Genomic DNA, 60,948 nt, shown 5'->3' on the forward strand with positions numbered 1-60,948 from the left:
GAATGTTTTATACCTAGTGTTTTGTAAGGACCTGTGTACCGGTGTTATATAGTGCCTTTTCGCATAACCATGGCATTTAGTGCCCCGGAAAAATGGCTATATAGCAGTTCTCCCCCCCCCCCGGAAAAATGGCTATACAGCAGTATTTCTCCCAAGGAAAGCTGATTATATAGTGGGCTTTCCCCCTTTTTATAGCCAGATTACCCCCACGGAAAACCTACTATATAGTGGATTTTCCCCCATTTTTACTTTCCGGCCATGTTTATCGCGGACCATTCGTGACAATAATTTGCAATAACTGATATGATATGAATTTCTCACAAAAAAAGGATAACCATGGCACTTACTTTTTTTCAACTCCAAATATGAACTAAGGGATGCGCCTTCATAACATTCATGTGTCATCATCGTTTATTTCACCTGTTCTCACCCCTTTTTGGAACAACTTTTACACGGATTTCGGAATACCTCGAATCTTTTTCATCTAATCGATGCTTATCTACAGTTTTGACTTCGACGTTATGAACACGTAGGAACACATTTGAGTGAAAATACGCCGGTTTGAAAATTTGATTTTCCAATGTATTACCATCAATGTACAAGCTTCTCCCAGGGAACTAACTGACCAATCTTGACTTAATTTTGTAGAGGAAGGGAATAAAAAGTGGAAATGTATTACTCCCTTCGTCCAAAAGGCTATCAAATTTAAATTAATACCGTTAGAATTGACGATCTTAAAAACAATTATATATTTCTTCTTCTAAATATCAAACGGGAGACAGGGTGCAATGATATAATGAGAAAATGAAATGTTTTAGTTTTACTTTGATTGATGGGGTTCTAAATCATGGGTAAGGGGTATTTTAATTATGTATTAAAAGCATGTGTAAAGTTAGTGTTTACCATTTCGTTTTAAAGTTACGCATATCCATATTTTTAAGCACATTTCTACGAAACGCGAGATATTATGATGTAAACATTTTATGAGTAATTGTGTATTTTTAAATGATGTTTTTACTTTTAAATGATCGTAAAAATATGTGCATGTGGTTATCTAGAGTTTTTGAGATATGGGGCCCTAAAAAATACATATTCTTTATAACTGGATTTCAAACATCGTGCTCGAAAACAACAAAGGCTCGTACCCTGCATGGGGGCTTAAATTTTTCGTGTCATCTACTAGTGGTATACCACTACCACTGTGAAAATATGGTTAATTGGTCATCTCTAGAATTTGAGATTCGGGTCCCCACTTATAGAACACTATTCAATCATAATAATGGGGTTTTAAACATAGGGCCCTGAAACATCAAGGGCCCCTACCCTGAGGGCTGAAATTTTCAGAGTCATCCTCAAGTGGTAAACCACTGCCACTATAAAAATATGGTGATATGGTCATCACTAGTTTATGAGACATTGGACCCTAAAGAATATGCACTATAATTATCATAATAGGATTAAAAAAATCGGGATATAAAAAATCGGGCTCTGAAACATCGGAAACAAAATTTCTCTAAAACAGAGGTTTAGCTTGGATGAAATTTTTACAAACAGACAAACAGTCTGATAGATTTATTAAGAAATTCTTAAAACATTCTCGTTTAATACAATTTCAGAACACAGAATTATGCATATAAGTGTATAACTTGTAAAACTTTTTTTCAATATATTACCTAAATTAAGTTCCATTACACACATGTTCAACTTTCAGCATTGTCTATAAAAATAACAAATCGGCAAAACGAAACTTAACCTGTACAGATGAATGCAGATATGTACATGTGTGCAACCTGGGAGTGTAGAAACATTGATTTTAATCCTTACTGGATTTCCATAAATATTTTTTATAAAATTTGAACCAAAAACGTGAGGGAGAAACCCTACTATGGGGAAAAAGGTACTATATAGTAGGTTTCCCCCCCGGGGGGAAAGGCTACTATATAGTAGGTTTTCCGGGGGGGGGGGAAACTACTATGGGGGAAAAACTGCTATTAAACACCGGGAGTGAAAAAGTCGCCGATTTATATGAAAGCTTTCATCCCATAAAACCAGGTATCGTTGTCGTGAATAATGCGAACCAAAGAAATTAAATAAAACAGAGCTCATTGACACTGGATGAAAAATCAAGTTTCAGCAAAACTGAAACTATATGGAAACCTTGCTGAAACTTGAAGTTGAAGTTTCATGTATAGTTTCCGCAATGCGGAAACCATTATATCGATTCAGCAAGTATCCGTTAGGTTTCAGTCAGCAGAAACTTTAGTCTAAGATTCCTGATGGTTTCCGCAATGCGGAAACTAAATTTGAATCGTGTGAGTAGTTGTGTAAATTATTATGGAAATATCAATCAGTTTCAGAACATTTCCGCTAGGTTTCAGTATGCTGAAACTTTAAGTTAAGATTCCTGATGGTTTCCGCAATGCGGAAACTAAAATTGAATCATGTGAAAAGTTGTGTAAATTATTATGGAAATATCAATCAGTTTCAGAACATTTCCGCTAGGTTTCAGTATGCTGAAACTGTTAGTTAAGATTCCAAATGGTTTACGCATTGCTGAAACTATTACTAAAATTGATTTGAGTTTAATAGTGATATCATTTATTTTCAACAGGTTTAAGTTTAATTCTAGCCTAATGATAATGAATCCGTACATACTAAAATGTATAGTAAGGTTTCAGCGTGACTGAAACTATATGTAAACATGTAACTATCTTCAAATGTGGCAAATAAGGCGATTAAGAACCTTACTAAGTAATTAATTGAATTTGAAAAGAAAAACTGATGTCTGATCTTGTTTAATGCATATGATGAAATCATTAATCTTAGGTACTCGGGCACGTGTATACATGTGTATACATTCTTTGTCCAGGTGACCTCCTCTGTGATTTTCCTGTATATTCTGTGTGGATTGCAGGGTTTTTTCTGTCAGGAGTGAACAAAAGACTGTTACATAACATATACACAGTACGAAGCGCGAGTTTATAACTGGAGCCCGGCGGGAATTTTTTTTCAATTTGTGTGTACCTGAGTTAGTAAAACTGATAAGTAAATTATAATTATTTAGTAAAATAAATTAATATACCTATTTTGTAACACTCCTTCTTAAATCATTTAGTTATCATTTGAATGAACCTGAGGTACAGTAACTAATTAAGCAAACAAATTAAGGTAAAGTCGTTGTAAATTTTTACAAATCGTACCAAATATTCGTACAACCTGAAGTTTAGAGCTAATTCATTTCTTTTTTAATACCACGCCAACACATGTACACAGGAATTTTTTTGTAAAAAAGTCTACAGTTGATAATAACAAGTAAAACCCACTTGGAGTTTGAGTCTAATATAATAATTGTTTAATTATTTACATGCATTTCAGACTTTACTACATGTATGACTGTATCATGATTCACTGAGGTCGGAAGCAAATTGAAAGGGGGGGGGGGCTGGACTAATCCTCAGAAATATTGAGAAAAAACCCTAATTCCCAAAATCATGAAAATCCTAATCCGTGGGGCGGGGGGGGGGGGGGGGGGGGGGCTTGTATGCCTATTACTCCAACTTCTCAATCTTTCAAGGTAAATTTAGGAACAATTACATTTCCGGCGAGAAAAAGTGTGGGGGGGGGGGCTATATGCCTATTGGTTAAGTCTAACTTTGCACTAACCCCCCCCCCCCCCCCTAGCCCCCCCCCCCCCCCGTATCGACGCCTATGTGATTCGTGCATTTCTATACTTTGTATTTACTTTCTGTACTGTAAACACAGATATTGATACATGTTTATGAAACATGCACATGTTTCTGTTATAAGATATAATAAGCATTATTTATAATTTTACTGAAGTTATACGTTATATTACAAAATCAGTTTAAAATCCAGCACTAGCCATGTGGTGCACGTGATCAGTTTAATCCCATTTTTAAAATTTGATTATACATTCGTATACATTTGATGTAGAAAGTATACCAAATAATTAAAATTATATTTTGTTTATATATCAGTCCGACGTGTACGTCTTACTTCCCGGCTTGTTTAACGCGTTTGTATCTTAATTTCATAAGTATTCTTAACGTACTGTTCATCGCATGACCAATCAGTGCACATGTGTAACTTTAAAATAATTGCCATCAATTCATCGTAGTTGTAAATTCACCGTATGGGTGAACGCTGTTAACCGGACCCCGTTAATTGATCGGCATCTAATTATATTTGTGATTTCTGTGTGTTCATGCAGAACCTGCTCTGTGATAAACATAATATTTTTCACACCTCTATATTTTGAATAAGAATATGACCGTGCTTAGAATCGCGGTGAAAATTGGACAAGTCAAGACTAACTTGTCAGTCAACTATATATGGCTCTATCATATTTAGTTTGGCAAAATCATCAGTACATGTAAATAATTTAATATAGTTAACGACAAAATCTGATACATATGTCTCATTAAAACTTGTTTAATTTCATTAGACATTTGTAAACAAACGGTCGGCCATTTTTTTTTGGTTAATCACGTGTTACAAATACAAACACATGCCAATACTTTGTCGTATTTAACCAGGAAATACTGACTCCGACAGTTCTTATTTAAAATAAATATACATGTATAAAGTATACTATTCGGTAAAAAATGATAATTTTGATTAAACATGTTAAACATTATTCATTTTAAACTATCCCAAGATGCACTTTTCCAAGATTTAGCGGGTTCTGATTGGTCAGTATTGGCGCACTTTATGATTCCGAGCGGAGGTTAAAATGGACAAGAAGGTGCTGTTGTAAAATGGAGAATTGAGAAGCATTAATAGCCTCTACAACAAGGAGATAATGCAGGAACGAAGAACTCATGTCAAGGTAACTTAATTCACAACATAGATACTCCCAATAACATTTTCAAGGCTCTAATTTATCTCTCATTTGTAAACGAGATCTCGCGCCATCAAATCAAGATGGCGTCATTTTTTCAAACTTGGTTCGGCGTTTTAATTTTATTACCGTATCTCTTTTAAATATACGTTTTGACCAAGTTAACCATTAACCAACGTTATATGCATGATGATCAAGATTATCCAGGGTATACACATATATAATTATATAAACGTCCCTAATATATGAATGCTTGGTTGGTAAACAAGACGAACAATGAATCTTTCGCACATTTTACGATTTACAAACTCTAAATGTAACGAAAAAAACTTATTAATTAAATCCGGAAAATGAAATCTTTCACGTTTATCTTTTCCAGTATTGACAGCATACAAAGTCAATGTTTCCGGTGATTAGTTGCATCCTCTGTTCGGTGATTCGGGTGAATGTTCAGCTGGACGATGTGAACGCAAGGTATTGCTTTGAAATTGATTATTTTCACCATTAACTTATACATGTGTTGGATGTTTATAATTTACTGTAGTAATTTTTGGGAAATCCAAGTCTAACTTATTGAAAAGGTGGTTGATTGGGGTGGGGGGATGAAACACACTTATTGTTGATAAGTTTTTCCATTGTTCAACAAACAATAATTGAATCAAAATGAAAATAACATAGCTTCAAACATAAAATGAAACATTTTAAACCAGATACTACTGTAGTCATTATATGACATAGTTTAAACAGCAACTGGCAACTGCATAGTAGCTTCTTTATTCAGAATTTTATTCAGAATGCTTTTATTACATGTTAGGCTGAATGACTTATGTTTATTGTTTACAAATCTAAATGAAACTTAATTATTCATGTTTAAGATAAATAGAACAGACATAAAGTACAGCCCAAGAAGAAGAATTTTAATGCTACCACTGTCCAGAACTACTAAGTCTGCTGTAGCCATGATGTGATCATATGAGTGCTTCACCGGTCTGGACAATGCTCGAAAGTCCCCCAAAAAGGCCTATTTCCATAAACTACGACTCGGGTTATATCAACAACAGCCAAGGACACTCCTTATTGATTCGAATGGACACATCTCTACGACCCGACTAAACCTCTGCAGAACAAGACTTTTTAACTGTAAAGTATTCTCATTTCAAAAAACCTATAAACTATAAAAGTACTTTTCTTATATGATCAAATACCAGTATATTACAATGTCTGTCTGTAAGCTAGAATCTTAGAAAATCACATGGTTTTGACTTATTAAATGATTGATTAGACCTTGCAGATATTAACTTTCATTTTCTTAAATAATTTGTTATATTTGCAAATATTGCATAAAATATTAGACTCCATGTAACATATATCCTCACACCTCCAAGTTGATAAGTGTTAACTACTTTTTTTTTCCATTTTCTTTGTTTAAACATTTCTTGATAACTTAGATTTTATTTGCAGCAATATATGAAAAATTAAGAAACCAATCTTAAATGTAAAAACACTGCATTAGGAGATGAATGCATGGGTCATAGAAATGATAAAATACACCAAACAATATTCAATTATGTCGTATATGAAAATATATAAAGACAACATATACCCCATGTATTACAATTTTTATATAACAAAATTACTTGGATGGAAAGTTGTTTCCATGTGGGTTTTATTTTAAACTGTGTTATGTAACTAATATATAATTGGAATTAGCTTTTATATCATATTAAGTAAAATGCTGGTATTGATGAGAATTGTAAGGTGAATGATCTGTGTGATACTTTGTATTTTATACATTCATGCTACAAAAAGCAAGTACATGTACATGTAGTAATACTTGTCATATATAAACAATGTATATTTTACTTCATGTCTTGGATTTAAAAATATTAATGTAGGTAAAGTAGTGAAATGTAGGAAGGTAAACCATGTGTAAAGAAGAATATTCATCAGGAATGAAGTGTGTTGCAATCAGCATAATTAATTAAATGTGTACATCATATTTTTGCACATGATTTGACAGACTGCTCCATTGTTAGCTTTTTATTGGCCAACAAGCTTTTCATATCTCCCTCTGGGTCATCTATTAAATACTGACAGGCTTATGATATTAAAATCTGATCAGTTGGTACATCATGGGTGGAAATGAAAAGTTCACTTTGGACTTAATGGATTATCAAAAAAATGATATCAAATCCTGTTCTATTGTAAAACATTAGATTATATTACTAACAAAGAAAAGGTTTATCCCAACTTGTAAGTGGGTCACTTTGACCTCATTTTGGAATTTATTGACATATTCAAATCAAATCTGGGTCAAACCTCTATAGTCAACTACCGTACTATCTTGTAGTGTATTTTTTTTTTAAAGATGGATACTTTAGACTTTTCAAAAATATGTTATGGTGTACATATTCATTGTAGTTCAAAACAAATTGAGACTAGTGTATCATGTTCATGTAACAGTGAAGTTTTCTTTGTTTATTCATGTACGTGCAGTTATTTTGTAAATTGCATTCATATTTTTTAAAAAGTAAGATCTTTGTTGCATTTTTAAAGGGAGATTTGATAGGCATTTAATCGAGATGAAAAAAAATACAAATGTAAAGATTTCTATGGGAGTTTTTTTTCTTGTGCAATTTTATCATTTTTTAAATAAAAGTCCCTAATAAGATAATTGCCATATGGATGTTTCTCCATTATTGTATCTTGGCTGTATTTTATTTATTATTGGAAACAATTTCAGATTTTTGAACAAAATAAATTTGGAACTGTTTGAAATTGTTTTGTTTTTACATAAAGTAGAAACCTTGCTCAGCTTTTGTGAAAGCAAAAATATAAAAAGTTTCAGTAAATTTCAGTTGCGGAAACCCTTTGTAAACAATATGTTTCCCAATTGTATATGGAGGTTGAAACTATGCAGAAACTTCAAGTTTCAGTAAGTTTCCGTCGCGGAAACCATTTGTAAACAATATGTATCCCAAACGTATATGGAGATTGAAACTATGCAGAAACATCAAGTTTCAGTAAGTTTCCGTTGCGGAAACCATTTGGATTCATGGACAGCCTAAGTTTCAGCACTGCGGAAACTAAATGAAACTTGAAGTTTCTGTGCTGAAACCTGTCGGAAACTTAACGTAAACTTAAGTTTCCGCAGAGTTTCCAAAGGGTTTCCGCAGCGCTGAAACCAGATATTTCATCCAGTGTGAACCTTTAAAAGCAATAACCATAAACAGGAACGTATATACTAACGGGATAGGCAACTCCTACATTCGCCATGTTTACTTCCCATGCTATCACGCGAGCCTTGACAAGTTTGTAGAACTATGTTCTATCCCAGTAAAAAATATTGGTTTTTAAAGCGATCTGGTTAGAACATCGTTGGGGAGGCACTGTACTCGAGAACTGTTAAAAGCACCGAATGTTTTACCAAAGATCACACATGTGTTTTCTTTTAAAGTTTATATTTACAAGCATGCGATTGGATCAGCTACTCGCAGCTGCAGCCAATCATAAAACGGAGCTTGTCACCGAGTTTTCGTAATGAAATCCGCCAAGGGTTTATGGGGAGCAAAGTGGACCGAAAACCCTTGGCTAGCGAAGATGGTTCATAGTTAACTTTTTAAAAATTATTTTACAAAAACACGAAAAAACATTAAAAAATTCTTTTAAAATACCTATAGTATCCCTATCATCATTTTAATATTTGATAAGTATATGTTTTGTGGTCTTCTATTGAAAATTGGAATAAACTGTGGGTGTATAGAGCCACCTTAATTAAGAGGCAATATCTTTCTGACGCGTAGTGATACGGTCAGTGTGGTGTCACATTCCGCCATTAAAACCTTTACCACTTCCGGCGGTGTATGTACACCCCGTCTCGCTTCAAGCCAGATCGACGCGGGTCCACTTAAAAGAAATAGAACCCAGATTAAACCCCGAATATAAGATTCATTGATTGCTAAACAATAACAGTTATTATGGTAATGTCCGAGGGACATAGAAATTTAATAAAATTAAGCATACCAGCTTACATTGCATCTCCTTGACTGTCAAAGCATATTATTGTTCTGCATGTAAATTCATCTTGATGAATTGAGTGAAAAAATCGTAAAACAAAATACCCAAAATAAGGTTGATTTTTCAGAATTATTATGTATATAAGAGGTGTTAACATCTAGTCATTTTGATTTGTGGACATAAATAAGATGTCACGAACTTTCAGTGTTTTCATTAACTCCAGGCAGTTTATATGCATGCGGTTTCTTAATTGTTCTTATTTATAATAATGTGCCACTGAAACGGAAATTTTAAAAAATATATAATTAAATAGTAATTTGAAGCGATAGTGCATGGTCTGTGTTATCGCCTGGCTACGTGGAGCAGTTCAGGGGTGTTTCTTTGCTTATCATCCTGGGTTTTTTTTTAAAGGTAAGTCTAACTCACTCCCTCCCAGGAATGAGAGATATGAAATCTTTGCGAAATAGTCTAGAGTCGATACGCGTCTGAATTTTATTATACTCAGAAGAAAATGTCACCACAGGGATGAGCCAGAGCCCGACGTTAAAATCGTCATTCCAGTTGGGTCGTATATGATGCATTTTTTTCAAAAGACCAGCCAATTGTGTTGATTCAAACGTTAAATCGCCCCCTCCAATCAATATCGAATGCACTGATGGAGAATGACCATTGTGTAATCGCTAGTCACTTAACTATATAAACTTTTTCTGGGCGTTTATTTTGTTTGTGGGTAATATTGGTCCCCGTGTTCGCCGTTGCCTTTTCTATTGGAGAATATTCGCCGAATCGATAGGGTAATATAAAACAAACAAACTTTTCTCCACTTATATCTCATAAGCAAAAAGCGCTTATGGTTGGATGTTGACAATTCCCGACTAATGCATGTATTAATGGAGTTTAGTCTATAGTAAACTTGTGTATTCTCAGGAGGTTAACTGGATATACAAGTAGGAAAAGGTAAGTGCGCGAACTTTACAGAACAATTTCCTTCTAATTAAGCAAAAAACTTTAACCTAAGTAACTTACTGTCCTCCCTGGAATCCGATACGGTTTTAAAGCTTAAGTAACGCCTGGAAGAATGAAGTTAACAAGATCTAATTATTTTTGACCAGCTGCATAAAATGACACGTTGTGCTCAACAGCGAGTATTCTATCGGACGGGTCCCCTCTGGACGCGTCACCGCAAACTGTACCACCAGTATAAACAGTTGTGGGATCGCACGGCACAGCTTCCCGGGTTAACGAGCAGCTCTAACAATTACTCAGGAATTTACCGAATTGAGCTCCTTCAGAGTTTTAGATGATTTTTTTTTTCAAGATTTGCGGTGAATCTTATTGTAACAAAATCATAGTTTGCCAACAACAACCGTTGTTTTAAACATAAAGGAAGTTTCTCTTGAAGAGGCGTCTATAGTGTCTTGTCTTGCTCTGGTCACAGTATGTGTGCCCCTATTTAGAGAATCAAATGGTACTACTACCAAGAAAACTGTTCGCTTATTCAAAGTCATGTTCTAATTATCAATCATCATGCCTCACTAGGAAGCTCTATTTAAGTAAAAATTGCTGAACTAATGTAAACTTATTTTCTTTATAGAGACTGAGGCACCATGAGTCTTAGAACGTAACTTCCTTCTTTGAGAACCACCGTCATGGTAAGGGGTGAGATCAACTTCACGCTGAACCTCTCCTACGGGGACGCAATCTTCCTCCAGGACAACGGGGGAAACAACACCGCGCTGCAGAACGCGTTCTACATGCAGTACGTGGTCAACGGCATAATCCTCCCGATTCTGTCCGTGTTCGGAGTCTTTGGGAACATTCTGACAATGGTCGTACTCTGGCGACGGGAGATGCATTCGACTACCATTTTGTTCCTGCGGGCTCTTGTGTTAACGGATACCGGAATCATTGTAGTAGTCGCGCTAACTTTGACCCCGTTTACTTTGTCTTTCTTTCACCCAGGGCTGTGGTATTTTAAAGATGTGATATACCCCAATGTATTTACCCCAGTGACGTATATTGTGATGGTCATCCAGCAGTGCAATGTGTGGATAACTGTGTCGGTCAGTGTGGAGCGATATATCTCTATCTGTCATCCATTCAAAGCAGCCAAAATATGCACAAAGCGAAGGACATGGATTATTCTGTTCGCGATATGGGGAATTTCAATCATTTACAACATTCCAAGAATTTTTGCGAACAGGTCTCAATCCCCGTGTTCCCCTACAGACGACAGAGAATGCTACATGCTTGTGGATACTACATTTGGCAAAACGACATTTTACAACAAAGTGTACATGGTATGGATGTACGCTGCTTTAATTTACATTATTCCACTGATTCTTCTAGCGATCCTAAACTGTTTGATTATCATAAAATTAATGCGCAAGCGTGCAAGGAGAATCGGCACAAATATTCAAGATGACAATGAGGCAAATCTTAGTCTCATTTTGGTTTTAATCGTGATAGTCTTCATTTGTTGCCAGACTCCGGGACTATTCTCACAGTTTGACTTTCTCTTCGATCCCATTGTATTTATTCAGTGGATAGCGTTTGGGAACACTTTGTTTGTGACAAACTCGTCCGTGAACCTCCTGATCTACATGGCCGTCGGGCGGCGGTTCCGCAAGGTGTTACTCAAAATGTTTAAGAAAATTTTCGGACAATCTGTATTCTCGCGCTCAAGGAACTCTGGATCAAGCTCCGACCACGAGCTTTTGGAGACATTAAGATCTACTGTACATTACAAAGACTCGGAAGTGACGCAAGTGAACGACATACACAAACTCGAGAAAATCAGACTTACTTCTTAATACGGTGTGATCTTTTATCCGCACAAGTGTCTCGTGATTGTGACTTACATGTCTATCTTATTATTATTGTGATTCATTAATCAGTTGTTTTATTACGTTAAATTGTTAAAGGATGTTTATATGTATAAAGTTTCATTGACAAACGGTTCTTTAAGTTGATATAGTTAAGTCTTGTCCTTCAAGGTATGATAATGAAATGAGAAATTCCTTAATTGCATTAGAATTTCAAATTCACTGTTGCATTATTTATATATTAAGTATTTTAGTCTGGGCCGTGTGATGGCATTAGTAGGAATTCTGAATACAATTCATACTTCGAAATGTATAAGTTGTTGGCGTAAATTAATTTATTAGATATGCTCAATTCACAGTTCTCTGGGTGCACCTTCACGCGGCATGAATTATGCAATGGTTTCCCCCGGATATTTCATCACACATCAGAAACAAATATATGGAATACCCTCAAGATAAAAAAAAAATCAAGTACATTTGTATTACTCATTCGAACACCTCGTTTTATCACGAAGGACCCGCAGCCAAATCCGACTACTGTTCAATATTATCGCAAGGTAGTCTTTATGTGATCGCAGGTCTCCAAACAAAAAACGAAAGATCTGTCGCAAGACCGACACCGGTGATAGCTCTGGTGCTCATCTTGTTACAACAATAAGGTGATGTATACCAAAAGAAAGTCATGGATGCATGTTTAATTAGGTAATTAGTAGTTTTCTTAGATATAGAATCAATTTTTCCCCATTTTTAGATAGATGTTTTTTATAGAATTTTTACACTTCGAAACAATGCGATACCCTGAATAATTTAAGGAACTGGATGTAAGTTGACTTTGTGGTTTGATGCGATCATTTTCAAACTTACTTCATTCACTCATTAAACTATGAAAGCAACAGTAACATTTTGACACTCTCATATATATTTAATATCATTCACTCTTCTTCATCAAAAGGTAGAAATATACGATAAAGAGGCGACGATCATCGATCCTCATTAAGAAAATCATCGATTTGTTGTTCTGTATAGCTTGCGGAGAGGTATTCCAAAAAACGGTGTTAGTAAAGGTGAAGTACACCGCTTGCCAGGTGTTCAAAGTTTATGGGGAAAGTCCTTGTATCGTTTTATCTGATATATTTAAATTTGAGGCATAACCCATTTTTACCATTTTAACATATACAAATATATGTATATGTAAATAACATTCTTCAATACTAGGTAAACTTTCTACGCTCTTAGTCTAACATGTACGGTGTATTTTAGGAACAAGGAATGTTTTTAGCACAATTCAGATACAGATGCCCTTAATCAAAGATTCCAAATTATTGGAAACGAGTCAGTATAAAATATAGACATACGATGATCAAACGCAAAACTATTTTATACCAAATATTATCAATGCTAGAAATCTTGAACTTGTCACTACTGCGTAAAATAGAATTCTGATATCAATTTCAATTTATAAGTGTCTTATATCTGAATCAGTGAGGATATAATTTGGGTCCCTAACCCTTTAAATTTTTATTCTGAAGAAAGGATATGAGACATTTCTTTTTTAACTTAATTGCGGGTGCTGATCAATTTTTGCCCAAAGAAAGATTTTTTTCTCCTGAGATACTATTATTTGGATAACAATAAATCAGATGATTTTGTAAATCTGCAATATTTTTGCGTTGTTTTCTTTTGCGAGTTTGGGAAAATATATATTATTCTAAAAATAAATTTAGACGTTCTGGGACGCCTAATTTTTAGGAACTAACATCAAGCCTAAAAATTGAAAATGCCGAAAATGTTAATATTACCGTATTTGTTTGCAGGTTTCAAACACTGTGAACACCTCGGCTCGCACTCTAGTCAGCAGGGCGGGGGAGATGGGTCTTTTATCTATGGACTGTGTCACAGCCAGCCCAGGCTTGTTAATACGTCACGGGGTTACTACCGGAGCACTGACCAAAGGTCTCCTCTCGACAGAACACAACTTCATGTCGAAACTAATTAAAACAGACGTTAAAGAACTCCCCCAAGTCCACGTGTTAAAATTAATCACCGTTCTTCAGCTGCCATCAATAATACATTGAGGCGGACTATTGTTTCTTACTGAATCTTAATTAATTTTTTCACTTTCTAGTGTGTATGGACACGATAGGGTCCTATTGATTACCATTGGAATGGAAATCCACCCTCCTCTCCTTCTTCATCCACGGACTTGTCACCAGTCAAAAGACCAGTTATTTGTTACACCGTACCGTCACGTTCAGAAACCGACCAAAAGCAACCACTCGATTGGATAGATGCAGTAGCAGCACTCTATCACGTTTGATGAGATTTACCCACACAAAAAAATCCATTTTCTGATATCAAAGTATAAACTAATGAACTCCCGATTTGAAAGTTTTTTTCAGAGCTTTTCATTCAATTATTCTAAAGTTTTTTTAAGGTTCCATTATGCAATTTTCCAGATGAGATAAAAATGTTTCCATTATCAAATATTTTTAGGTGGGCTAAGATTGTTTTTCAAACGGAATTGTAAATCTCTTTAACCGAATTGCACAAAAGAATCACTTCCAATGATATCCGATTACAAGATTTGTTTTGAAATTACACAATTTTGCTAAAATTCATGGATGTTATCAATTCCCTAAAGAAAACACATACATGTTTTCAATCTAAAATTTCAAATCTTCATTTCAGAAAATGAAGAATATAGATTTCAAACACATTTAAGAAAGTTGAGAAAAGGGTGGCTTGAAATTGTTATCATATCCCGGTAAGAAATGTTTTTAATTTTTTAACTGTCTTGATTTACTCGTAGAAGATCTTAAATATCTGATATAAAAGGATTCAAAACACACACGCCCATAAACTTGTTTTACCCACTGGTCAGACGTGCTCGGAGCAGAATAGTGCCCACGTGGCGTGATAGTTGTAAAGCCCGGATGTTGATTGGACTTTGTGACACTAGTCGTTAGATCGGACATTTAAGATTCAACCTCGAATTGGTTTTTCACAAAGAAAATAGTCATGTATTTAGTAAAGTTAAAAACCATGATTAACTACATGTTCTTGCAGTCAAGGGTTTGGTGATTTGTGTATCTTTTTCGAAAATAAGCAAAACATAAAACAGTCAATCAGTGAAACAAGCAAATAAAAATGTACTTAGGAGTTTTTGATTTGTCGGTTCATCGTGTAATATTCGCACTCTTCTGTATCTTTTATCAACGTGGAAAAAAACCACACCAATCTTTCTGCAATCTATTTTAGAGGGCCTTTCTCGGAGACTTTCATCATGTTCTCCCGGCATGCCTGTACTCTAAAGCTTAGCATGATTACTGTTTGATATCTACATCTAACCAGGTATCAGTCGGAGGTGTCAATATACACCAAAAACTGGATAAAACTTTTGTGAGTCTGCAAGAACGTCACCATCTAGTCAGAGAAAACAATACGGGAAAAGCCCTGAGTAGTAACGAAAGTCTCATCAGTCCGTGGGGACCAAGGCTTACCTAGGCACTACAAGCTGCCTTATCCATTTATATATCAACATAATAAAATATGTTCAAATCAAATCAAAAACAATACCTAGCTAAATGTAATACATTAACAGTAAGAGTTTTGCGATTTTCCAGAAGTATTTACATGTTGTACTTAAGCAGTTCACATAAAACATTAGATATTTGAAATGAGAGACAGAGAGAAAGTGAGAGAGAGGGTCTCAACATTCGATAAGATTTCTTACAGCACGTGTTACGGTGTCTTACACCATCGCGGTAAAATCGTGGCCCCGCGATCACCGTGATGATAATACCGCGACGGTGTATCGCGGAAAGGATTAAAACACATCACGGTGTCGCGGGAAAATACGGGATCCGGGTTGGCTGTAGTGTACCAAGGCATGAAATGCAGAGTTACCCATGCTGGCCAGATGTCTGACAGTTTCGAAGTCAAAACAGGAGTTCGTCAAGGATGTTTGCTGTCGCCATTTCTCTTCCTCCTTGTTATTGATTAGATTCTGAGAAGACTACCACATAGGACAGGGGGAATGGAATACAGAAGACACTCCTGACACAACTTGACTAGATTGCTAATGACCTGGCTCTCCTTTCACACAACCACAATCAGATGCAGGACAAGACAACTAGCCTGACAACTACATCAGCAGGAATTGGACTAAAGATCAACCTAAAGAAAACAGAATCGATGAAGATAAACACCACTGCCCAAATACCAGTTACAGTTGGTGGTAAGTCCATCAAAGAAGGTGAGTCCTTCATCTACCTTGGGAGTGTGGTGGACAGACTGGGTGGCACAGACTCTGACATCAAGTCAAGAATCGGCAAGGCAAGAACTGCATTCCCCATGCTTAAAAACGTATGGGCCTTTAAAAACATCTGCATTACCACCAAGCTGCGGATTCTTAACCCCAACATCCTACTAGATGGAGTGGAGACCTGTAGAACAACAAAACAAACCTGCAGAAGATACAGACCTTCGATTAACACCTGTCTCAGGGGTATCTTCAACATCAAATTGCCCGAGAGGATCTCAAATGAATACCTGTGGGGGAAAACAGGACAAGAACCAATGGAGATTCAAATAAGACGTCGGAAGTGGGGCTGGATAGGACACACCTTGAAGAAACCACCATCTAGCATTGCACGCCAAGCCCTTACTTGGAACCCACAGGACAAGAGGAAAAGGGGACGTCCAAGAAACTTCGGGAGGCGGGATGCAGAGGCAGACCTACAGTCACTAGATATGATCTGGAAAAGTGCCACCAGAGCAGCCCAGAACTGTGTTCGTTTGAGGACTGTTGCTGGTGGCCTATGTTTCTCACGGAAGGACAGGCCTTAGTAACTAAGTAAGTAGTATAAATCACTTAACGTACATGTACTTTGACATGGCTCTGGTTTCTCTACAGAGTTGGGTTTAATAGTCTTCTGATTGTGTTTGTAGTTGGGGAACAGTATACCTACAAGCATGTGCATCTTTTTCGCCACTCTAGGTGAGAAAACCTTATCGAGTCAATTCGTATTACGACATAATGTGCGTTTTCCTGGGTCGCACTAGTTTACACTAATTTTTTACATTTTTCAGTGTCTTTGTCTGTGATAACACTGCGTATCGTATTTGTATTGTAATAAATTCCAATAAACTTAAATGACATCTTGTTGGGGAGCAACCGGGGTGTGCATAATTAAAAGAAATGAAAATTACATAAATATTTCTAATTCTAATATTTGATCGTACAATTGCTGAAAAGTATATAAATATAATTAATAAGGAATCATTCTTTAAATATTATGAACTAATTAATTCGGTTAGCCTGGTCAAATCTATCATAAAGCTGTTCAGGCTTTATTGGATTTGACCACGCCTCGACCAAAATTATCATCTGATAATACTCAAAGAATGATTCCTTATTCATTAATTAACATACTAGTCGGTTCATATTTATTACTATAGTATATGTAGATCTGCACGAAAAAAATTCGCATTTGAACGTGTACGCCTACTGGTACCTGTGAAGCTACAAGTCTGCTTACACGTACACGTACCAATATTCGGGGTATGTTAAGTAATCTGTACGTGTAAGCGAACATTTAAAGTAATTAGAATTAACATTTTCAACATATTCAGTTTATTCTCACCGAGTTTGAAATAATACTTTGCATTTGATCAAACCAAAAGCACAGTCGTCTCATAATTTATCGTCTGCTTTACATAAAACAACGTTTGATATACACAAAGTCGATATCTTTATTTTAAAAATGATACAAGTTTTCACCTCCCTCTTGTACAACTTGTAGAATTACGCGGGATGCAGAAATGATGACGTAATACTCATAAAATTAAATCATATCATATCATAAAATATATCATATAAGGTCGGAACCCCTCCCCCAGCTACTGTGCTATTACACTCCAGAATGTGCCAACAATAGGGAGGGGAGAAGTCTGGATGGCCCACCTAGACAGTTTGGGGTGGAGGTATTACTTACTTTTTTGAGTAGTTAAAGGGTCAGTGTACATAGAGAATAACGATTTTTATATACTATGACTTTATAACTTATTGTAAGGTTTCGTTAAAGTAAACGATTTGGAGAGCTCTAGAATTTTGATTTAACGATCGTCTATCAGCTATGTATATGTAGTTGTTTTCACATACTTATTTGTTGCTAAACTCAGTATTACATGTATATGGTGATTGCTATATTACTAATGTTGTCTGATCATGAACGGCAAGGCTGAATATTATTGATTACTTCATTTTTATTCTACAAATGTTCATCAATTTTCGATGTGAGGTGTTGAAATACATAATTTATAAACATGGACACAAAAACAAGTATATTCTATTGTTAATGAAAAAGTTCATACATAACATAATGTTTAACAACAAGCATTAAACGCCGTTCTCATAAAATATCAGCACCATCCGCTAGCTTCACTCTCATAATAGAAAAAAAAATTGCACACCATTTAACAAGTGTACAGACGAGTTCACGTAGACATGCATGTAGACACATGTAAAACACAAACAATTTAAAGTCTAACTTTCTCATGGAATTTTTTCCATTTCCTGGCAAAAACAAAGTGTTTATATTGATCTAGTTAACCACCAAATCCACTCTTTCTTGATATCATGTTTTTTTTTCAAGAATGAAGGACTTCCAACAGATTCAAGAATCAAACACCAAAGAAAAATTTAGTCAAGTAAAATACATGATTGAAGAACCTTGGAAACATCGATATGGTACCAGTTCCATCTATCTTTTTCCATTCAAGTTCTTTCAAAAGCTTCTACATTGGATAATACTGAATTGCTTTTCCATGTGTAGTCAAGTCGTACTATGGGTGACAAGCATGTCCGAAAAAGAAAATGCGCGTCAGTGTGTCAAAGTTTCTCGTCACATTTTTCGGAAATTGATTTGTTATTGTTTATGCTGGGAAAATGCTCCTCAGTGAATTCTGTGTCGACAACCCGGATGTCGTTATCATTGTCAAAGTTTGGGTCCTTTTTAAAAATAGCTAATAACTCTGAATCGAGTTCGTTTTTTGTACTACTGATGACGTCACTATGAGGCGACACGTTTCCATTGGACGTCGAAGGTTTTTTCACGGAATTGCGCGTGCGTGATATAAATGTTCGTGTTGTTCTAACACTTCCGGTCAAGTTTGTTGTATGACGATGCCAAACCTTTTTAAATTCTGCTTGTACCTGAAAAGTCAGCGTACATGAATATTCATTCTGCAAAAAAAAAGCTATAGTTTTTATTTAAACTTAATATATTTTCACCATTTACACTGTATTATCAATCTAAAACTTACCTCAGCGTTCAGGAAACAAAACAACATGGCGAGGATGAACCCCTATTGACAAAAATAAACTCTAAATTAAATGATCATTGATTAGAAAAACGCATAAGTTTCATATACATTTTTTAGAAAACGTCACACTTCTTCCCCATACCCCCTCAAAAAATTACCTGAAACGAGTTAAAGAACAATTCGGAGAAAAACAGAATAAAAAAAGCCATGGAGGTCTCGTCTATATAGTCGAATGTTGTCATCACGTAGTTCAGAGAGAAGATGATGTTATATACGCCAAACAGCGGGATCAGGATGAGGATAGATTTAGCCAAACGTCTGCAAAACCAAGAAAAAGAGAACGGTAGTATACAGGTTTCTGATTTAACTGTATAGCTTTCGAGTAACAAAGATATAAAATAAAACATGTTTTCAAGAATCACCACTCAGATTTATTGTGGGTTAAAAAGATCTTTTTGGTCACGTTGTATATATATATATTAACAGCGAAACTTATGTGGCAAAGAATGACAAAGAATTTGGTTCTGAACATTTCATTAATTTTTGAGAAATGAATGAATAGCAATCTTATAGATTCTTACGTACATATACTGTGTATCTATATTCTTAGGAAAACCAGTAAAGATATTACCAAAAAAAAACAACCTTTCAACAATAAGTCATACATATTTTGAATCACTTTTGACACTAACTGTAAGGAACAGGGCCGTGGGAGACACACACACACACACACACACACACACACACACACACACACCCACAGATATATATATATATATATATATATATATATATATATATATATATATATATATATATATATATATATATATATATATATATATATATATATATATATAAACGAATAAGTCCTTGGTATAGGTAACGATATAGAAAAATGTTTTCAGTAGACGATAACACAATAATCCATTTCTTTCAAATTTAATCCAGAGCGCTTTCGCCTGATCGGCTCTTCAGTGGATTTCAAATTATAACAGAAATATATATATATATATATATATATATCAAAGCAGAACTATCACCTTGACATGACCATCATCACAACATATTTCCATCTGCTCTACCTATTTTAATGTTAAATTTGAACAATCTAGCACCGTTTTTTCCTATCTTCAGGTCCAACATGATTTCGTAATATCTGTTTTCTTCTCTCTTTGTGAACAGTTGCATATGGTGCATTACAACACAAAATATGGAGACGCAAAAAACGCATCGAAATACATGGACGGGACGGTGGCCTTGTCCATTCTGTTTGAGGTATCACAATTAATGGCCTTGTAATTAATGTGTAGTCTGATTCATTTACCTGAACGAAGGTTTAAATGATCATTGATTAGAAAAACGCATAAGTTTCATATGCATTTTTTAGAAAACGTCACACTTCTTTTTCTTTCAGAATCTATAAAATTTTGGTTATCGTATATATCGTAGGACATAACTTGCCTACGTCACAATACGACGCACGTGCGTAACGTATTAATCTGCTTGACGTTACGTTTAAATTTTGTACAAATTAACATCTTCTAACTAATTAGTGGGCCCTATTTTCTGATTTGAGTACTAAAAAATTGAATCATAAGGATTAAATTAAAGTTCTACATATGTTATACGAGTATAACATAACTTGGAACAGTTTACGCTTTTTTATAAACCGCTTCGCGGTTTATAAAGCCTAAACTACCACAAGTTATGTTATATCATGTAACATACGTAGAAATTAAATTCATTCTTTAAATAACATGACATTTTTCTTCTTAAAAGGAAGAGCTCTGTGTAAATAGCAAGTTATTTAAATTATAAATTTTTAAATCAAAAAATTCAAGGCTGATAAAATACTACATGTACTATATTCATTTAATAAGAGTTTATAGTTAAAGTCACTTAATTAAATCAATGAAAAAACTGATGGTAAAATATGCTGACTCTCCAGTCTCCTTATGGTCGTTTTGGCTAATGTTAATCTGAATTACATGTACATGTATCAATCTAGTAAAAAACTGAAATTTAAAATTTTAGATTATGTGTCTTTTAAAATATAGAATTTTACCCTATTAAATAAGGTAATAAATGAAAAGTTCAGTGTGAATTTTTTTTTTCTATAATTGCTAATGACTACAATACATGTATGTGTAGTGCTTATAATGTTATCAATCGCACATATTAGTTTCTGAACGTACGAGAACAATATCTACACAATATCTAGAGAAAGCGACACTTAAATCTTAACTACCTCGTTACCTGATCATGTGACCGACAATATGACCAAAATTATGAAAAAAGAAATTAAAAATAAGCACATCATAAACATGCTTAAGAAAAGTACCATAAAAGAAATCAAAATGAGACGCCTGTAAAATAAAAATATTGAAAAATATCCAAGGGATGTTTTTAATTTCTGATAATGGAAATCAAAGCGATTTATATTTACACAATATGATATCCAATTTAACCCTTTTTAAGCAACGAATGCTACAATGATTATGAAAATGATGATATAAATATTTACATCATTTCAGCATTACCTCCCATCGGGTAAGTAAATTAATAAGAAAAAGCAATTACCTTCATTAAAAGATTCAACTAACTAAACATGTTTTAAAGCCAAACCCGCATATAAATAAATACATTCCTTCAAATAGTAGAGTATTTTTTGAGCCGATTATTAATCAAGGATTGAAATTATTAAATGAATTCAAATCCGTGATATGGACAAAACTTTCAAATATAAAAAAAAATGTTTTAAATAAACTCTTTCTAAGCTCTTCCATTTACACGTACATAACATAGCTACTGGTATATGACATTATTTTTTACAGTATAATTTCCATTTCTATTCACTATTATGAATAACTTTCAGATAAATATAAACCAAATTGATTTAGAAAAAAACTTTCTTTGTTGTTTCATGCGAGAAAAAACAATTGTGGCCATGCACATTAAAGAGCAAAAAAACACCACATATTATAGGTTCATTTTATTAATTATGTAATGAATCCAATTGCAATATAACATCAATTACATGCAGTTGAACAATACAAGTAAAATTGGAAAAGACCGGACACACACTAATATACCGATAGTAATAAGTAAAACTGAATAAAATGTGGAAAGTCTTATATACTTACCTATACCGGAAGATGTTTGTTTGATGCCCAGCTGATGCATGAAGTTTAGTATATAAAACTCGAACAATGTTGGTGAAAATGATAACCTGAATCTACAAAACAATAAAGGACCTTTATTTTTTATGACTAGATAGAATGTTTAAATGAATATTTCAGTTCAAAACAATTTCAAAACAAGGTTTTAATATATATATTTCTGGGCATCAATTTTCGTGGATTAAATGAAAGTCACTGTTTCAAAAATACGTAAATTCGTGGTAAACTATTCTATCAAAACATTATGTTATTGAAAATTACTTGAATAAAGTTAAATTTCGTTGAACAACTAAATAAAAAAGTTCATGAAAATTGGTATTCAATAAATATATATTGCAGTATGTGGAAAAACCCTCGCTTCTCAAGAACAGAGTCTATCTTGTACATGAAATGAGATTTACCAAACAAATTTTACATAAATTTTGTGTAATTACGTACATTTAAACTTCACTGTGTCGACGAATTTGAGTGGTGTAACAAGTGTTTGAGATTGACTGCGTAATGTTATGTTCTACTATAATAAGTTCATCTCTACAGACTAACAGTATATACTAGTAATTTACCAATATATTACTGATTATAAACACATGAACAAAATTCTTACCACTTCTGTGATTTTGAATAGACTTTAAAGAATAAAATCCTACCAGTACTGTGATTATAAATGAACTTTTGGAACTTATTTTAACTCTTATTAATACTGTGAGTTTTATCTAATCATATACATGTACAATAAAATCTTATTAATACTGTGATCGTAGAGGAACAATATACTGTAAACTCTCACCGGTAGTATCATTTCAAATGGACCATGGACACTAAAAATGTAAGTAGGATATAGACACTATTATCTTACAAGTACTGTGATTTTTTAACGGACCATAAACACTAAAATCTTACCAGTACTGTGATTTTAAATGAATCATTTATACTAAAATCTTACCAGTGCTGTAATTGTAAATGGACCATAGACACTAGAATCTTACCAATACTGTGATTGTAAATGGACCATAAATGATGAACATGACAAGCTTGTTTTTGCTGATATTCCAACAACTGTAAAGCAAAAAAACCTATCTGTTGAAATGATACATTATATTGTCATATTTGTTTGAAGTATACGTTATAGATAATCATCTAGTGTACTGCTGAACATTCTTTTGTTAGGTATGGAACCGCTGGTCGTCAATAAGAATTTTTTCCTCAACAAAATATGAAAACAGATTGTAATTCATGCATCCAATTCAATCCACTAAATAAAGTCCCAGCGAACGAAAAGAGACCTTCTATGATTTTGCCCCATATTATTATAAGGGTTAAACGATTCAAGTATTACAACGTTCATATAAACTAATATAATCCAATTTTATTAATAGTACTAGTACTTCTAAAGAATAACATCATGATGAAAGACAAAAACAAAAAGTTAGGTCAGGATAGAATGACAAAAAGAAGGGGGAAAATTTAGATTGTTTGACGTCATGTTTTATAACTATAGATTTTTACTCACAGTTCGTTTGTAATGATTTTTTGACGTCCTGTTTCAAAACTAAAGATTTTTACTCACAGTTCGTTATACTTTAAAATCCGAACAAGCACCCATGGCAAGATGGAAGTCAGTGGAAATACTGGAAAAAAATTTAAAATTTAAAGATATATCTGTAATATTATACGGATATATTTTCCATTTGTAATGCCACCCTTATAATAATTCTCCTTGATAATACAAAACATTTCTTTCATTTTATTTGCACACAAAATAATGAAAATTTTGTTGCATTTTTTATTCTCTGATGTGGATTCAGAATAATTATCAGACAATATACGTATAGTAATTTTTTAATAGTTTTGGATTATTGTTTGCCCGTATTATCAACAAGCCCCGTATTATCAACAAGCTCCAGTGAGTTCCCCCTGGTACCCCCTTCTAGTGAGTTAGATATATTTACGGTCTTGGAATTATTAGATGTTATTTTGCATTGTACGACTAGTATCTCCAATTTTATTGCCAAGTCGATATTTCTTTATACGTTCAATGTGAGATAAATAAAAAACTATATAGATATAAACATAACCGTGATAACCATACTCACACCATCCCAGAAGCATGAACCATTTGATCCGGTTCTTCTCCATGAAAACGGAAACGGAAATGAGTATCTGTAGATAGAGGGCCTCCACAAAGATCCACATGTAGCTGGCGGCCAGGATGTAGTTATATAGGGTGAAGAACAGATGACACTCCCAGTGCTAAAAAAACAATGTAACACAAATTTTAAATTATTGTAGCAATCATTTCAGTCCTATAACAGGGTCTGTTTCAATGTAACAATGTAATAATGTAACATCAAGATAACACCTGTAATATTAAAATTAAAAGTTAAAAATGAAAAGACCATCATGAGAAATCTAAGGGTATTTCAGGACTGAAATGTGCTTACAATGACGTCATCTCTAAATCTAATGAAGCCGTTTTCATTTATCACGTCACCGGGGAAACCCACGAACTTCACTAGAAGTTTGTCTCTGATGAAAGTCATGGTGGCTCGCAAGATGAACGACACAAACAGGTTGATGTGGATGAAGTTGCGCGCACAGTGGAGTTTTCTATAACAAATTCTCAAAGATGTAGTAATATACTAATTGGTATTAAGACAAAAGGCCTATGGTCCACATCACATTCCTGAACATCATTCTATTTCAAATTGTTTTATTATGAAACTCTTTAATTGTTAAACTCTCATATAGATTTGACCATACCTTAAACAATTCATAAAAATAAGCCTACTTGTTGAACATCATATATAAATATCTAAGATGCATCAACTGAGTAATCTTATTATCCTTAGCATCAACATAATAAAGATAAAAGAACTCTGAAATGAACTATAAATAGTTATAAAAAAGTAAAATAAGGTTACTGTGACTTTCATATGAGGATATGAATATATAAAAATGCTTAAATAGTAATAAAACTAAGCGTTGCATTGTATTTCTTGAAAAGAATATCGTTATTTCTTTCCATGAACTTTATAATTTTTTTTAAAAAATAATGAAAATGAGAAACAAGAACGGCTTCAATTCTTGAATTTATGAATCAACTGTCACCCACATTAAACAATTGCTTTACGGTTAAATTTCAGCAAGAAATTGCTAAAAAAAAAAAAAACCGGTGAAGTTCAAGAGAAATTGGAAAATCTTAATTTCGAAATGAGAGCTTGTAGTTAAACTGATCCCGAACAAAATTAAAAAAGTAATTATATATCACTTTTTTGCACAACGTCCGGGTTGTTTAGCTTTAAAATGGTTTTGTTTATTTATTGATCTTATATATTGCATTTCAATTACTCAGGATAAACTGTATTGTTTTTTTTAAATTTCAATTTCCAAAATAAATCTGATCAGGATCACTTGTTTTCAATCAGAATCGGTTTAAATTTGATAAAGTGCAATTTTTCTTAAAATTTTGTATTTTTAGTTTATTTTAATTTCTTTGTAATATCTCATTGATTGTTTAGTGATTTATATGACTGTTTGATATTCTGTGGGTTTTATCCATATAACAATTTAAATTTTCAGAATTGTTTTAATTTAAAGACATAACCGGACATCTTTTGGCATGTATTTATTCATAGTTATAATTCACATCAAATTATTTTTAAGCTCTAAAATACCCTATTTGCATGAGTCAAATATTTTTTTTCCATTTCACTGAAAAATATAAAAGTATTATATAAGATAAATGAAAGTCGATACTGGTCTCTGTTTTGTGAAATTGCATTAAAGAAAAGATTCTTTATCGATCCATCAAATAAATTATTAGTGTGTCAAGGAACCTTAACCATTTGCCATTGATGTTGCATTCTAATCTGTTTTATAAACTATACTAAACATGAAAAGTCATCATAGTCTATACATGAATTCTACATTGTAAAAATATCGTTTATCTTTCCATAATCTTTGCGATCTTTGGTTCCTTTGTCTTTCCTAGTAAAGTGTTCATGAACCAAAACTTTGTTAGAACTAAGATCCACACTTTTGAAATTGGTTTCATTTAGTGAATTTCGATCCCGATTAAGTGTAAACATTTTAATTCATAATATTAATGGATACACTTATCACCAAACTATTTAAATATGATAAACGTATCACCAAATTTTCTTGGTTTGTTGAATTCGGAGACCTCTTTAAATTTTACAATTTAGAATCTACACTATCTGAAGAAGCCTGTATAGTACACTGTAATCTCACAGATTGAAGCATTGAGTTCTTGAGAAGATTTTTAAACATATCCCTATATATATACCATCGGTTCAGGTGAGCACGAAATGATACAACCATCACGGAATGAAAAAGAAAAAAAAGAACACATTCTTTATAGTGTTGATAAAATTAATTGGTAAAAAGTTGATAATTTTCCTTTATACATATTTTTTAAAAAAGAGTATTTACCAATAATGTGATTTGAATAGTTAAAATTGTTATATCCGTGGCTAGGACTTACTTGAAATGGACCATGATAGTTACGGCTATGACTAATGACCCGAGAGACAACCCATACCCAATGTTGCACATAAACTGAACAGATTCTGCATATTTCTGGAAATCAAAACAAAAAAAGAAACGATTGATAAGGTACATCGAATAATATTTTACATTCATCATGTAAAAACGCTTTAAAGATACAACTTTTGGTTGCAATATTCTAACAGAAATGATCATTTTATTTTATACAAACTTTGCTACTTATTTGGGTTTTTAGAACATTTACCTCATACAAAGGCGGAACTGAGAAATGTTTATTGCCTCCTGATCCTGCGCACTGGCTGAAGTTGGTCCAGGAGCTATGATTCGGATGTACAAACCAGGTGCCGTTCTCCATACACTGACGGGAGGCATTTTCTAGAGAAAACATGAAGTGTTCTGACCATGTCAATAAATCAATCGATTAAGGAAAAAATAATCAATCAACCGACTTATTAAGAATAAGATGGGGAATACCGGTATCCACTTCCTTGAAACCCAATCAAACCATAGAAACTATGATATGTAAAAAAGCAATTTATTTCCATGGAAAAAATCGCAAACGTTTTACACTGATCTAACCACTCTAAGCAGGAGTGACCGGAAGTGGACTTACGGGAGTAGTCCATATTCCTGATGTGGCTGGGACAAGGTCGAACGGCTAGCTGACCCGCGGGGGTAGGCGGCCAACACATGATGTTGTCCCAAATCCTCACACACTGGGATTCTGTCAGAGAAAAAAATCAGGTCGTAATTTTCGCTACGATTAAATACATAATAGAGAATTTACAATCATTTGCTAAATCTTGATTCTATTAGTATTAACTACAACTGATGTATATTTGTTTATCACAAAATCATTAATTATACTATTTCGCACCTTAACCTTGCATATAGAGTCACAATATGATATTCTTGCTTGACAAAATGTACCACGTGAGTAAACTTTTTAATCCAGTTGTTTAACAATCCCATGTTTTCATAACTCGAAACTCAGTAAATGTGTTTCTCGTTAAAAAGAAGAACTTTCTAAGAAAAGAATTGTTTTATTTACTTTGAAAATTTTAAAAGTCATGTTCCACAAATATTACAGGAAATCGACCAAAGTACTATCATTACTTTGATTCATCCTAGGCAGAAATCCTAGTGCGTAATATGTTTGACAACATGCCATTTAGCGTTAAAAGTTTTATGTTAAAAATAGAGGAATACTATCCATCACATATTTAATCAGTATACTCGTTTCATATTATCTTTAGAAACGTTACAAATTTGATTTCGTTGTTTAGTTGATCCACAGTCATTTCTCCATTGAATTGATTGGTTCGTAAGACAACAGACATGAATGCACATCCTACAAACTCTGATTTTTACTAAATTCACAAATATAAATGCCCATGAATATTAAAGAAACTACAGCACGATGTCATTAGCCTACTATTAAACTGGTACATATGTACGTGTTCTCTTTAACAAACACTACGCGTTGGTATTAAATACGCGGATGCGTGATTTACCAAGTTTTGATATTTTTTTACAATACGCGCGGGGGTATTTTACACGTTTTCAAGCCTACCGCGTAACTTGTGTAAATTTCCTCAACGCATAAATGACCACTTTTATTACAGTTTGTAATAGAATATAAGAATAACGGAGAATGGGGGGGGGGACTATTTTTGTACTTTGTACAAGATACGCTACTTCAGTGACCTTCACTGACTCCACTCACACAATGACTAATGGATGTAATGTTCACCATTAACGTTTGACCCCGATGGTTGACCCCACTCGTTGCAAACTATTACAATGTAGCAGCAATGATAAAATAGCGGAGATGAAATGGCGTATATATTCTCTGATCAGTTCATCAGAAGTTATATGTCTTAAGTTAAGAGACGTTTGCTTTAGTGGGTGCTTATCGTCTCCAAAACATACTCTATGAGTAATATAGAAATGTGATTAAGAAACAAACGGCGCATATGACAAGAGTATTTATATCCTGTTGCCAGGAAATAGCAAGATAATTGTCTAGAAAAAAGAAATTTTTCTACACATCTTTTAGGTGATAAGTTTCAGTAATACAATGCAGTACCTACATTTATCTATCACATAACTTTCGGTTTAAGGTTGCAGTGTATGACACAATTTTTAAAATTCTTATCATTTTTAAACTTTTATTTTTCTTTTTGATCGTAACTGTCGTCTGTCTCGAAACGTCAACAAACCAAATAATGTTCATATGTGGTCCTCTCTCTCTCTCTCTCTCTCTCTCTCTCTCTCTCTCTCTCTCTCTCTCTCTCTCTCTCTCTCTCTCTCTCTGTACACTCACCGTTAAACGTTGACATATTCCTCTCTTCAGCAATAAGCCCTTCACACAACAACCTCTCCTGAATTAAGATTTTTTGTTGGTCCCTACTGGTTTTAATCGAATAGGGGCCAACATCCTGGAAAGAGTCAACAGCACTGGATCGACTTCTCATTGTTATATTTAATATAGTCCAACTACAAGCTACACTTGTAAAAGGCAAAAAATAGCAGTACACGCTATGTTTTCAAACTTTGAAAAGCTATTGATGAAAAATCATAAATGTTTTGGCCAGTCCGGCTATATGGTACACTTATAAGCACAAAATATAAGGTTCACTTTTATACATGTAGCACAAAACTGGAGACACGATTTGTAGGCGGTGGGTGCCAACAGTCGAGAAGCTATTATGGATAAAACGGAAGGTATATCATTAAACAGATAACACATTATATGGTACTACAGTACTAGCATTTGTTACACCATGGTCGCCTGAATTTTGATTCTTGGGCACCCATTCAATAATCACTGTATATGATTAGTACGTTCGAGGATGCACCAGAGGTCAAAAGGCGTTAACGATCTCCGTATCTTCGAAACATTATTTAGGGGAGGAGCATTTTGTGTTTTAATATAGGGTTATATGCTCAAATCAAATTGAGTTGCTGCTAAGAACAAGTGTATATATTTTACGATGTACAATATGTTATAAGAGAGAGAGAGAGAGAGAGAGAGAGAGAGAGAGAGAGAGAGAGAGAGAGAGAGAGAGAGAATTTCATTTATCAAGTACATTGTCACATCACACGTGTTCTTTTTTATTCACAAATAAACCGAGAGGTACATATTTTATGTCAAAAATACTCCGATTATTCCGAGTAGCGAGTTATCCCCAGTGAGTTTGTAAACGTATACAGTAGCATTCCTCAACACGATTCGATGTTTCCACTTGAAAGCAGTTGCGATACTTGTACTTTTTGCGTCTCTAAACATGTCAGTCTTTCACAAAAACATTAAGAGTTATAATGGAATTCTCGTAAGAAATCCTCATTTATTTCAACGGATCATTTCTTTAAAAAATAAGAAACTGCAACAGCATTCGTGCATTTTTTTACATCCAACTCCGTGGGTGTTATCCAGCATGAGACAGAGATTTTTTTATGATCGAACTCATACATTTTGCGATCTTTTGATATTCACAATTACTTTTATTTTAAGATTTCTAAGTATAATTTTTTAAAGGGCTGGGTGGTTTTAATCATTTTAAACTTACGTGTAATAAACCTCATTATGAAGAAGAGATCGGTATAGATATAAAGCATGATCCAGATACATGTATTTAAGTATAAAAATAAATTTCCGTTACTACCTTGAATATTATTTTAAGGCTAAAAATATAATTTTTAACATGCTAAGATAAATCTTATTGTTACTGGTACATTTAATTTGTTGACATATAGTGTAGGAGTCTTAATACAGGGTACTAATTTATTTGAACATGTACCCAGGATGTTATAGTGGTAGTAGTAGTAGTAGTTTATTGGCGTATACGTAACATACATTGCCATAGCATAAATTTAACAGTAATTACGTCTGATGGTAAAGTTATCTCTATTATTGAAACTTTTGTTTCTTAACAGATGGAAATCACTTCCACTTCACTCCTGATCAGCATACTTTGATGTGGCACTGGGTTAACTGTAGTGTTAGGTTTTATCTATTTCTGAATGTGCCTGCATATACTGCAGTAGGGGGGATTTATGGAACCGTATACAAGTCTTCTCAAACACTCAAGAAGAGAAAACTTCGTTGCACCACTTCGTTTTACAACATTATGTGCGTTTTCGTGGGTCTGCAATAATTAATACTAATTAACACATCAGTAGGTTCAACTAAACACAGGGGTTTCATACCAAGACAAAAATTCGAAAGGTTTCGGATTTTGAAACCCACCATATTAAAGATTATCTCAACCTATCGCCGTAAGCTAACACTTGTTGCTGAAGGGTGTTTTTTAAATACCTTTTTAGACAATTTTCCCCACAGTAACATATTTTTCAGTAGGAAAAGGACACCTTTACATTGTAATTTACTTTCTTTTGGACTAACAATTAGAAATAGCAATAATGCTCATTATTATTTTTCATAATCTTGATGTCTAACAGTGTATCGTTAGGATGAAGCGTCATATTCTTATCAGCAAGTTCGAAACTTGCTCGGGCTGGTTCATTATTTATTTCCTTTCAAGAATTTTAAAAATTGAAATTAACATTTGAATACTTCAAAATTTTAATTTTTTTTAATATGAGGTTCTTTTATCCACATAAATTCTTAATGTTGTCTCATACCATCTAAAAGTTATTTCATTTTTTAATAAGTCAAGTACAGGACCTCAATCTCAATATTCCCATTGTCATGTTCATGTTGCATTGTTTTTAAAATCTTATCTCTGTGTTGAGATCCATGCATCAAGAGGGCCAAATGAAAGACGTGAATTAGTTAAAAAATTTACATTTATTCACTATTTCGGAAAACATGATTATACCATGCTTGTAAATGGCAATTAGCTGCATAGCGGTTTAGAAATTGTCCCATATCAATGGAATCGCGCATTTAAGAACATCCATTATCACTGCGTGTGTTTTATAACAAAAAGACCATTTTCTTTACTAAATCAAATTATTTTATTCAATTTTAACGATAGTGTAAAAAAATGTTTCATATATCAATGAAGTAAAATTATTTTTATAACTATCGTATATCACCAATTATGTTCTTATTAAGTTAAATTCAAATTTAAATACAAATGAATACGAAATAAAATCTAAATAAAAGCATCTTTTTAGAGAAATAACCCTCCAGAATGCTAGAAGTGTAAAACATTCTTTTTTATTCAATTTGCAAAGTCAAACATGACTAATTTCGAACACTATGCTAGCATCTATAAATTGAAACTTTTTTTCAAATGATCGTGGGAATTTGCAATCAATTATGCAACGGACCGATGGTATAAGAATACAAGTCATTGTCAAATTGAATTCTATCTAATGTACATGTCTTTTACACAATGATGCCAGAAACTTTTTAGTGATATAGACCAGCAGTTGTCGTAAAGGCAGTTGTCGTATCGGAAATCATTTCGTTATTGACACTAAGTGTAGTGTTCTGTCGTTTATGTGCGATAATTTTAAAATAAGTTATTTGCAATAAAATTTCAATTTTTTCTGAAAAAGAGACAAGAATTCAAATATTACTCTATTTTCAAAGTCTCCCACCTCTGTGGGTCAACTGATTTGGAACAAAAATGACCTTGTCAGATTTGATTTAACTTAAATCAATAATCCTGATTTAGTCTCGTAATCTGAAATACAAGGCTCTTATTTATTATATCTTATTTATCTATTATATGTTCGTGTACAATGAAACTTTCGAAGAGATGTAATATAAATCTTTGAGAAAGCATTTGACTGTGGACTGAGAGACTCTCTGAAAGATACTGAAGCACTACGGAGTACCCTAGAAACTTGTCTACCTAATTCATATCACATACCAAGGCATGAAATGCACTCTACCAATGCTGGCCAGATGTCTGACAGTTTCGAAGTCAAAACAGGAGTTCGTCAAGGATGTTTGCTGTCGCCATTTCTCTTCCTCCTTGTTATTGATAAGATTCTGAGAAGACTACCACATAGAACAGGAGGACTGGAATACAGAAGACACTCCTGACACAACTTTGCTAATGACCTGGCTCTCCTTTCACACAACCACAATCAGATGCAAGACAAGACAACTAGCCTGACAACTACATCAGCAGGAATTGGACTAAAGATCAACCTAAGGAAAACAGAACCGATGAAGATAAACACCACTGCCCAAATACCAGTTACAGTTGGTGGTAAGTCCATCAAAGAAGGTGAGTCCTTCATCTACCTTGGGAGTGTGGTGGACAGACTGGGTAGCACAGACTCTGACATCAAGTCAAGAATCGGCAAGGCAAGAACTGCATTCCCCATGCTTAAAAACGTATGGGCCTTTAAAAACATCCGCATTACCACCAAGCTGCGGATTCTTAACTCCAACGTTAAGTCCATCCTACTAGATGGAGTGGAGACATGTAGAACAACAAAAACATTCCTGCAGAGGATACAGACCTTCGATTAATACCTGTCTCAGGCGTATCTTCAACATCAAATGACCTGAGAGGATCTCAAATGAAGACTTGTGGAGGAAAGCAGGACAAGAACCAATGGAGATTCAAATAAGACGTCGGAAGTGGGGCTGGATAGGACACACCTTGAAGAAACCACCATCTAGCATTGCACGCCAAGCCCTTACCTGGAACCCACAGGACAAGAGGAAAAGGGGACGTCCAAGAAACTTCTGGAGGCGGGATGCAGAGGCAGAGCTACAGTCACTAGATATGATCTGGAAAAGTGCCACCAGAGCAGCCCAGAACTGTGTTCGTTTGAGGACTGTTGTTGGTGGCCTATGTTTCTCACGGAAGGACAGGCATTAGTAACTAAGTAAGTAGTATAAAACACTTAACGTACATGTACTTTGACATGGCTCTGGTTTCTCTACAGAGTTGGGTTTAATAGTTTTCTGATTGTGTTTGTAGTTGGGGAACAGTATACCTACAAGTGTGTGCATCTTTTTCGCCACTCTAGGTGAGAAAACCTTGTCGTGTTAATTCGTTTTACGATATAATGTGCGTTTTCGTGGGTCGCACTAGTTTACACTAAATTTTTACATTTTTCAGTGTCTTTGTCTGTGATAACACTGCGAATCGATTTTGTATTGTAATAAAGTTCAATAAACTTAAATGACATCTTGTTGGGCGCAACCGGGATTTGCATAATTAAAAGAAATGAAAATTACATAAATATTTCTAATTTTAATATTTGATCGTACAATTGCTGAAAAGTTTATAAATATAATTAATAAGGAATCATTCTTTAAATATTATGAACTAATAATTTCGGTTAACCTGGTCAAACCTATCATAAAGCTCTTCAGGCTTTATTGGATTTGACCACGCCTCGACCAAAATTATCAACTCATAATACTCAAGAATGATTCCTTATTCATTAATTAACATACTAGTCGGTTCATATTTATTACTATAATATATGTAGATCTGCATGAAAAAATTTCGCATTTGAACGTGTACGCCTACGGGTACGTGTGAAGCTACAAGTCTGCTTACACGTACACGTACCAATTTTCGGGGTATGTTAAATAAACTGTACGTGTTAGCGAACATTTAAAGTAATTAGAATTCACATTTTCAACATATTCAGATTATTCACACCGATTTTGAAATAATACTTTGCATTTGATAAAACCAAAAGCAAGGTCGTCTCATAATTTATCGTCTGCTTTATAAAAAACAACGTTTGATATACACAAAGTCGATATCTTTATTTTTAAAATGATACAAGTTTTCACCTCCCTCTTGTACAACTTGTAGAATTACGCGGTATGCAGAAATTATGACGTAATACTCATAAATTTAAATCATACCATATCATAAAATATATCATATAAGGTCGGAACCCCTCCCCCAGCTACTGCGCTATTACACCCCAGGATGTGCCAACAATGGGGAGGGGACAAGTCTGGATAGCTCACCCAATCCTAGACAGTTTGAGGTGGAGGTATTACTTACTTTTTTGAGTAGTTAAAGGGTCAGTGTACATAGAGAACATAGAGAATAACGATTTTTATTTACTATGACTTTATAACTTATTGTAAGGTTTCGTTAAAGTTAACGATTCAGAGAGCTCTATAATTTTGATTTAACGATCGTCTATCAGCTATGTATGTGAAGTTGTTTCACATACTTATTTGTTGCTGAACTCAGTATTACATGTATATGGTGTTTGCTATATTACTCATGTTGTCTGAACGGCAAGGCTGAATATTATTGATTACTTCATTTTATTCTACAAATGTTCATTGAATTTTCGATGTGAGGTGTTGAAATACATAAATTATAAACATGGACACAAAAACAAGTATATTCTATTGTTGATGAAAAAGTTCATACATCACATAATGTTTAACAACAAGCATTAAACGCCATTCTCATAAAATATCATCACCATCCGCTAGCTTCACTGTCATAATAGAAAAACAATTGCACACCATTTAACAAGTGTACGAACGAGTTCACGTACACATGCATGTAGACACATGTAAAACACAAACATTTTAAAGTCTAACTTTCTCATGTATTGTTTTCCATTTCCTGGCAAAAACAAAGTTTTTATATTGATCAAGTTAACCACCAAATCCACTCTTTCTTGATATCATGTTTTTTTCACGAATGAAGGACTTCTAACAGAATCAAGAATCAAACACCAAAAAAAAAATAGTCAAGTAAAATACATGATTGAAGAACCTTGGAAACATCGATATGGAACCAGTTCCATCTTTCTTTTTCCATTTTAGTTGTTCCAAAACCTTCTACATTGGATAATACTGAATTGCTTTTCCATGTGTAGTCAAGTCGTACTGTGGTTGACAAGCATGTCCAAAACTTCCACAAGAAAGGGTACGTCACAGTGTCAAAGTTTCTCGTCACATTTTTCGGAAATTGATTCGTTATTGTTTATGCAGGGAGAATGCTCCTCAGTGAATTCTGTGTCGACAATCCGGATTTCGTTATCATTGTCACAGTTTGGTTCCTTTTTAAAAATAGCTAATAACTCTGAATCGAGTTCGTTTTTTGTACTACTGATGACGTCACTGTGAGGTGATGCGTTTCCATTTGAAGTCGAAGGATTTTTCACGGAATTGCGCGTGCGTGACATAAATGTTCGTGTTGTTCGAACACTTCCGGTCCAATCCGTTGTATGTCGATGCCAAACCTTTTTGAATTCTGCTTGTACCTGAAATGTGAACGTACATGAATATTCATTCTGCAAAAATAGCTGTAGTTTATATCTAATCTTAATATATTTTCACCATTTACACTGTATAATCAATTTAAAACTTACCTCAGCGTTCAGGAAACAAAACAACATGGCGAGGATGAACCCCTATTGACAAATATAAACTCTAAATCAATTGATCATTGATTACAAAAACATATGTTTTATATACATTTTTTTACAAAAGTCACACTACTTCAAATTTACAAAAACACATGTTTCATATACATTTTTTTTACAAATTTCACACTACTTCCCCCGCTCCCCTAAAAATAAAATACCTGAAACGAGTTAAAGAACAATTCGATCCACCATAGAATGAAGTACGCCATGGAGGTCTCGTCTATATAGTTGAAGCTTGTCATCACGTAGTTCACATTGAAGATAATGTTATATACGCCAAACAGCGGAATCAGGATGAGGATTGATTTAGCCAAGCGTCTGCAAAACCAAGGACAAGAGAAGGGTGGTACACTGGTTTCTGATTTAACTGTATAGCTAAAGAGTTCTATAAAAAAGAACATATTTTTGACATTTTTCAAGAATCACCACCCAGATTTATTGTGGGGAAAACATATGTTTTTGGTCACGATGTATATATATCAACAGCAAAACTTATGTTGCAAAGAGTGACAAAGAATTTCGTTCTGAACATTTCATAAATTTCTGAAGAATGATTAAATAAAAATCTTAAAGATTCTTACATTTATATACTGTATATCTATTTTCTAAGGAAATCCAGTAAAGGAATGACAAAATCATCCTTTCATCAATAGGTCATACATATTCTGAATCACTTTTGACACTAACTGTAAGGGACAGGGCCGTTGGAGACAAACTGATATATATGAAAGCAGAACCATCACCATGACATGACCTTTACATATTAGACACAACAGGTAATGCTTTACAAATAACATTCAACCTAAACACAATGATAATAGGTACCATCAGTCCATCACCAAACGCTGACAATGCATCAAAACAAAACCAGTTACTAGTATTTGATACTGACACAAGTAAGACTAAATTAGTTTTCATATGCAGATGGCTATATATATATATATATATATATATATATATATATATATATATATATATATATATATATATATACGTATTTTTTCTTTCACCTGAATGCATTACTTGGGAGGTTTTTGAGACGTAAATACATGTAATAGATCATCGGTTTCTTTTAACTTTAAAGGGGCATGGTCACAATTTTGGTCAAATTCTATTTTTCTGATTTTATTATTACAATGCATTAGGAATGCATTTCTAATGATCAACGAAATTTGAGAGTCATTTGTAGAGTTATAAGCAAGATACAGGACTCACAATTCAATGTCAAATAAACAAGACTCGTGCCCTGTTTTTGTTTACATAGGTTAAATATACCAGCGAGAAATCTTTTTTAAGCTAATTTGTCTATATTGCTATTCATTTTAAGCATGAATAAACAGTTCCTAACGTTTAACACATTCACTTTAGGTGTAAAACTAGAAATTTCGCTTCATCATTCAAAATGTAATCAAAAGCTTTGTTTACATAGCAAAGAATTATAAGTAACTCGCTTATAACTCAATGAATGACACTCAAATTTTGGTTGCCTATTAAAAATGCCTTACTGAATCATTATGATTTAAAAAATCGGAAAAATAATTTCCGACCAAAATCGTGACCATGCCCCTTTAAATAACATGGCATTTTCCTCCTTAAAAGGAAGAGCTCTGTATAAATAAATAGCAAGATATTTAAATTCCAAAGCTAAAATATATGACTATTTTATTCATTTAATAAGAGTTTATAATTAAAGTCACCTAATAAAATCAAGGAAAAAACTGATGGTCAAATGTGCTGACCCTCCAGTCTCTTTAAGGTCGTTTTGGCTAATGTTAATCTGAATTACATGTATCAGTCTAGTAAAAAACTGAAATTTAAATTTAAAATTTTAGATTATGGGTTTTTTTAAATATACTTATTACAATATGAAAATTAAGGTGATAAATGAAAAATTCAGTGTAAAAAATTCTTCTATTATTGCTAATGACTACAATACTTGTATGTGTAGTGCTTATAATGTTATCAAATGCACATATCAGTGTCTGAACGCACGAGAACAATTTCTACACAGAGAGAAAGCGACACTTAAAGCTCAACTACCTCTTTACCTGATCATGTGACCGTCAATATGACTAGAATATGAAAAAGATAAAACATGCTTAAGAAAAATAACATAAAAGAAATCAAAATGAGACGCCTGTAAAATAAAAATATTGAAAAATATTCAATAGATGTTTTTTTTTATGATTATGGAAATCAAAGCGATTTATCTTTAAACAATATGATATCCAATTTAACCATATTTAAGCAACAAATGCTACAATGATTATGAAAATGATAATATGAATATTTACATAATTTCAGCTCCCATTAGGTAAGTTGATTTATAAGAGAGAGCAACTACCTTCATGAAGAGATTCAAAGCCAAATACGCATATAAAAATATACATTCCTTCAAATCATTGACTATTTTTTGAGCCGATTATTAATCAAGGATTAAATTTACAGAATGAATTCGAATTCATAATATCGGCAAAACATTCAAATATGAAAAACATCTTTTAACTAAACTCTTTCTTAGCTCCATTTACAGGTACATAACATAGCTACTGGTCAATGACATTATATTTTACATTATAATTTCCATTACTATTCACTATCATAAATAACTTTCAGATAAATATAAACCAAATTGATTTGAAAAAAAAAAAAACTTTCTTTGTTGTTTCATGCGAGAATAACAATTGTGGGGATGAGCACTGAAGTGAAAAAAACACTACATAATACAGGTTCATTTAATTAATTATACAATGAATTCAGTTGAAATATTACATCAATTGCATGCAGTTGAACAATTCAAGTAAAACTGGAAAAGGCCGGAAACACACTCCTGTATGGAAAGTTACATGTATACGTTAAAACTGAGTAAAATGTTGAAACTCTTACTTACCTATACCGGAAACTGTTTGTCTGGTGCCCGGCTGATGCATGAAGTTTGGTAAATAAAACTCGAACGATGTTGATGAAAATGATGAACTGAATCTACAGAACAATAAAGGACTTTGTTATATTTTTATGCCCAAATAGAATGGTATGATGAATAAACAATCAAAAACAAAAAAATGAACATTTTTTTTCGCTTGATTAACAGACTGTGTAAAATGACAGGTTAATATATAGGTTAATATACAATATCAAAACAAGGTTTTAATATAGTTGTTTCAATGATATATTTGGGCATCAATTTTCGTAAATTAAATGAAAGTCACTGTTTTAAGGATACGTAATACGTAAAAATATTACCGATACTGTAATTTTGAATGAATCATAAACATTTTACCAGTACTGTAATTGTTAATGGACCATATGCACTAAAATCTCACCAGTAATAAGACTGTAAATGGATCATAGACACTAAAATCTTACTAGTACTGTGATTGGTAATGGACCATAAACACTAAAATCTCACCAGTAATAGAATTGTAAATGAATCATAGACACTAAAATCTTACCAATACTGTAATTGTAAATGGACCATAGACAGTAAAATCTCACCAGTAATAAGATTGTTAATGAATCATAGACACTAAAATCTCACGAGTAATAAGATTGTAAATGGATCATAGACACTAAAATCTTACCAATACTGTAATTGTAATTGGACCATAGACACTTAAATCTTATCATTTCTGTGATTGTAAATTGACCATAGGCACTAAAATCTCACCAATACTGTGATTGTAAATGGGCCATAGACACTAAAATCTTACTAGTACTGTGATTGTTAATCGACCATAAACACTAAAATCTCACCAGTAATAAGATTGTAAATGAATCATAGACAGAAAAATCTTACCAATACTGTAATTGTTAATGGACCAAAGACACTAAAATATTACCAGTGCTGTGATTGCAGATGGACCATAAATGATGAACATGAGTAGATTGTTTTTGCTGATATTCCAACAACTGTAAAACAAAATAAAGCAACAGGTTGAAATGGTACATTATCTTTCGAACTTTTTTAAGGTATATGTTACAACTAGTCTTCTTGTGTACTGCTGAACATTCTTCTGTTAGGTGTGGAGCCCCTGGTCATTAATAGGTTTTCTTAGTCAACAAAATATGCAGATTATTGCATCATATTATTTTAATCCATTAAATAAAGTCCCAGCTCACAAAAAGACTTCCCACGATTTGACCACCATATCATTTGAAGGCTTAATCAGTTTAAGTAGTACAACGTTCCCATAAACTTTAATCCAATTACTGTGGAATCATTATAATTCGTGGTGACTCAATTTTTGTGGTATTCGTGGGTAGCCCTTGCCCACGAATATATATCCTCAACGAAAAAAATTTAGAAAGAGTATTCCTTTTTACTAAAAGGGAAAACTGACGCACCCACGAAATTAAATCCCCACGAATAAGTAAAAAACCAACAATGCACAAAAATTAGCCCCCATGAATTTAAATGATTCCACAGTATATTAAAACCATTAGTACTTCAACGGAAGGACAAACATGATAAAAGACAGAAAAGCAGTCCAGGATGAAATGACAATGGTAACAAAAAAAAAAGACATGGGAAAAAAAGAAAATTAAAATTGTTTGACACCATGTTTTATAACTATATGATTTTTTACTCACAGTTCATTATACTTTAAAATCCGAACAAGCACCCATGGCAAAATGAAAGTCAGTGGAAATACTAGGGAAAAAATTAAAGATATTTCTGTAATTATATAAAATATATATTTTCCATTAGTCTTGCCACCCTTATGATAATTCTCCTTGATGATACAAACATTTCTTGATTTTTTTTCGCAAACAAACAATTACAACTGTATTGCATTCTTTTGTTTGCCTTTGATGTGGATTTGGAATAACTATCAGACAGAATACGAGCAAATTGTCATTAGTAATGTAGAGTAAACTTTTTAAAAGTTTTAGACTAATGTTTACCCTAATTACCAACAAGCCCCCTTATTTATATTATTTATAACTAAGAAAGGTTTATTGTTTATTGAAAGCAATCGAAATTAACACAAAAACTAAATAAATATAGATATAACCATGATAATCATACTCACACCATCCCAGAAGCATGAACCACTTGGTCCGGCTCCTCTCCATGAAAACGGAAACGGAAATGAGTATCTGTAGATAGAGGGCTTCCACAAAGATCCACATATAGCTGGCGGCCAGGGTGTAGTTATACAGGGTGAAGAACATACGACACTCCCAGTGCTGAAAAAACAAAGGAAACACAGTCACTTAAGTTTAAAATTATGTGTAGAATACAGTTAGGAACAATCGTTTTATTTTTATAATTTGGAAGATCTGGTTCAAAGTAACATCAAGATAACATTTGTAATCTTAAAAACTAGTTCAAAAGGAAAGGACTATCATCACAAATGTAAGGGTATTTAAGGACTGAATTGTACTTACAATGACGTCGTCTCTAAATCTAATGACGCCATTTTCATTTATCACGTCACTGGGGAAACCCACGAACTTCACTAGAAGTTTGTCTCTGATGATAGTCATGGTTGCTCGCAGGATGAAAGACACAAAGAGGTTGATGTGGATGAAGTTGCGCGCACAGTGGAGCTTTCTAAAACAGATTAATGTAGATTGAGGGATATACTTAATAAAAACCAAGTTCTTCGTGGTTATTAAGTATCACGTTTTCATGGGTCATAAAAATTCCGCTAAAAGGAACGAAAAACTACTATTGTGGTGCTCTTTTTCACTTTGAATAACTAGGTCAATGACCTAATTATTATGCTATTGATCCCTGAATGTTTACTGAAAAATTTGTCAAAATTGTCCAACTTTTCCGAGATTTTCTTTATTTTGTAAATATTTGAAATAATAAAACAATTTGTTGGTAGAAAATGATAAAATAGGAATATCTTTGAGAAGAAGATTTTTAAAGACATGGCCCCTATTTTCCTGGTTTCTCTTTTAAAAACCTTCGGTTCAGGTGAGCTAAAAATAATACACAACCAAAAAAAATGAAACAGTAAAAAAAATGTATTTCTCATAGTTTTAATAAAATTAAAAGGTGAAATTTTGATAAATTTCCTTCATACATCTTTTTGATACATTGTATAAAGTATTTAATAATAACGTAATTTGAATAGTTAAAATTGTGATAACCGTGGCTAGGACTTACTTGAAATAGACCATGATAATTACGGCTATGACTAATGACCCGAGAGACAACCCATACCCGATGTTGTACATTAGCTGAACAGAGTCTGCATATCTCTGGAAATCAAAACAAAAAGAAATGATTGATAAAGCACACCGAATAATATTTTAGAGTTATCGTGTTAAAACGCTTTAATAATTTAACTTTTTGTTGCAATATTATGATAAAGATGATCATTGTATCCCTAAATTTAAACAGACCTTGCTATTAATTTTTTTTTTAACATTTACCTCAATCAAAGGCGGAACTGAGGAATGTTTATTGACACCTGTTACTGATAAATAACACTGGGTGAAGTTGGTCCAGGAACTATGATTCGGATGTACAAACCACGTGCCGTTCTCCATACACTGACGGGAGGCGTTCTCTAGAGGAAACAGGTAGTATGTATTGAACCATGTCAATCAATCAATCAATCGATCGATTAAGGAAGGAACAAATATTTAATTAACAGATCAAATTAAAAATCAAATGAGGAATATAGATATTCACTTTGTAAAAACTCAATCAAACCAAAGAAAATATCAAATGTAAAAAAAAAAGGCAATTCAATGAAAAATAAAATCGGAAACGTTTCACACTGATCTAACCACTCTAAGAAGAAGTGACCGGAAGTGGACTTACGGGAGGTGTCAATATTCCTGATGTGGCTTGGACAGGGTAGGATGGCTAGCTGACCCGCGGGGGTGGGAGGCCAACACATGACGTTGTCCCAAACCCTCACACACTGGGATTCTGTATAGGAAAAAAATCGAGTCTTAATTTTTGCTACGATTAAGTAAAAGATAGAGCGTTTTCAATCATTTGTTAAAAACTTAATTTTAATAGACAATATAAGTATTAATTACAACTGATGTATATTTTGTTCTTCGCAAAATCACCAATAATACTTCTGTGCATCTTAACCCTTACTGCATATAGAGTCACAGTATGATGTTCTTCCTTGACAAAATGTACCACGGGAGTTTAACAATCCCTAATGTTTTTTATAACTCGAAACTCGGTAAATGTGTTTCTCGTTGAAAAGAAGAACTTTCTAAGAAAATTATTGTTTTTAATTACTTTAAAAGTTTTAAAAATGTAACAGAAGATCGGCCAAAGTACTCTCATTACTTTGATTTATCTTCGGCAGAAATCCTAGTGCGTAATATGTTTGACAACATGCCATTTAGCGCTTATAGTTTTATGTTAAAGAAAATGTTAAAAATAGAGGAATTCTATTCATCACATATTTGATCAGTATACCCGTTTCATATTATCGTTAGAAACGTTAGAAACTTACACTGGAATCTAATTACATGTCGGTTTGGCGCATTGAAATAATATAGTTTCAGCGACCATGTGTTAGGTAAAGCATTTCGTTGATTTCGTTGTTGAGTTGATTATTTATGCATTGAATTGATGGGTTCGTAGGACAATAGACATGAATGCACATCCTACAAACTCTGATTTTTACTAAGTTCACAAATATTAATGTCCCTAAATATTGAAGAAACTACAGTACGACACCATTAGCCTACTATTAAACTGGTACATATGTACGTGTTCTCTTTAACAAACACTACGCGTGGGTATTAAATACGCGGGTGCGTGATTTACCAAGTTTTTTTTGTTTTTTTTTGTTTTTTTTACCATACGTGCGGAGTATTTTATACGTTTTCAAGCCACGCATAAATGACCACTTTTATTACGGTATGTACATGTAATAGAATATAGAGATAACGTAGAAGGGGGGGGGGGCTATTTTTGTACTTTGTACAAGATACGCTACTTCAGTGACCTTCACTGACTCCACTTACACAAGGACTAATGGATGTAATGTTCACCATTAACCTTTGACCCCGATGGTTAACCCCAACTCAATGCAAAGCGTTCGCAGCAATGCTGAGACGGAGATGAAATGGCGTATATATTCTCTGATCAATTTGTCAGAAGTTATATGTCTTAAGTTAAGAGAAGTTAGCTTTAGTGGGTGCTTATCGTCTACGAAACATACTCAATGAGAAATATAGAAATGTGATTAAGAAACAAACGGCGCATATGACAAGAGTATTTATATTCTGTTGCCAGAAATTAGCAAGATAATAGTCTAGATGAAAGAAATTTTTCTACACATCTTTTTGGTGATGAGTTTCAGCAATACAATGCAGTACGTACATGTATCTATCACATAACTTTCGGTTTAAGGTTGCAGTGTATGACTCAATTTTAAAAATTCTTATCATTTTTACACTATTGTTTTGAGTCGTAACTACCTTCAGTCTCAAAACGTCAACAAACTAAATAATGATGTGCTCTCTCTCTCTCTCTCTCTCTCTCTCTCTCTCTCTCTCTCTCTCTCTCTCTCTCTCTCTCTCTCTCTCAGTACACTCACCGTTAGACGTTGACATGTTCCTCTCTTCGGCAATAAGCCCTTCACACAACAACCTCTCCTGAATTAAGGTTATCTGTTGGTCCCTACTGTTTTTAGTCAAATCGGGTCCAAACTCCTGGAAATAGTCAACAGCATTGGAACGATTTCTCATCGTTATATTTAATCAGTCCAACCACAAGCTACACTTGTAAAAGGCAAGAAACAACGCTATGTTTTCAAACTTTAAAAAGCTATTGTGGAAAAATCATAAATGTTTTGGCAAGTCCGGCTAAATGGTACACTTATAAGCACAAAATATATGGTCATGTAGCACACAATTTGAGACACAATTTGTAAGCAGTGAGTGCCAACCGTCGAGGAGCTATTATGGATAAACCGGAAGGTATATTATTAAACACATTATAACACATTAACACATTATATGGAACTACAGTACTAGCATTTGTTATACCATGGTCGCGTGAATTTCGATTCTTGGGAACCATTCAATAATCACCGTGTATAATCAGTACGTTCGAGGATGCAATGAAGTTCCCAGAAAGTCAAAAGGCGTAAACATTCTCCGTATCCTCGAAACATTATAAAAGGGAGAAGTATTATGTGTACCAATATAGAGTTCTATGCTCAAACAAAATTGAGTTGCTGCTATGAACAAGCGTATGCATTTTACGATGTATAATATGTTATGAGAGAGAGAGAGAGAGAGAGAGAGAGAGAGAGAGAGAGAATTTCATTTATCAAGTATATTGTCACATCACGTGTGTTCTTTTTTATTCATACCATCATATGTGTTACAAACATAAAATATAAACCGAGAGATACATATCCCGTGTCAAAAAAGCGACTATTCCGAGTAGCGAGTTATTCTCAGTGAATAAGTAAACGTACACAGCAGCATACTTTAACACGATTGGATGTTTCCACTTGAGAGCAGGTGCGTCTCTAAACTTGTCAGTCTTTTACAAAAACATCAACAGTTATAATGGAATTCTCGTTAGAAATCCTCATTTATTTAAACGGATTCATTCTTTAAAAATATGAAACTGCAACAACATTCTTGCATTTTTTACACACAACTCGGTGGGTGAGATGAAGCATGAGACACAGATTTTTTTTCATGATCGAACTGATACATTTAACGAATCTTTTAATATTCACACTTGATTCTATTTTCAGATTTCTGATTATAATTTTTTAAAGGGCTGGGTGGTTTGTTTTGATTAAATAAATCTCCTTTTGAAGGAGAACTCGGTAAAAATATAAAGGTACGATCCCGATTTTAAAGCCAAAAGATAAAATTTTCTTTACTACATTAATTATTATTTTAAGGTTGAAAATATAATTTTTAACATGTTAAGATAAATCTGGTGGTTATTGTTACATGTAATTTGTTCACCATCTAGCCACCTTGATAAACAGTTAATAATTGAGGCAGACCACTACGACCAATATGTATGATCAACAACATATATACATGTATCGGTATATGGAATTCGGGCCCTGACTTAGAGTTACATGTCCTATGAGTCTAAAATGATGGAAACCTATGGAACAAATATAACCTTGTCAGCTTTGATTTAACCTTGAATTATATAGGCGTCGGAACCGGGTTAGACATAAGTATAACCATAACCCCCCCCCCCCCCCAACTTTCAATTTGATTCCGAAGCCACTGAATTAATAATCCAGATCTTTGAGTTGAATCTACAAGTAGTCTCGGAGTCTGAAATACAGGTTACTAAAGTATTGGAACATGTGCCCTGGAAGTTATAATTGTAGCAGTAGTTTAATGGCGTATACATTACATACATTGCCATAGCATAAACTTAACAGTAATTACGTCGGATGGTAAAGTTATCCTTCTTATTGAAGCATTCGTCTCACTCCTGGTCGACATATATATTTGTACTTTGATGTGGCTCTGGGTTTACTGTAGAGTTAGGTTTTATCTATTTCTGATTGTGCCTGCATATACTGCGGGGGGGGGGGGGGTGTTGTATGGAACCGTATATTACAAATCGTTTTCACCACTCTACAGCAAAGTTCGTCGCGGTAATTCGTTTTACAACATAATGTGCGTTTTTGTGGGGTCGCACTAATTAACACCAATTAACACATTAACACATCTGTTGGTTCTGCTATACACTGGGGTTTCATACCAAGACAAGAATTCAGAAGGTTTCGGATTTTGATAATCACATCAAAGCACATGCACTTGTTGCTGTCATGTGTTTTTTAAAACATTTTAGACAATTTTTCCTTCAGTAACTTATATTTTTCAGAACAGGGCATCTTTATATTGTGATTTACTTTCTTTTAGACTAACACATAGAAATAGCGATAATGTTGTACACATTGTTTTTCATAACCTTGTTCAAGTCTGACAATGAATATCTACGATGAAGCGTCATCTTATTAATAGCAAGTTTGAAAATTGCTTGGGCTGGTTCAGTTTTTTCCTCTCAAGAATGTAAAATGTATAATTTGAATACTTCAAAATTTAATTTTTTTTTAAATATGAGGTTCTTTCATCCACATACGGTAAATACATGTATCTCACAATCGCAACTTCTCGGGCCTTTCCGGCAGGCTCGGAAAAACATCTCAATGTGTCACATACCATCTAAAAGTTACTTTCATTTTTAATAAGTCAAGTACAGGATCGGAATCTCAATATTCACATTGTCAGGTTCATGTTGCATTGTGTTTGAGCTTCATGCATCACAGGAGGGCCAAATGAAGGACGTGAATTGGTTGAACATTTCCATTTATTCACTATTTAGGAGAAACATGATTATACCATGCCTTTAACGGCAGTTAGCGCATAGCAGTGTGAAAATTGTTTCATATCAATGAAATCGCGCATTTAAGATATATCCTGTATCACTGCTCGTGTTTTATAACTAAAAGGCCATCAAACGATTTTATTTGGTTAAAACGATAGTGTAAAAGCTGTTTCATATATCAATGAAATAAAATAATTTTTATAACTATCGTACCAATAATAGTTGATAAGGGAGCATTCTGCTCTTATTAAGTTAAATTCAAATTTAAAAACAAATTAACAATATATGAAACCTAAAGTAAAGCATTTTTTAAAAATCCTCCAGAATGCTAGTGGTCTCAAAACTTCTGAGCTTTTTTTACTCAATTTACAAAGTGACAAATGACCCATTTCAACTACTTTGCTAGTATTTTTAACTTGAAGCTTTTTTTTCAAAAATTATTGTGAGAATTGGCAATCAACTTTCCGTCACCAAGGAAAAAAAATGATGCAACGGGCCGATGATGTCATTGTCAAATTGAATTCTATATAATGCACATGCCTTTCACAGTGATGGCAGCGAGATTGTACTGATATAGACCAATAGTTGTCGTATAGGCGGAAATTATTTCGTTATTGACAATTAGCACAGTGTTCTGTCGTTTTTGTGCAATTTAAGATACGTTAATCAAGTTCCAATTTTTTCTTTTCTGAAAAAACAATTATATAATAATTACTCTATTTTCATGTGTTTTCCAGTTGTTCTCTCTCTCTCTCTCTCTCTCTCTCTCTCTCTCTCTCTCTCTCTCTCTCTCTCTCTCTCTCTCTCTCTCTCTCTCTCTCTCTCTCTCTCTCTCGTCGGCGGAGCCGTAAATGTACGTGAGAATCACGAGAAATTCTAGTATGAATTTGAATATATGTACTACACGCCCTTATACATGTATCTCGAGCTTTTGCAAGAGTGTATGCTAATATTATTTTCATTACTGGATGTCCATAGATGTATCTGCCTAGCGCCACCGGGTGTAAGCGATTGTTTTATATCCCAACCAGACGATAACTCCCAATGTTTCATTCATGCATAAATCAATTATAAAACTGAAACAATGTGTGATAAAATCTCCAACCCCTCTCATTGTCCACGGCATGGTACAGGTGTCTACGCCTGTGTTTCTACCTTTGTTTCCCCGAAATCAAATTGTACAGTAGAACCATCATTATGTAATGCCAGGTGCAGTGGACAGTCGTCTAAATCAAGTACGCCAATGATACAAAGCCCGGAAGTAATAAATCATTATACAGATTGGGACAATATGTACTGCCTTCCGCAAATTCAGTGTCACAGTAAAATCTAAACACACAAGTATTCTTAGATGCATTTTTTTCTAAAAACAATACATCTTTATTATATCTATTTCCTGACCTCGAATATTTGAAATAAAGAATAAGGCACATAAATTGTTTCCTGTTTTAACGACAGCCATTTCGTAGAAAATTGATTCGTTCATAAAAGATAGCCCCACTAGGACATGTGAATCCAGATTTCTGATTAAAAAAACCTCTTGGAGTTCTCAAAAGACAAAATCAATCAATGCTTACATTGAAGGAGAGAATGATCATGTTGAAATTTCACATCAGCTTAAGGTGCATCGCCTCACGTTGCCGCCGGTACGGCCCGTGTAATGAGAAAGTGATCCCAACTCATTTATAGCGCATTCCATTTCAACGACGAATTAAGTGAACATAATATGAGAGAGAGAGAGAGAGAGAGAGAGAGAGAGAGAGAGAGAGAGAGAGAGAGAGTTATAAATGTAAACTTTAAAGATTTTTTTAATTTTTCTTTGACTCAATGGTATGTTATCAAACTATAAGGAATAATTCATATTTTACCTATTTTATGTTTGTGTAAGATTTCTTTGAAGATGTTAGAATTTATTTCGCGCAAACTCCAACACTTCTTTCATTTCTTGTATAAAATAACTGTATATATACTCATTGATAAAGAGAAACGACAAATCAATATACGGAGAAGCGACACAAAGAGGGCATAAACTCTTCATGGGCCACAGGGAAATGTTGTCCGGACAGTATAAGAACTATGGACACTTGGAGAATACTCTGTAGTGAACACAGGAAGTGGGTTCTAGAATACATCCAAATTGGAATGCCTATAAAATCATGAATGTAATATTGAAGCCCGATTACAGCCCTACCAAAACACTCCAATGGTTAATATGATGGAACATATTAAATAAAAGTTTACCAAATCATAAAACTAATATATTATGTGATTCTTTTGTATTTTAATTTTTAATAATTATATGAATTTCATATCAACAATTTTTCTTGGTGTAAGTCAATTTGAAATTGAACTCGACAAATTGACAATCAATATTTCAAATAGGCGAAGGTAAATAAAAAGTGGAACTTTGCCTTTTCTAAAGTAGTCACTCCTCAATTTTCGCTATCAATTTTGACATTTTCTTTTTTGCTGCTGTAATATCAATGCAGGCCTTTTATGTAGAAAATAGGACGCTATTCTCCTTTGGTAACTACTCTCGCCCTATACACAATAGAGAATTGACTAAACAATAATACACAACACAAAAACTACAAACCATGCAGGTAAAGAATATAACGTACCGATTATTGTTGTTTGGATCCTAGTAAATAAACTTATAAAATAATAATATTGATTTCTACATATATATAAAAAAAAAAAGATTACTGTCACTATGTATGATTTGATGTCATAATTTCCTAGGGGACTAAACTCCTCCACTACCTGTGTTTTTGGGTCCCATGTGTAATGGGTGCACTTTCAAGACTGTTTGGAAAGGCTAGACCGTTTTGTCAGATGACGTGTTAAAATCGCTCTCTATGTTGATGACGTTTCAGTGTTGATTAAGAGGGAGGAATGGTCGTAACCATTTTTTAGACCACTTTGATTTCCTCGAAAAGAAGAGTTCTTAATGAGGATATTTAGTAAAAATACAAATGTATATGGATTTTTTCTTTACAAAATGATAGTTGATAGCCTAAAAATACAAAAAAATATAAAAAAAAAAAAAAATTAAAAATTTAATGTGAATCAGATGTTTAATTACTTTGGCCACCCAGCCTCCTTAAAGATATGCATATGTTTTTTTTAAGGATATGCCGGTTAATGAGACAACTGAAACGCAACAGTAAAATAGCGACTTCAGTAAACTGATAGTGATCTAATTATACAATCAACGCCCTTCATTAAGTGTGTACCGGTTCCAGGGTAGAGCTAATCAAAGACAGGTTAACACCGAATTCTGGTCGTTCTTGTCATGCGTTGTGCACGTGGCGGTTTGAAGTTCTGTTCCCCAAGTGACATTCTGTCTCCCACGGAAATCAAATGACTTGAACAATTGAATCCCAATTGCTACATATCATTCCAACTGATCTAAGATGCAGGAAAAACTTGCCTTGTTGCCGGTCATATTTCAAAAGGAGTGGCATCGATATTAAATCAGACGTGTTTATTATTTTTGCATTGGGTTATTTTTCACACACGCATTTACAGGTCATATTTATTTAATGCATTTAGTATAGACATTTGTAGGAGGGTTTGTTTAGCATGTACGATATGATCTCTATGAACTAGCTGATAACTTCAAAGTTTGCTTCATCAATAGAGGAAACTAATATTGGTGCTCTTGTAAAAGACGAAGAAAGTGAAGTTCCAAATGCACTTATATGTATCAATCAGATATAATCAATGCCAAGATGCCGTTTCCACCTCTTTTTGCTCAGTAATTCGATATTTACAAATACCTTTGTTTTTAGACTAAATTCATTCACTAGAATGAAAAATCTGATTTAGAAAGTTTCTTCTATCGTCTCAAGTTGCAATACAAGTAAAACCTGTACTTGGATGATAAGTTGAAACATCTTGAATTATCGTGCGAGGTATTCCGAGAAACTTTCAAACAGAAAATAGATGTAAGATTCTCTGTAAGAAATATGTTTTCTGTATTGTGAATTTCTCCGGTTAATAAAGATGACATGTCAATAAAAAATCTGAGACTGAATTTGTTAAAATTGTCACAATAAATGACGGAAATTTTGGAACTAACTAGAAACATACACCCCCCCCCATCCCCGAATTCTTCTTCCATAAAAAGGTGCCACCCTCTCAACGTCCCAACTATAATCGTCCCCCTTCCAATAATCACCGTTAATTCATACATCGATCTCTAACCGCCGGTTAAAAGCCTAACATTGTTTGTTGAACAAACTGTTTATTTCTTAAGGTAGATGTCAACATATGCTTTGCATTATCATATTTTTGTATTTGCCATATAAAATAAGCTGATCCTCTTGTACGAACCGTTCCATTAATAATCGTCTTAAATACAACTATTTTGTGCAATCATTTACGATGTCTACTGAAATATGTCTCCCAGAAGGTCTTATTGAATTAAATCCGTCGCGTTTTTTGTCACACTTGAAGAGTTTGTCTGACGTTGATGAAGGTGGTTCTGATCACCAACACGCTTTTATCAGTTTTGCATGCACAGTTATACATCGACCAAAACTCTATACTGATATAATATGAAAAATATGATAATGCTGTCAATAACTTCACGCATCTTTGTCAATTTCAGTTCTTACAGCCAAAGTTCATTTATAGAAGAAAAATCTACTCAACATACATGCAAATACCATTTTTGCGCAAGTACATTTCAATATTTCTCTACAAAAATCATTTGAATTTTTTTTATTTTTGGGAGGGAGGGGGGGGGGGGTTCTCTCATTAAACAGGCATCTAGATCATGAATTTAAAATATTGAGCCTTGATTTTCAGTTTATCTTTAGCTGATTTCTTATGTTCGATTTAGACTGGGAGATTGGGTGATTTTGTCCATTTGAATCCCAAATCCGAATCAGGACAACGGTTCTATCCACGAATTTATAAGCAAATATTTAAGTCCAGAGCATATTTTCTCTCTCTCTCTCTCTCTCTCTCTCTCTCTCTCTCTCTCTCTCTCTCTCTCTCTCGTGCACTTTGCCTTGTCTTGTCTTTCTCTTATTCTTTAACATGCATATCAGTACATGTGGATAGGGAGTTAAATGACAATATTTGAAAAAGAAAAAAATAATGAACAAGATTATTTATTTCTTCAAGACAACAATAACCACTTCATCCCCACCTTGTGAAAAAATTAACGAGAAAGAGAAAACAAAATTACTTACGGTACACAATCCGATGTCCAGCAAAACAAGGGAGATAATTAACAGCCCTGTTGTTCTCCAACCCACTTTGGTCCATCCTTCCATTGCTACAGAGAGACGTTCACCAAATTACCTCATAATCAAAATAGTTGTTACTTTTTCAATCTTATGTATGTATCTCCTTGTATAATATATCACTGCCAGTATTCCCCTACAGAGGGCGCTAAAGCTATCTCTACTTTATGAAGACGAGTGATTTTTTTTAAAAAACGAATTCCACCACTCCCTTCCAATCAGAGAAGGAATCCAATATCTCTCTGCTGTCACATAATATTCCCAGAATGTCTGCTGGAGACAGCGCGATGCACCGTTATTCCGGGAAATTCCGAGTCACTCGTATTGGTTTCCAATTCACATCAGATTTCGCAGGTAGTTGAGACGCTTAACATAATTGAATGGCGTATCACTTGTTTTGCTTGAATCCCAAAATCTGTCAAAAAATTAAAAACATTGATTACAGGATATATATAGTGCAGAACACAGTATTGTTGTTTACACCTTACATATTATGCAGACTTAAAAGTTATGGAAAATAACAGTAAAATTGTTTTCTGTGTGCATATACTGATGTTAACATTTAAACCACGTGTAGCGTTGTAGATATAATTTTTTTAAAGGAATTCTTTGACCTCAGAATCTAAAAGTGTTGAAGTAAGTTACAAATAAGCGTAATGCAGGTTTGACGGAAAAGTCACCAGACGTCATGTTTTGATTATTTTAAAACAAGAGGGCCATAATGTTATTTCTTTTTTTTTCTTCATTGATACCTTTTTAAACATCAATTTCAAATCAACCTGATTAAACTTGAGTTTGACAACAAATTGTAAACTCATTGGTTCTAAAACATTTAATTGATTGATCGATTGCAGGCAAAAAACTATTAACTTTGTCAGACACTCCAATAAAGAAAAAGTATGCAGAAGTTTACAATTTAGCTTTTCTGACTTGCTACTGGCATATGATTGGCTTTCAGTTTGATATTTCACATTTTTGTATAATGCCCCTGTAACGTAGCGATCCTTTCCATTACATGATCTTGATATTCATAGAAGAAATGAATGTTTATACAGAAAAAAAGATAAAACGTAAAACTTAATAATTTAGCAAACATAGAAGAAAGAATAATGCGTTATAGCTTGAAGTGTTTGCATTTTGTTTGGTTTTTTTAAACTTAGTTCACAGAAAACTGACACATCCTCCAGTAGAAAGATTCATTTTAACTTAGAGAATAACATTTTAATTAAAAAAAAAACTACTTTTATCGAACAGATTTTTGTTATATTGATTTTATATAAGAGAGACAACTCTTTATTGACATGTCAAGTTCATAGATGCATAATTCTTATATAATCTCTTGTACAAGTATACCGTAATTTTACAAATAAAAATCTTATCATGATGAAATTTTTTTTAATTCATTAAATCTAGGTCTGCAACAATTTGAACTTGAAGAATTTTTTATTAAACAATTACAATTGACACATGATCGTCTTGTTGATCAGTCCTCAATGATATTTTTCAAAACTACAAGCTTAATATATAGAAGTGTTTGGTTGTCTATTATGTAGGTGATAATTCCAATTGGAGTCTATGTGCACGTCGGTACAATCCACACGTTGGCGTGATTCTTCTTCATCACGATAACATCTACTTCCGGAATGAACACTGTAAAATCAGTACACGACACGGGCCGAGTCTCGGTTTGTCACGGACTAAAGCTGAGCTTAACATAACACAGGAGACTGGTAGATCCCTCGCACGGGACCAGAGTGCTATTTATCGTGTTGTACAAAAATAACTCAAGTCTTATGTTATCTTACAGACATAACGTTTATAAATAGATGCATTGTTTGTTACAGTGGGACTTAAAGCAAGCATTGTTGTAACACCTTTTAATTCTATCTTCCGGAGATTAACTTTTGCGCATGCGCGAAGACAATAAATCATTGATACTGAGAGTCCGTATGCCGATCGTAGAACCCTTCTTCTGAGAAAAGCGCGCAATGTTATAGAAATTTTATTAACGTTATAAATTTTCTGTCCAGATAAAATATTATGACGTGCGAAAAATTGCTTCTATCCAATTGAATATTTTGAAATCAATGCACATGCGACTCAGGATAACAAGCTTGATATAATTAATGAAGAATCAATGCTTCAAATGAATTAAAAACAAGATGTTGAGAAAGAGAGAGAGAGAGAGAGAGAGAGAGAGAGAGAATTTCATAGCTTGTTGATGAATGGAGAATCTTGCCCAGGGTTACTACCGAATGTGTCTGTTAATAACCTATTACTATTGACAAGGCAGTTATCTGTTTTACATCATCCTAATTTGATGAAGATGTATGGTCGATCTGCGTAATAAACCAGTTAGCAGACTGTTGTTTAAAACATTGTGAAACTGAAATCTCTCCCTCTCTCTCTCTCTCTCTCTCTCTCTCTCTCTCTCTCTCTCTCTCTCCTGTTTTTTACAAGGGAAAAATATCATTTTCTACAAACACTTATTCAGACAGGTATTTTTCCTGTAAGAATTTAAAATTTCTTATCGGATTTTAAAAATACTATGGGAGTTTTGTTCAAAACTTATCGGAATTTAAATTTCTATGAGAACTTTCCTATATTATGGTACAAAATTCCAAATATCGTTTAGTACAATTGTGTTTTTCACTTGAAGAATTGTTTTCCTGTAGAAATTTTTTAAAGGTAAATATCTCACCGGACAGGTGAGATAATCAAAAGTCTTCATCATATTTTGGTCAGTTAGAGGTGGCACAGCACAAATTAGAACAATAGTTTTGTAGAATATCGGTTTCTATAGATAGTTTTTCTACCATTCATTGTATTTCAAAAGAGCCTTGCGACTTTAAAGCTAGAACATGGTGTTTAAATATACTTTTAAACCGTTTTGCATAACGTTTGTCATTTTCGAACATTCACAAATGCAACATTCGACCGAAAAACCTAGCCTTGCCCTCAAACAAAATTGTTGCACAAGCGTCTGAACTACTCTACTTATTGGGACGATGTCCCATCTCCGACAAAATACTCCAATTGCCGTCTTCCGGTCGATCGTTTCATAAAATATCTTCTGATCAGTGATGGCAGTGACCTCTCATTGATCGCATGCGCAAAAACGGATCTATTCTCAGATAATGTAATTACTCGCTTCTCCAATAAAGAACACTGAAACTGTGTATCAAATTCAATTTACCAATAAATAAAGCTACTGAGTTTATATCGCTAAAGGAGAGACAATTCTAAACATGACGTCCTTTCCTGGATGTATTCCCGGGGCCTTTGTCGTCAGGTTTTATCTCTTTATATTTACATTTTTCAGTGTCTTTGTCTGTGATAACACTGCGTATCGATTTTGTACTATATAACCCATAATACAAATGACGCCAAATTGAGGCGCCAGCGGAGTTTGCTTATTTATATTTATATATTTAACAATCATATACGATGGCTTAAAATTATATAAATATAAGTTATAAGGAATCATTCTTTGAATATAATGAGGTGATAATTTGGGTCGGGGCGTGATCAAATCTATCATTAAGCTCTTCGGGCTTTATTGGATTTGATCACGCCTTGACCGAAATTATTACCTCATAATACTCAAAGAATGATTCCTTATAAAATTTAGAAACAAAAACTTGATACAGGTTTAATTAGCAAACAACGTTAACGAATTTCCCAGTGCTGTGTCTAACGTGTTCAGTGCCAATAAAAAATCGTGAAAATTACCCTCCCCCTTTCCCCGCATTTCATTAACAAAGATATTTTAACATAACTTGGCATATACAGAGCAAACAGACGAACCGATAGACAAGTCAGACAGACAGACAAACAGACGGACGTACAGGGAACATCTGAGAAATTGGAAACCACCGACTTCTAAGTGCAAACTTGATATGTCCCATAGCGTACGGTGTATTATCGCTTGCGACGTGTTCACACATACAAACGATTAGCAATCGAACGCGCCTCACGGGAAAACTCGGATATAAGCGATAAAATTAATGAAGATTTAGCAGTACAAATGAGAGGCGAATTACAGCGGGATCTAAGATATCGAATGCGCGCTGTAATACAATTAAGTTGTTACCACGGCACTTTCAAGCTAATATGTGGACGCAGACCCTAACAGTGAAATCAAGAAAAAAATACTGGAAGAATTACATTGGAATTGGAACTGTTTGTCAACAGTCCAAGCCATTAAGGAACCAGCGAAAACTGTAATTAAAGCAGATACACATCAAAAGCGATGTTTACTTAAATCACCATGAGCTTCGAATTGTAACATTTCTCTATTTCGTTGAAAATAAATGATATTGGTATAGACAAAATACGTTTATACCCCAGCATCAACAATATTCAAAAAAAGTCTATATATACTGTAAGACTAAACTATTCCTTATTTGTAAGGACAAATACCTTAAACAACACTTTAAATTGGGAACTAATAACTTGTCTATACCACTAACGCAATTTGGCTATGTTAACAGATCTAGGCACCATCTTTAAAATTTGTGATTCGGCTATTTCCGTAATTTCTGAGCACAAACAACTTTGAAATTATGTAACTGACGAACGGAAATCGGTCTGACGTTAAATTGTTAATGATCGAGTCCGAAACCCAAAGAGTGGGGGTCTAGTATACATGTACCTGTCCACGGGTTCTGGGTTTTTTTTTGTCCAGAACTGTTTGCAATAAATATTCAGGGTTGTTTGATTGAATTTAATATTGATTGTTCTGATCTCCCTTAATAAAATAATTATGCTGTTGAGATGAAAGTCAACTTATATTGGGAGCTGTATTTCTGCCTTCTCTTCTTATACCGATTGAGGTATGGACTACTCCCGATACTCCGGGTGAAACTTTTAGTGTAAACAACTAGCCAAGGTCATCTCCAGGTGTTACAGATCATAGAAAAAGAAGTAAACTTTCACTTTAAAATTAAAAAAGGATGCAAAAGTCGGTATGATTGATTTGTTCACATGTTTGTTACACTCCAATGGGACGAAAATCGTCGAAATTTATTGCCACACTATAGATGTTGATTACCTGTAAATATGTACTTTTCATGCACGGATCCAGAATTTTTTCTAGGGGGTGAGGGAGGCAAGAATAATTATCTATATTCCACTGTTATGTATTGCTCATTAGAGTTTATAATAATATATATTTATTACATGTATTGTATTAATGTAGGTCCAAAATATTAAATTAATTTTATGCATTAATTAAACCTAAAAAAAAATACAAATACATAAGGGTTCCTTCGAATGAATTGATAAGTTCCTTGTCGCTCTTTTTGTTATTAAAAAATTAACGTAATGACGAAAAAATACTATACATGTATCAATTCTACAGCTTCTGTGTGGCAGCAAAAAATGAATGCACAGCGCATGCGTTGAATCAAACTATTAGAATATGTTTACATCATGCTAAAGCTGTATCCAAATGAAACGAATAGCATTGTCATGATGGCTTGTCTCCAAATGGTTTTTATTAAGTTTTAATTAAGTTTTTGTTTATTATGGGATTTATTGTTTAACCATACTGGTTTTATATAAAACAAATCTTAATTCTAAAATAAAAACACATACTGTGAAATCGTTTTTATTCGTGGGAGTCAATGTTCGTGGGTAGCCAGATTGTTCCTGGTTCGTGGGGACGTATTTTCGTTGGTAGTATAATCGGGATAATTTTAAAAGATATTAAACAAATTATTGTGTATAGGTTGGTGGGGATGTAAATTCGTGGGCAAGGGTTACCCACGAAACCACAAACACTGGTCCCCCACGAACTATGATGATTCCACAGTACGTTTTTAAAAGCAATTTACGTTGTTATTACTTTGCTCTGACTTTTTTCACTAGGAAGTGTTATCATCTGATACACCCAATTAAGTATATATCATACATGTTGACGCACTTCGTGCCAAACATTCCTTTACATGGACATTTTATGCATAACTATTTTAAAGGTTTCCCTTGCCTCCCATAAGCACAAAAGCTTATAATTCTGTAGACGAGGCCCCCGAAATCTGACCTAGCGCAGTACTGCTAAATATCATTTGATTCTAGCACCGATCACCCATCCCTTCCAACATGTACTATATAATTCTCAATTTTCATCCTACCGATTTTTGTCACCGAACTGCGCTTTTCAATTTCTCGCGTGTTAAAAATATTCATTGCGGAAATGGAAGAAAAATAAGTGTCAAACTTACCATTGCGGATTTGGGAAATACATTGCTTACATTTCCTCAAATTAGAGTTGACACAGAAAAAAAACCCCGAAAATAAGGAATGGCTTCTTTAGTCGTCTGCGATGAATCACTTTCTTCGGGCGGCCGAGACTTTGTGGAGCGCGCTGGTTATCAGCAATTAGTGACAATACATATTAATAGAGGCCTGTTCTGACCAACTCAGAGAAATAAAAGCGGAGGACCGATAAAAACGCAAACAACTTATTATAACCCAGGGATAAGGTAACCGCGAACAGGTGCCCGCCTCATAAAGCGGGCGGATCTAAGGATGGGTTACAAGGTGTGCTATATTATTTATAGTGGTAGGCGGATCAAGTCCTCGGCCGGAATGTTTTATTGGTGCTCATTATCATTGTAGGTAGGCGGATCTAAGAATTTTATTGAGATATGTGTAAGGTGATAATAACTTTTTATTACGCTAATAGGCGGATCGACGAAACTATTACCAGGTGACAAACATAACATCTGCAGTGCCATGTGCGGCTCGGAGTATGAGAGTGGCAAAGGGGGGGGGGGGGGCAAGTGAAGGGTCCAAACCCACCCCACCCTCACTCAAAACTTCGTGAAATATAGTTACCAAAAATATGTCCACCCTCAATATAAAAAAAAATATATTCCTCTTCCTCCTCGGACCCATCCTCTCCTTCCTCTAAAAAATAATTCTTATTTATTTGTTTCTTATGAGGGCTTAGTCGATGGAGTTCTTAGTTCATACGTACCTATTGATTCGTATTTATATATGATATTTCGTGTTACTTTTGATTAGTAAGTGCCACCGTTCAATTTACATGTAGTTTATAATTGCTGTATGTATAGATTTCTTATATAATTAGACAGCTACATAAATCAAAAGATCATAACAGCTAACACTTTTTTTTTTAAAAATTGCACATCGCTGATTAAAAGGCTTAAACTCCTCCAATCCATTGTTTAAGGAATGCATTTAATTTTAAACTAATATTTCATATGATAACCCATACATTAATTAAGATGCTACCGCTTTAAAGGGCGCGAAACGGATTATTACATGTGTTATAAAGACGCAGGCAGTCTCAAGTAATTATAGATTTTCTCACATTTAAGTCATCTACATTAAATCCACTCTTTTTAATTTATATTTTAGCATAAGTTATATAAAGTATCTAAGATGGCTATCAAAACCATACTGTAAATAAAATAATTAGCTAAACTGCGACGGTAGGGGCGAGCATGGAACATAGTACATAACATTTGAGCTGTGCACTATGTTAATATGCTTTTGATTGACTGAGCTGTGAAGTCAAAAATCGGAAATACAGGATTTGAGCTTTTGGGCCAGCAGCATATATGACACAAGCCTAGGACTAATTAAACAAAACTAAAGTTACTTCAATGCATACAATTTACAACAGACTTTATATATAAAGAGCATATTATACTTTAAGGTACTTCATGTATACACGAACTTACTCTGTGATCACATGCCGTTCCTCTACACACTACGTTGCCGAGATATTTTCTGCCTCCTCTAGACATGTAAGCACTATACTAGTCCTTTCAAACACTTCTAGTTTCCGCGATGTATTTTTACGCCTGCGAATGTGTTCGGAATGTGTTCTTAAACTATTGTTATTAAGTTTATAAGGATTCCAAAGGTGCTCAAATGAAAGGGAACGAGGATTGCCTTCGAAAGGAATCCCAGATTTATGCAGTTTCTGTTAAATTGTTTTTAGAAGAGGGATGGTACATTACATGTATAATTTGTTTGGGTGTCCAATTCATCGACAGTGATTTTCATAATAACACATTGCGTAAGTAAAGGTCAAATGGAGTTTTCCATGAACAGATAAAGGATGGATATCATTTTATAGCTGTCATAATAGCTGACTCCTATTACACCAACGATCAACCAGTACAAGCCAAGATTAAATGTTACGATCTCTTCAAGTTTACACGAAAATCACCTTAAATATAATGTATGTTAACGTCATAAGTCTGTCATATTATAAACAAAACCCAAAATTTTGGGGATA

General features: G+C 33.9%; 5 protein-coding genes across 9 annotated transcripts in view; 3 read left to right on the plus strand and 2 right to left on the minus strand.

Annotated features, from left to right (window-relative positions):
• The window catches only part of LOC136269748 (FMRFamide receptor-like), a 17,893-nt gene extending 6,059 nt beyond the window's left edge, over positions 1-11,834 (plus strand). The window contains exons 1-2 of one of the 2 annotated variants that reach the window (XM_066073827.1): positions 9,702-9,835; positions 10,473-11,834. In XM_066073827.1, the coding sequence (XP_065929899.1) occupies positions 10,528-11,691 (1,164 nt within the window). In that variant the 5' untranslated portion in view covers positions 9,702-9,835; positions 10,473-10,527 and the 3' untranslated portion in view covers positions 11,692-11,834. Of the gene's footprint in view, positions 1-9,701; positions 9,836-10,472 lie in introns of those variants that run through there. The other variant, XM_066073828.1, reaches the window with a different exon arrangement.
• A 3,985-nt stretch (positions 11,835-15,819) lies between these two features.
• Positions 15,820-16,551, plus strand: LOC136271990 (uncharacterized). The gene has a single exon (XM_066072640.1). It carries the CDS (start codon positions 15,820-15,822, stop codon positions 16,549-16,551), a length of 732 nt encoding a protein of 243 aa, XP_065928712.1.
• An 823-nt stretch (positions 16,552-17,374) lies between these two features.
• Positions 17,375-29,582, minus strand: LOC105326156 (secretin receptor). Its single transcript, XM_066072641.1, has 12 exons — positions 29,065-29,582; positions 27,352-27,462; positions 26,983-27,113; positions 26,716-26,810; positions 24,653-24,818; positions 24,307-24,461; positions 23,791-23,839; positions 23,198-23,284; positions 22,176-22,267; positions 19,188-19,347; positions 19,030-19,071; positions 17,375-18,919 (listed from the first exon to the last, which is right to left on the minus strand). The coding sequence occupies exons 1-12, from the start codon at positions 29,213-29,215 to the stop codon at positions 18,596-18,598; spliced, it is 1,563 nt and encodes a 520-aa protein (XP_065928713.1). The 5' UTR covers positions 29,216-29,582; the 3' UTR covers positions 17,375-18,595.
• A 3,229-nt stretch (positions 29,583-32,811) lies between these two features.
• Positions 32,812-33,198, plus strand: LOC136271991 (uncharacterized). The gene has a single exon (XM_066072642.1). The coding sequence runs from the start codon at positions 32,812-32,814 to the stop codon at positions 33,196-33,198; it is 387 nt and encodes a 128-aa protein (XP_065928714.1).
• Positions 33,199-34,443: 1,245 nt separating this feature from the next.
• Positions 34,444-60,606, minus strand: LOC109618481 (secretin receptor). Of its 4 annotated transcripts, none has more exons than XM_066073536.1 (15): positions 60,386-60,606; positions 52,620-53,088; positions 44,630-44,744; positions 42,880-42,990; positions 42,486-42,622; positions 42,217-42,311; positions 41,487-41,652; positions 41,129-41,285; positions 40,686-40,746; positions 39,935-40,004; positions 38,986-39,077; positions 38,144-38,167; positions 36,254-36,413; positions 36,039-36,080; positions 34,444-35,930 (listed from the first exon to the last, which is right to left on the minus strand). In XM_066073536.1, the coding sequence occupies exons 2-15, from the start codon at positions 52,701-52,703 to the stop codon at positions 35,607-35,609; spliced, it is 1,638 nt and encodes a 545-aa protein (XP_065929608.1). In that variant the 5' UTR covers positions 52,704-53,088; positions 60,386-60,606; the 3' UTR covers positions 34,444-35,606. The 4 variants fall into 4 exon arrangements, with proteins under 4 accessions (XP_065929608.1, XP_065929609.1, XP_034317547.2 ...); XM_066073537.1 differs by lacking the exon at positions 60,386-60,606 and adding an exon at positions 59,514-59,572; XM_034461656.2 differs by lacking the exon at positions 60,386-60,606 and adding an exon at positions 58,898-59,128.
• Between the last annotated feature and the right edge of the window lie 342 nt (positions 60,607-60,948).

This window comes from Magallana gigas, chromosome 10, assembly GCF_963853765.1.
Source record: "Magallana gigas chromosome 10, xbMagGiga1.1, whole genome shotgun sequence".
NCBI classification, from domain to species: Eukaryota; Metazoa; Mollusca; class Bivalvia; order Ostreida; family Ostreidae; genus Magallana; species Magallana gigas.

Bases quoted from the DNA above. Each gene is read 5' to 3' on its own strand.
- LOC136271990 (XM_066072640.1), top strand. From the start codon at position 15,820: ATGCAGGACAAGACAACTAGCCTGACAACTACATCAGCAGGAATTGGA.
- LOC105326156 (XM_066072641.1), bottom strand. From the start codon at position 29,215: ATGAGAAGTCGATCCAGTGCTGTTGACTCTTTCCAGGATGTTGGCCCC. The intron at 24,462-24,652 runs GTAAGCACATTT...TTGTTTTTTTAG, and splicing joins GATTTAGAGATGACGTCATT to CACTGGGAGTGTCATCTGTT. The intron at 18,920-19,029 runs GTAAGTTTTAGA...CTGACTTTTCAG, and splicing joins TTTGTTTCCTGAACGCTGAG to GTACAAGCAGAATTTAAAAA.
- LOC136271991 (XM_066072642.1), top strand. From the start codon at position 32,812: ATGCAAGACAAGACAACTAGCCTGACAACTACATCAGCAGGAATTGGA.
- LOC109618481 (XM_066073536.1), bottom strand. From the start codon at position 52,703: ATGGAAGGATGGACCAAAGTGGGTTGGAGAACAACAGGGCTGTTAATT. The intron at 41,286-41,486 runs GTAAGTACAATT...TTGTTTTTTCAG, and splicing joins GATTTAGAGACGACGTCATT to CACTGGGAGTGTCGTATGTT. The intron at 35,931-36,038 runs GTAAGTTTTAAA...TTCACATTTCAG, and splicing joins TTTGTTTCCTGAACGCTGAG to GTACAAGCAGAATTCAAAAA.